Source organism: Papio anubis, chromosome 16, assembly GCF_008728515.1.
Source record: "Papio anubis isolate 15944 chromosome 16, Panubis1.0, whole genome shotgun sequence".
Classification (NCBI taxonomy): domain Eukaryota; kingdom Metazoa; phylum Chordata; class Mammalia; order Primates; family Cercopithecidae; genus Papio; species Papio anubis.
The window spans coordinates 73,870,714-73,941,666 of NC_044991.1; the positions used below are offsets into that span (position 1 = coordinate 73,870,714).

The following is a 70,953-nucleotide window of genomic DNA, read 5'->3' on the forward strand; positions in this document are numbered from 1 at the left end:
CAGGAGAATGGCGTGAACCCGGGAGGCGGAGCTTGCAGTGAGCTGAGATCCGGCCACTGCACTGCAGCCTGGGCGACAGAGCGAGACTCCGTCTCAAAAAAAAAAAAAAAAAAAGAAACTGAGGCTGGGCAAGGTTAAAAGCTAGCTCCTGGTACCTTTGCATCCACACTCAGCTTATCTGTACCTTAAACCAGACTTCATCAAACTTCAGTCTTCGCAAGTCACTTCACCATTTTTGCTCTACCTACTCATTGCCTGTGACAGAAATCAACTCAGTTTGCTTACCTGTATAAACTTAAAAGGAACTTTATATCAATCACTTGTCTTAGAAGGTAACCACAAAAATACAAAACAATAAAAATAAAAACAATGTTAACATGAATTTCAGTTGCCTGAAAGCTGTAAGTCTGCTTTTTTAAAAGAGAAATTGGAGTTAAGCAGATTTTTCATTTTTTGATCATGACCCTGAAAGAGAAATATATTTGACATCAAAACTCAGTACATATCCTTGTCTACATATACATGTGAAAGTTTCATAAAACAATACACTGATATTTTCTATGCTGCAATTCTATTTCATTTTAAAAAATGCTGGTTGTATCCCATTAAACTGGTTTCAAAATAAACATACCATGTACACAACAAAAAAAACACTGGGTTAGAGGGCCAGTAAGCTCAGTGAGTATCACTGAGACTTCATCCTTGTCTCACAAGGACTAAAAAGAGAGTAACATTCTCATTATGTGGTTCAATGCCACACCCATATAACTGAGACATACATGTCACAATCTGGGAGAAGCCTGTCCTAGATTTAAATACCCAGTTCTGCCTAGAACATGACTCAGACACATAGTAAGCTCTTGAGTAGAGTGAAGTGCAGATGATAATGACACCACAGGCACGATCACACACCACTTAAAAATATCTTAACACCTTTACTTAGATCTCATCTCATACTTTTAGTATTTCTTCAAATTTACTTTGAAAAAAGAGCTTCACTGTGTGTGGCTGTCATACACATTTTCCTACCCAACCATGGTCCTCTTTCTTCCTCTCAGGCGCACTTCATCTAATTTTTTTAGCACTGGCCTGGCCTTTTTGGAGGAGGTGGAGTAGCTCTTCAAAAAGGCTTCAAATACAGTTTCAGTGTTGGGATGGGTACTGAGGAAGGCCTTCTCCAGGACATAGAGGTCTACTCCCTTATCCTCTGGAAGTGCCGAAATGAAACTCAGCCCAAAGTCTATGAGGACAATGTTCAGCTGTTCCAGGGGGGGTTTCAGGAGCATGTTGGAGGTGGTGAGATCACCATGAATGAGGTCTTCATCGTGCATTCGAGCCAAAACCTGCCCAATTGTCTTGGCTAAGTTGGAGAGACTTTGGGGAGTTTTTTCAGTCTCCATAGTAGACTGAATATAATCTCGAACAGTCACTGAGCCTTCAATTTCTTCCATATATAAGCAGTTGGAAGCATAGTCCACAAAAAAGACAACTGGGGCAGATATTCCTGAAATCAAGACATAAGTGGTTATTGGGTTGGATTTTTTTTTAATGGATAAACTTAATTTTCAAAGATTAAGCCAGTTTTTCCATCTATATCTACTTATTTCAGGACGATTTAGGAATGCTACAGGAAATGGTACAACTGAATGGAATATTCCCCTGCTCCTGCCCCCTGCAGGACTATACCTGGGCCCACTCCACAGCTAAACTGAGGAGGCCATAGCTTCCTCCTCCCTTCCAAACCACCCTTTCTCACTGAACTTCATTTGTCACACTCACTCTCTAAAAAACAAACAAAACAAAGGCCGGGTGTGGTGGCTCATGCCTGTAATCCCAGCACTTTGGGAGGCCGAGGCAGGCGGATCACTAGAGGTCAGAAGTTCCAGACCAGCCTGGCCAACAGGGTGAAACCCCATCTCTACTAAAAATACAAAAATTAGCAGAGCGTGGTGATATGCACCCGTAGTCCCAGCTACTCGGGAGGCTGAGGCAGGAGAATAGCTCAAACTCAGGGGGTAGAGGTTGCAGTAAGCCGAGATTGCGCCACTGCAGCACTCCAGCCGGGGTGACAAAGTGAGACACTTGTCTCAAAATACAAAAACAAACAGCAAGGCACAGCCCAGTCAGAGCAGTTTCTACTGATGAGGACACAAACAGGAGGCCAAGCAGTGTGCTGGCTTCGAGGTTCATCTTCACAGTCAGAGAGGACAGGGTTCAAATCCCAGCTCCTTTTCTTATTAGTTGTCTAATCTAATCTTAAAATTACATTAACTTCTCGGCCAAGGCAGGTGGATCACAAGGTCAGGAGATCGAGACCATGCTGGCTAACATGGTGAAACCCCGTCTCTACCAAAAATACAAAATATTAGCCAGGCGTGGTGGCGGGGGCCTGTAGTTCCAGCTATTCTGGAGGCTGAGGCAGGAGAATAGCGTGAACCCGGGAGGCGGAGCTTGCAGTGAGCCGAGATTGGCCACTGCACTACAGCCTAGGGGACAGAGCGAGACTCCGTCTCAAAAAAAAAAAAAAAAAAAAATTACATTAACTTCTCTAAGTCTCAGTTTCTGCTACAATAAACTCAAATGAATTTTTACTGAAAGTCAACCAGGCTCAGTATACTTTTCTAGAAACTGAGAGATGTATCAATGGGGATACAGCAATAAACAAGCCAGCTATAATACAATCTCTGCTTAACGAAACATATCATAAGAGGCTGAAAACAGAAATATGAACACACAAATAACTTCGTGAAATCTTCAGTCTCTGAAAGGGCAGCAATGTGTCTGCTTGTTGGCTACTGAATGTCCCCCCTGCTAGATCTCCCAGCACTTAACAATGTCCTGGCACCCACAAGTACCTAAAAAATACTAATAAAAGAAAGGCACGAAGCGTAAAAGTAAAAAGCCAGTACTTCTGAGTCAGAGGCATACGGAGCTGAGGGCCTGGACCGGCCACTTAGTAGCCGTGTAACCTTGGGCAAGTTACTTCTCTCTGAGTGTCACTTTCTCATCTGAGGACAAGGTTTATGGCGCTGGCGCACAATAAATAGGCAATTTAATGAAATCCAACACTTATTGAGCACTATGTGCCAGGCACACATTCGAACATAATACACTGCACACATACCTCCTCTAATGGTCACAACATCCCTATGACATGGATATTGCTACTATGTCTGCCATTTTACAGGTGAAAAAACCGAAGGTGAGAGGCTAAATAACTTGTTGAAAGGCTACATAAGAAGCAGCAGAGTTAGTATTTCAACCCAGACAGCCTGGCTCCAGTGGGGCAAGTACTTGTAATTACATGTTTCTTAAAACTAATAAATGAAAAGATAATGATCGAAAATTGAAACGAGTCAAATGGGGAAATCAAGGCTCAGGGAAGTTAAAGATGTTCGACGTTGAGCAATAATGACAGCGTCCAGATTTGAACCTGGCAGAACGGCCCCAGGACAAACGCTTGACGCTGCAAGGCCACGTGGTTTCTTAAGACTTAACGAATGAAGAAAGGGATGAAAGAATAACATTTCCGAAAGGCTGGCCACGGCAGAAGGCACAGAAGGAGAAACTGAGGCAAATCGAGGCTCGGAGCGCAGGAGAGTCCCTCACCCGCCCAGGCCCCAGAGCCTCGGGGCCGCCCACGCCAGGATCCGGGCCCTCCTTACCCGCGCGGCGGCAGCGGAGGAGAGCCCGCGCTTCCTGCACCGTCCGCCGCCGGCCAAGTCGCGCCTCCAGCGCCGGGTGCCGGTAGCCCTTGGGGAAGCGGTGCTTGATCACCGCCGCGCGGCCCTGGAAGCGGCCGCGGAACACGCGCGCCTCGGCGCCCTGCTTCACCAGCTCCAGGCCTCTCAAGAAGCGGCTGCTTCGCTCCCGGGCCGCGGCCAGAGCCTCAGCCTCTGGCGCGGGCTCCTCGCCGTCGTCCGGGGCAGCAGCTCTGGCCGCCGCCATGACTGTGCTCGGCGCTACAGCTCCGACCGACCCGCTCTCTCTGAAAACTGTCGCGATGCTTCGGCTCGTTACGGAAATCCTGGTACTTCTTCGGTTACCCGAACGCTTCCGCCCTGGACACTTCCGGCCTGTGAGTGGTTACGCCTCCCAACCTTTCGGCTCTCTGAAGCCTTGGGTTCCCTGCAGGAAGGGCTCTTGTGGCCCCGCCTTTCACCTCTTCGGCTATCTCCGTACACGTTCGGCAACTCTCGGTAAGTGGCTCTTCCCTACTCCTTGGCTCTCCGGAAATCTTCGGTGACTCCCGCAACCGCTTTTGGGAGACCACCTCCCAGTTGGTCGTCTCTTTCCGGAAAACTTCAGCTCCTCTCGAGAAAAACGTCGGACGCTCTTTGCTCACTTAAGGAGTCTCCTCCTGGACAGGTGCACCCTCTAGTAGTGTCTTTTTGGGACACCTCTTCCCCTGACTCCTAAATTCCCCCCAGAATGTACTCATACTAGTCAGTGTCGGAAGGGTCAGACAATGAACCGTGTTTCCGGCATTCTCTTTAAGTGCTAGGATAACTACCATTTAGTGCATTCAGAAGAAATAAGATTAAATGATGAAAATCCTTACAGAAAAGAAAATTGAGACTCAGAGAGGGCAGTGGGGGTGGTGGGATGGGGCGGGGAGTGGGGGCTGGGGAATCCAGGAAAGTTTTCCGGAGACAGAACCTAAACTGAATTGGGAGGAATTAAACTTTTTCAGTTTCTACCTGTTTCATTACAAAGCTAATAACACAGGCTGTAGCAAATTCTTACAATACGGAACTTTGCGCACACACACATATAAATAAACTGCCCATCCTCCTTGTGACCCCGCTGGCCGTTAGTTTCTTTCCAGAACTTTCTTTTATTCGGTGCGTACACTCACACATCATTGTGGCCTTTTTTCCAACATAAATGACATCATACTGTGGGTTCTTTTGCAACTTGCATTTCATTTTCCTAAACAATTTATCTCGGACTATATTCCATATCAGTACATACAGAACTACCACATCCTTCTACTTGGTCAGGCAGTTTCTTGTTGCTAAGCAGTTGTTTCCAGTTTGTTGTTTTTCAGAAAAACACTTTACTTACTATTGCCAGTTTATTATAAAAGATAGTATAAAAGATAAAAATGAACAGCCAGATGAAGGGGTACATAAGGGAAATTAAAAATTGTACGTATTTATCATGAGCAACATGTTTTGAAATATGTGTACATTGTGGAGTGGCTAAATCCAGCTAGTTAATGTTACCTAACATACTCATCATTTTGGGGATGAGGACACTTAAAATCTATTATCTTAGCATATTTTTCAAGAATACAACACATTGTTATATCTATAGTCACCATGTTGTGCAATAGATTTCATGAATGTTTCCTCCTAACTGAAATTTTGTGTCCTTTGACTAACATCTCAAAATCCTCCCAATCTCCCTCCCCCTGCCCCAGCGCCTGGTAACCACCATTCTACTCTGCTTGCATGAGTTCAACTTTTCTTACCTTCCTCATACAAATGAGATCATGGGATATTTGTCTTTCTGTGCCTGGCTTATTTCATTTAACACAATGTCCTCCAGTTCCATCCATATTGCTGTAAATGACAGCATTCCATTCTTTTTAAAGGCTGAGTAGTAGTATTCCATTATGTATATAAATGTACCATATTTGTATCCATTCATTTATTGATGGACACTTAGACTGAGAATTGCAAATGATGCTGCAATTAACATGGGAGTGCAGACATCTCTTCAATATACTGATTTTGTTTCCTTTGGATATGTACCCAGTAGTAGGGTTGCTGGATCATAAGGTAGTTCTATTTTTAATTTTTTGAAGAGCCTCCATACTGTTTTCCATAATGTCTGTACTAATTTACATTCCTATTAACAGGGTGCAAGGGTTCCCTTTTCTCCACATCCTTGCCAACACTTTTTATCTTTCTTATGTTTTATCATAGCCATTCTAACAGGTCAGAGGTGATATCTCATTGTGGGTTTAATTTGCATTTCTCTGATGATTAGTGATGTTGAGCATTTTTTAAATATACCCGTCATCCATTTTTATGTCTTCTTTTGGGAAATATTTCTTTTGATCTTTTGCCCACTTTTAATTCAGGTTTTGTCCTTTCTTACTATTGGATTGGATTCCTTATATATTTGGATATTAACCCCTTATCAGATGTATGGTTTGCAAACATTTTCTCCCTTTCAGTAGTTTGTCTTTTCACTCTTTTTTCTTTTTTCTTAACTGGTCAGAAGCATTTTAGTTTGATGCAATTCCATTTGTCTATTTTCACTTTTGCTGCCTGTGTTTTGAGGGTCATACACAAAAAATCATTGCTCAGACCAATGCCATGGCATTTTGTCCCTGTTTTCTTATAAGAGTTTTATGGTTTTGGCTGTTACATTAGACTAAAGTCTAATCCATTTTGAGTTGATTTTTGCATATGATGTAAGATAAGGGTCTAATTTCTTTCACATGAATATCCAGTTGTCCCAACACCATTTATAGAAAAGACTGTCCTTTCTCCATTATGTGTTCTTGGCATTTTTGATGAAAATCAATTGACTATAAGTGTGTGGATTTATTTCTGGGCTCTGTATTCTGTTCCATTGGTCTATGTGCCTGTTTTTATGCTGGTGGCATGCTGTTTTGATTACTATAATTTTGTAGTATATTTTGAAGTCAGGTAATGTGATGCCTCCAGCTTTGTTCTTTTTGCTCAAGATTGCTTTGACTATATGGAGTCTATTCTGATTCTATATAAATTCTAGAATTTTTTACTTCTACAAGAAATGTCATTGGAATGTTGATAGGAATTACATGGAATCTGTAGGACATTTTAACAACGTTACTCCTCCAGTTTTGTTTCTTTTTTTTTTTTTTTTTTTTTTTGTCTCATAAACAGTGCTGCAGGAGCAGGCTTATCCAAGTGATATCACTGGGTTGTAGGTGACAAGCACTTTGAAATTCAACACCTCAGCCAAACTACCCTCCCAAAGTTTTGTGCCTATTTATGCTTCGGTCAAACTCATGTCTCATTTTCTCATATCTTCATCTTCATTGAGTTTTTCAGGTGCTGGAAAGCTCAGTCAGGGGGTGGAGTGGGAGGGTGCTCAGGTTCCAGGCAGCGAGAACAGACACAGGGTAGGGTTGGGTTGGACAAGAACCAGCAGCTCCACATGGCTGGAGCAAGTTGGCACTGGGGACAGGCAGGGAGCTGAAAGAACAAGGACAGTGGCCTGGTCCCAGAGGATTTTTCTTGCTGGAAGAGAGGTGCTGTGAGCCTGGGGTGACTGCACCAAGCATGGCCCTTTGAGGCCTTGACCTCTGGCTGCCAAATATGCAGCCGAGCTCTGGGTAGAACAGCCAAGCAGTAAAGGGGAGGGAGGCTTCTACTTTTTAGCCCTTTCTGAGCCTGAAAGAGAATCTATGGCCTCTTCCTCACTTCCCACCCATCATTACCAGATGCCCATTCATTCATTTATTCACTAATTCATTTAGTAAATATTTATTGAGTAACTACTATAGGCCAGGCACTGTGCTAGGCCCTGAGGACAGAGCTGTAAAGAAAATAGAGAATCATTATTAGTGCCTCCATGGAGTTTATATTCTAGTGGGTAGAAACCGACAATAAACACATAAGGAAAATGTGTCGTTGACAGGGGCTAGCAGGAGATAAATCAAGCAGGAAAGGGGGATGGGAAAGATGACCTGCATCTGGGCTTGCCAGGGACAGCCCTAGTTTTTACCTGTTACCCTGGAATAACTATCATTAGTGCCCCTGCCTTTTTTTTTGAGATGGAATCTCACTCTGTTTTCCAGGCTGGAGTGCAGTAGCATGATCTTGGCTCACTGCAACCTCAACCTCCCGGGTTCAAGTGATTCTCGGGCCTCAGCCTCCTGAGTAGCTGGGACTACAGGTGTATGCCACCATGCCCAACTAATTTGTTTGTATTTTTAGTAGAGATGGGGTTTCACCGTGTTGGATAGACTGGTCTTGAACTCCTGACCTCAGGTGATCCGCCTGCCTCGGCCTCCCAAAATGCTGGGATTATAGGCATGAGCCACCACACCCAGCCTAGTGTCCCCTCTTTACTCTCAAAAGCATCCAATTTTGGATGATACAATATATGATTACCCTATGGGTAGTAGAGTGGGGTGGGAGGGAATGATTCAGTTTTATTTTATTTTATTTTTTATTTTTGTTTTAACTGAGACAGGATCTTGCTCTGTTGCCCAGGCTGCAGTGCAGTGGTGCAACCTCCTGGGGCTCAAGCAGTCAATCCTCCTACCTCAGCCTCCTGAGTAGCTGGGACCACAGGAATGTGCCACCACTTGCAGCAAATTGTTATCATTTTTTGTAGAGACAGGGTCTCCCTATGTAGTGCAGGCTGGTTACGAACTCCTGGCCTGAAGTGATCCTCTTGCCTTGGCCTCCCTCCCAAACTTCTGGGATTACATATGTGAGCTACCATGCCTGGCCTAATTTTAAATAAAGTGGTTGAGAGGGTGTCCACGAAAAGGTGACATTTGAGCCCTGTGAATGGATTCCTGGGGGAAGATCTTTCCAGACAGGAGGGGCCCCAAAGAGGAAGTGTGCTTGACATGTTTGAGGAAGAGTAAGTTATTTAACCTCTCTGTGCTTTAGTTTCCTCATCTGTGAAAGAAGATTGTAGATAATATTCACCTTGTAGGGTTTATGTTACGATTAAATGGGTAACGAGGTAAAACACATAGAACTGTGCTGGGCACATGATATGCACTTCGAAATGGAAGCTATGATTATTATGGAGTATTTAGTATGATGACAATTAAAAATGGACCCCCAGGATCCAACCACTGCTCCTTGGCGGGGAAGGGGCTTCCCATTGTGTGGTGTCTTGGGAAACACAGAAACCACCTCCCACTGTAGAAGCCTCTCCTTTGCCCCATCCTTGTGTGGCTTGCAACAAGAACCCTGACTTGTACCACTACTGAGTGGAGGTGTGTTGTGGTTACTGTATTAATTAGCTAGGAAACAAAATAAACTGCTGTAACAAAGTAACCTACAAATAGTGGCTTAAATGTGAGAGAGATTAATTCTTGCTTATGAAACAGTCCAGATCTGTTATTCTCAACTTGTTGCTTCCTCCTTTGAGTCTACTCTACTTGTTGCCCTCTCCACTCAGCAAAAAGGGTGATGACAACCAGGAAAAAGAGATCAACCAGCTGAGAACTCGGCCCAAAGTTGCACATGTCACTTCCACTCTCATCCTATTGGCCAGAACTTAGTCACATGGAAGATGCAAAGGAAGCTGAGAAGTGTATTCTTTAGCAGGGCAGCCATGAACTCAGCTAAAACCCTGTGTTATTATTACTAAAAGGAAGTAGGGGAGGAATGATACTGGGGGACCATTAATAGAGTGCAATGGTTTTGATATTTTAAACTGCAAGTAACATCAGTCAACTAATTAGCTTAATTGGCATAAACAATAAGTTCATTTATTATCTCCCAAAATTTCAAGAGGTGTGACTGGGTGTGGTGGCTCATGCCTGTAATCCCAGCACTTTGGGAGGCTGAGGCAAGTGGATCACCTAAGGTCAGGAGTTCGAGACCAGCCTGGCCAACACAGCGAAACCCCGTCTCGACTGAAAATACAAAAAAAATTGCAGAGCGTAGTGGCATGTGCCTGTAGTCTCAGCAACTAGGGAGGCTGAGGCAGGAGAATCACTTGAACCCGGGAGGCAGAGGTTGCAGTGAGCCGAGATCACACCATTGCACTCCAGCCTGGGCAACAAGAGCAAAACTCCGTCTCAATAAATAAATAAATAATTTCAAGAGGTGGAAGGTCCCAGCTGTCATTAGATACCAAGGACACGGGGTCTTTTCATTCTTTCCACCAGCCTCAGCCTGTTGTTTTGGTCCTTATCCTTGTCACCTTTTGATCTCAAGATGGCTACCAAAGTTCCACACATTATCCGAAGACACAAAAACATTTGGTTCAAGAAGAGGAGCAGTACCTCCTGTATAGTTCTCTTGATTTGGGAGAAAAATCCTTTGCCGAAGCCTCTCCTCTCCCCATCACACTTCCCGTAAAGGGCATCGGTCACAGTTGACTCATGTGTCTTTGGCTTAGCTACAGAGGAAGCTGGAAAAGTGAGGATCTGGCATCTTCAGCCTTTGAAGATGGAGACGTGTTCTATAAGCAACGAGCAAAGGAGCTGGGCATAGCTATTGGAAAGGCAGCCACAAATGGCTGGCACACTGTGACACCCAGCAGCATCATTTTTCTGAATTTCAGTTTAATCATCTTCAGAATGGGGATAATTAGTTCTACTTTGGCAAGTGCTTATAAAAATTAAACAAGATGTTCAACATAAGGGTGCCTGGTGGATAGCAGACACTCTTCATGTGTTCATTTTCCTTCCTTCCATCCCCCAGTCATTGGGGCGCTGTTTGAAATACCAAAGAAAAGCCCCTTTGGTCTGAGGGTTGCTATGATACCAATGCCTTGAGCTCTGCAGTCCTTAGGTTTCATTCATACATGAGGCAGGTCGCTTTTTCAAACATAAGACCCTTTCTGTTGGCATAATGTGGTTTCTAGCACCTTTCATCAGCCCAGACTACTCAAAACCTACCCAGAACCAATTATATTTATAACTCCCAGTTTCCCAAGTTTGTGGCTTCATTATCATAATTGTTAGTGTCCACATAGTTGTCTCTATGGTTACCAAATTCATCTGAGCCCTTGCCTTAGCAATCTGCATGAAAACATACTTACAAGACCCAGGCTTGCTATGGTCAGACTAGTTCTGGCTTCTGTGGCAGGAAACTCCATTTAAAGCCTTTCAGTGCTCCCCCACTGCACTTAGGATAAAGATCCAATCCTTATTCAGCCCAGGAGGTCCTGCATAATATCCCCGCATCCTCTTCCAAACTCATCTCCCATGAAACTCCCCCTTCTCCTTGGTCTCTGCTTTTTTTTTTTTTTTCTTTTTTAAGAAACAGGGTCTCACTCTATCACCCAGGCTGGAGTACAGTGGCATGATCTCAGCTTACTGCAGCCTCAAACCCCCTGGTCTCAAGCGATTCTCTGGCCTCAGCCTCCTGAGTAGCTAAGACTTCAGGCATGAGCCACCACACCTAGCTAATTTTTGTATTTTTTTTTATAGAGATGGGGGTCTTACTGTGTTGCCCAGGCTGGTCTCCAACTCCTAGACAACTGTAATGTCAAGAAACACCAGGAGAGGAGTGAGGTAAGGACAGGAAGGCAGCCGGTGAAAGGTGAGCCCATTTCCACTCTGGGCAACTACAGCTGAATCCCACTGGGGAACAGAAGCCAGTGTAGATGACGCAGGCCTCAGACCCAAGGGGCAAGGGAGCCGGGTACTCAGACAGCAGTCGTTGATTGAGGGTTGTTCCCAAGAGATGTTACTTTCTCTGTGCTCCTGGCCTGCCACAGAGCAGCAGAGCAGGGGCAGAGAGAGCCCAGATGCAGATGCCAGCTTGACTGTCAGTCATGTGCTCTGAAGGGCAAGGCATTCAGGGGACTGAGCACAGCACTGCCAGTGACTGCCTAATGGGGATACATTTTGCATTATTCATCGCCATGGTGGCTGCAAATGACAGAAACAAGCTTAAACACAAAAGGAAGTTTATTTTAGATGCAGCTGGACCCAGGGGCTCACACGATGTGTCTGGCTGCCTCTCAACATTGCTTTCCTCTTCGATGGCTTTATCTCCAGCAGTGCTCCCCTTCTCATGATGAGCTCCACATCAACCAGCCCAGCAACCCCAGCAGAAGGGACAGACCCTTCTGCACTGGTTTCTCATTGCTGCTGTAACAAATTGTCACACACTTAGTAGCTTAAATGTCATTTTTTTTTTTTTTTTTTGAGACAGGGTCTCACTCTGTCACCCAGGCTGGAGTGCAGTGGCACGATCAGGGCTCACTGCAGCCTCAACGACCACCCCCCACCCAGGCTCAAGCAATCCTCCTGCTGCAATCCCCCGAGTAGCTGGTACTACAGGACTACAGGTGTGAGCCATGATGCCCTGCTAATTTTGTGTATTTTTAGTAGAGATTGGGTTGTGCCCTGTTGGCCAGGTCTCAAACTCCTGGACTATGAGTTTGCCTAGTGGGCTAGGTGAAATTATTACTCAAATGAGTCTCTGAAAACTTCAGAAGCCAGGGTTTTTATAAATACTTTGGTGGGCAGGGGGCTAGGGATTGGGTGCTGCTGATTGGTTGGGGGGTGAAATCATCGAGGTATGGAAAATGGCCCCGTGCACTGAGTCTGCCTCTAGATGGGGGCCACAGGACCAGTTGAGTCATGAATCTTTGGTCCAGGTGGGGTCAGTTGGTTGCCAGGATGTGAAAGCATGAAAAATATCTCAAAAGATGAATATTAGGTTCTACAATAGTGCTGATATCTATACAAGCAATTGGGAAAATTACAAATCTTGTGACCTCTGGCCACCTGACTCCTGAACAGTAAGGAATTATCAAAACCACATCTGCATTTTAGCATAATTCAAGCCCATCCTATAATCCTAACCTTATGGACTTTCATTAATTTTACAAAGGTGGCTTCAGTCCCTGAGCAAGGAGGGGGTTAGTTTTAGGGAGCGATTATTATCCTTACTTCGAAGTTAAAATATAAACTAAACTCCTCTCATGATTGGCTTGGCCTATGCCCAGAAATAAGTGAAGACAGGTAGCCTGTGAGGTTAGAGGCAAGATGGAGTCAACCATGCCAGATTTCTCTCACTCTCTAATCTTTGCAAAGGCATTTTCAGTCCCTTAAGATCACACTGAATTAAAGTTAGATACTATCCTCACTGATTTCTCAGCTTCTGATGGTTAACTGTTCAAGGGTCAGAGGAGAGATTCAAGGCCGAGGGTGATAAGCCTCCCAGTGTCCATGTAGATATAACCTAATCCCTACTTTCTCCTGGAGATGATCCATCTCCTTTTTCTAATCAAGATAATTAACAATAATGAAATGTGTATTAGTTATTTATCACTGTGTAACAAATTACCCCCGAAATTTAGCGGCTTAAAGAAACAAACATTTATTATCTCATGTCTTCTAGGATAAAAAATTTAGTATACCTTAGCTCTGAGCAAAGGCTTAGAATCTTGCAAGATTGAAATCAAGGTGTCAGCCAGGACTAGAGCCACCTCCAGGCTAGGCTGAGGGAAGAGTCATGTCCAAGCTGACCACAAGCTTGTTGGCCAGATTTAGCTCCTTAGGGGCTGTTGATCTAAGGACTTTAGTCCCTCACTGGCTATTGCCTGAAGGCATTAGCTATGTGATTCAATAGCTTCGCACCATGTGGGCCTCTCCATTGGGAAGCTCGAAACATGGCAGCTCAAAGGCTTCATCAGAGCAAACGAGTGAGAGATCTCGAAACTGAACAACACAGAAATCTCCATCATTTATAACCTAATCCAAAAATGACATCCACCACATTTGCTGTCTTCTATTCATTAAAAGTAAGTTGCTAAGTGGTACTTCTAGTGACATCTAGAAGAGAAGAGGATGCCACTAGGCCACGAATACCAGGAGGGTCTCCGTGTAATCGGACTTCTTACATGAAAGCTCAGGGATCCAGGCACCAGTGTTCCAGTGACCCAGTCTCAGAAGTTACACAGTGTCACTTTACAGGCTACTGATCAAACCAGTCACAAGCCCACTTTGATTTCAAGGGAAGGAACAACAAATTCTGGAGCCATGTTTTCAAACTGCCCCAGCTATTATTATTTTTGAAACTGTGCAAGGATCCCCTGGTCAGAGGTCTTGTGGATGCTGTTATCTTTGCTGAGATACCTGCTTGTGCCTGTAGCATGGAAGAACGCCTGTGTATCCACCTGTACGGTAGGGGTCGCTGTGACTTTGGCTGGTGAGGGTACAGCTACTGGTGCACATGTGCGAAGGTGCCTATCTGTGAACACGTATTGAGAGGCTGGATGAGGCTGCACCCATGTGAGTGCTGGGCTTGTACATGCATTTTTGCCCGAGTGAGCATTAATGGTGGTGTCCCTAGCCTACCCCTTTCCAGAATCCCAGGCTCATAGCCAACTGCCCACCTATTTCCACATGGATACCTGCTGAGCACCTCAAATGTCACGCAGCCAAGACAGAACTCTGGATCTCCTTTCCCAGTCCCAAGCTGCCCCTCTTCCAGTCTGTAAGTTCTTACTGAGTGTATATGTGATCTGCCTACTTTTCTCCAACCTCACCACTGTGACATGAGCCCAAACCAACTTCTCACCTTGCAACAGCCTCCCAGGTGGGAAGGCTGAGTATTCCCGCCCTTAACCAGTTAGAACTCCCCAGTTATCTCTCCTGCTGATGGGGGTGAAATCTACATTCCTGACCCTGGCCCACCAAAGCCCCTCCCTTAGCCCCCATCTCCCTCCTCTCTCCCTGTCTTCTCCTCTGCTCCAGACACTCTGGCTTCATTTCTGCGTTCTTTATACCCCATAAGCTCCTTCCCACCCCGGGGCCTTTGCCTTTGCTGTTCCCTCTGCGGGGAATGCCGGGTCTCTGCTCAGATATCCTCTCCTAAGATCAGCGAGCTAAAGCAGCCACCTGTGCCTGCCTAACCCACCACCCTAGTTTAACTCTCTGCCTAGTCTTTATCACTAGCTGGTATTTCTCAGGATCCTTTAGTTATTTCTTTTTCGTCTTCCCCTCCTATAATGTAAACTCTTCCCCTCCCAGAAGGTAAACAAAAAACCTGTTTTGTTCTTCGGCCCACCCCAAGCGGAGCATAGTGCCTGGCGTGTGGTGGTGTCCAAACGCAAGCGTGGAGTGAATGAGGGAGGAATCCATGAGACAGTGAGCGGCTCCAGTGGGTATGCGCGAGTGTCTCACTCGGTGTAGATGTGTGTGTTGTGTGTGTGCGCACGCTGGGGAGGCCAGACAAGTGTGGACCAGTGATTGGGACACCTCTTCCCTGCAAAGAGGCCGGGGAAGACAGTGCGTGTGGGGTCTTCTACTAGGGAGGATGGCTGGCCAGTGTGTCCCCTCTAGGGGAGGGCTATAATGAAGGGGACCCGGGAGACGGCGGGTGGGGGCCCCCGGGAGGACAGTGGGCGAGGGAGGGGGTCCTTGCCAGGCCGGGGGCGGCCGGGGGCGGTCCCGGGCTTCCCTCTGTCCCGCCTCCAGGCTCCGGGGCCTGGCTGGCCGACGTGGCGTTGGCGGCGCTGCGCACGGGATAGCAGGGCAGGAGGCACAGAGGCGGGGGCGGGCCGCAAAGTTTGTCCGGCCGCGGCTGCGTTGGGGACTCCGGCCCGGGGGATGCGTGCCCGGCCCCCCAGCGCCCCCAGCACGCCACGGAGTCCCGCTAGCCATGGGTAAGTCCCGATCAGGTGCTGCCGGCTGGAAGCCCGATCCCTTCCCGGGGTGTAGACACCGCCCCCGCGCGCCCCCAAGAGTGCGCGCCTCTTGGCTCCCCCTGCGCCGCCCTGGCCGGATACCGCCTCTCGGATGGCCGGCCCGGGACTGCAGGCCTGCGGCGGGGGCTGGGACGGGGCTCGGTCGCGCTTCCTTCCATCGTCCTTTGTGCCCCGGAAAAAGTGGCCCCTCACTTGCTGTGGCGCCCACTCGGGCCCAGGCACTCTCCTGAGCGCCTTCATCCGACAGCCCCAGGCAAGTGCTGCTGTTCCTGGTCTGCGGATGAACAAATGTAGGCCCCAAAAGGAGCAAAGCAGTTCATGGATTCCCTGTGCCCCAGGCGCTGTTGTGGGCCTGGGGACGCTGTCGCGAACGAACCCTTGAACAAAACAGACGAACCCCCTCCTCTGGACGTGATTCTGCAGACAGGGGGCAGAGAAGGAGATTCTAATACAGCATTGGGGTGGGACGAGTTGGGAATGGCTTTGTTACCACTCGGGACTAGGGCTCTATTTTTCTCTCTGCATTCAGAAGCCTCGTAGGGTCAGTCAGTGATTCCTGAGTGAGCACCTACTATGTGCCAGACATTGGTGTAGGGGTTGGAGATTCAGCAATGAACACAATAGACAATGATCTTCTCTCTCATGGAGCTGACATGCTGGTTGAGCAGCTGGTAAACACGTTTATGAATAACTTCAGTGAGAGATAAGGTGCTGTGGAACCCACAAAATGGGGTGGCGTGAAGGCCAAGGGTGTGGGTTCCTTAGGTGGGTGGTCAAGGTGGGTTTTCTGGAGTAGGACGTTTTGGAGCTGAGACCTTTCTCAGAAAAGGGTCTTGCTGAGATCTGAAGAAAGAGCTTCCAGGTGGCAGCAACGGCGCAAAGGCCCTCGGGCAGGGATGAGCTTGAGTGGCCAAGGCCGGGATGGCCAGAGCACAGCGGGCAGCGCACCGAGGTCAAAGGGATGGCAGACAGGTGTGCAGGGCTTTGTAGGCCATGGTGAAAAGTTCAGATTTTATTGCAAATGCCACGAGAAGTTGGAAAAGGGTTTTAAGCTGGAGTGGGGCCATAACCTGAATTATCTTCTTTTTTTTTTTTTCTTTTTCTTCTTTTTTTTGAGATGATTGCTCTGTCACCAGGCTGGAGTACAGTGGCATGATCCCGGCTCACTGCAACCTCCAGCTCCCTGATTCAAGCAATTCTCCTGCCTCAGCCTCCCGAGTAGCTGGGATTACAGGCACACGCCACCACACCCAGCTAATTTTTGTATTTTTAGTAGAGAAGGGGTTTCACCATATTGGCCAGGATGGTCTCAATCTCCTGACTTCGTGATCCAGCTGCCTTGGCCTCCCAAAGTGCTGGGATTACAGGCATGAGCCACCATGCCCAGCCCTGAATTATCTTTTCAAACCTTGCTCTGAGTCATTCTGTGGAGCTAACACTGGCTATGATGTAGGTAAGCCCAGGAGGTGGTCATTATTATCCCATTTGTAGATGGGGAAGCCCAGAGATGTGAGATGAGTTCCCCAAGGTGACACAGCTGTGGAGAAGAGAAGCTGGGAAGGAACCCCAGCATTCTGGCTCCAGTCTGCATTCCTAACCACTGTGCCATGTGGCCTCTCATGGTGGATTGATGGTAAAACTGGTGACCAGTTCTGGCTCTGACTGGAGAGTCCATCCTCTTAACCCCCACATCACAGTGCCCCAGAGCCTGAGAAAAAACTGAGGCCCAGAGAGGTCAAAGTCTTCTTAAGGACACTCAGCATAGCCCTAGCCCCTTGCTCCTGCGCCTCCTATTCCTGCTAAGTCAACCCAACAGCCATTTACTGAGTGTCTTCTATGGGCAGAGCGAGGGCTGGGTATTGGTGCTGGGAGAGGCACAAGTCACAGCTTCTGGTCTCTGTCCTCCCCAGAATTCTTACACTGCTCACTTCACAACAGGGACCAGGGATTGGGCTCTCTTTATAGCCTTTGGGGGCAGAACTGGGTTCTAGCCCCAGTTCCTCTCACTTTGTTCCACCATTCCACTTTGACCTGGGAGAGTCTGCCAACTTCTCTGGTCACGCTCAAATACCCTTATCACAGGGCAGCCGTGAGAATGATGTGAAAAAATGAACTTAACAGTGCTCAGCTCATCACCTATATCTGGTAAATGGTGAGTGAATGTGAGTTTTTATTTTATCTTGCACCCAATATTGGGATTCTGGAGTCAGACTGCCCAAGTTCAAGTTCCTGCTATGTCACTTACAAACTGTGTCACCTTGGGCAAATGTCTTCACCTCTCAGTGTGGTTGTTATTTCTGTAAAATGGGAATGACAATAGTGGTTGTCACAGAATTGACTAGGGATTAAGCCAGCTGGTACAGATACAGCCCCTTAGGAGAGTGACTGGCTATAGTGGGTGCTCCAAGTGTCAGCTGGGACATTTGGAAGCCGGCCTTCTGCAAGAGGATATTCATACAGTTCAATTTCACTTCTGGCTTCTCCCTGGAGCTTCAGGGAAAGCCACAGCAGGTCTCTGGTGCAGGGGGGACACAGTGCTCTGTGACTTCTGGTTGAGACAGTGCTGTAGTGTCACCAACAGGAGGCCTGGGACTTGCAGCTGGAGATACTTGCATCCCAAACCTGGCTTCTTCCCCATCCCACTGCCCCCGACTCTCTCCCTGGGAAGCTCTGCCCTCCACAGTGAGGGGCTTAGAGGATTAAGGGATTTCCTCCAGTGTGGGACATCTTCACATACAACTTATGTTTAGACAGGTAATTAATAGAAAGGATGCACACTTGCTAAACTTAGGTCAAGCCATCTTAATTTGTTCTCAATTTTTTTCTTTTCTTTTCTTTCTTTCTTTTCTTTCCTTCCTTCCTTCCTTCCTCCCTTCCCTTCCCTTCCTTTCTCCTTCCTTCCTTCCTTCCCTTCCTTTCTGACAAAGTCCGGCTCTATCATCCAGTCTAGAGTGCAGTCTTGCAGTCTTGGCTTACTGCAACCTCCGCCTCCCAGGCTCAAGCTATCCTCCTACCTCAGCCTCCTGAGGAGCTGGAATTATAGGCCCCCGCCACTACACTTGGCTAATTTTTGTATTTTTTGGTAGAGATGCGGTTTCACCATGTTACCCAGGCTGGTCTTGAACTCATGAACTCAAGCGATCCTCTTGCCTTAGCCTCCCAAAGTATTGGGATTATAGGCATGAGCCACCATGCCCAGCCTAAGCCATCTTAATTTGAGGACCAGGCCTTACTCTGCTTCCTGTCCATGGCCACTTCCAGGCCCTGGACCTTTCAGATATTCATGAGCCAAGATCCTTTCTCTCTGGATTTCCTACGTCCTCACAGTTCATTTGTTTTTTCATTCATTCACTCAATCATTCATTTGTTTAACAAATGTTGATTGAGTGCTGAGTAACTGTCCTTGGCATCAGGGAGACAGCTGAGAAGAAACAAACCACTCCTGTTCCCTTGAGGCTGACTTTCAGGTGAGGGAGACCAAAAAATATGTAAACTATATAGTTATTTTGGATGATGAGAAGTGCCACGCACAAAAAACAAGTGCAGAAGGGGATACAAAGTGCTAGATGCTACGGGGAGGTTGAATTTTATGTAGAGGGCCAGCGACAGCCTCACCAAGAAAGGGATGTTTCAGCAAAGATCAGAAGGGAGGAGGGAAGGAACCATTGGCGTGTAGGGAAAGGACTTCCCAGGCAGAGAGGTTGGCAGGTACCAAGCTTTGAGTTGGGACGTGCTTGGAGTGAGAGTAACAGCAAGAAACCAGTGTGGCTGGAGCCCAGTGAGAGGGGGCGGATCCTGCAGAGCCTTCAAGGCCACAGTGAGGACACTGGCTTTTCTTAGAGTGAAATAGGAGCCTTGGAGGGCTCTGAGTGGAAGAGTGATGAGGCCTGACTTAGGTTTTTCCAGGATCCTTCTGGCTGCTGTGTAGAATTAGTTTAGGTTCAGAAGTATCTGACACAATCCCAGAAATGCCATGAGGTGAAATAGCCCTGGTCCCCTATCCAGTCATTTGTTCATTCAGCAGAAACTTCATTGAGTTCCTCTTGGGTGTCAGGGCAGGGCTGGGGCCCCGGAGGCTCAGGACGAGTCAGTCTCTATCCCTGCCCTCCTTAGTTGAATATGGAAGACTCACAAAGGAACTTGCAGTGTGACCAAGCAAAGGGAGTGCAGTGGAGAGTTGAGGAAGATGCATGGGAATTGCTCAGGGACTTCCTCAAACTTTTCCAATGAAAGTCGCTAAGCAGACATTACTGTCTGCTGATATGAAGGGTACTTGGGTACTGAGATTAAAAAAAAAACAACAGGACAACTTTCAGAAAATTGAGAAATTGGTGATGAGTATTTATGGGTCACTGAAGTCTGTGGCTTCAGGTACAGTTGGATCTAGGGGCTCATACCGTGTTGTCAGGAATCCTTCATGGGGAAGATGGCCCCCAGTGGCTCCAGGCAGGTAAACCACTAGCTTGGCACCCCCGGTGAGCAAACACGCTCGGGCCGACTCTCACTGGCCCAGGTTCCCCACGTGGTATTCACCTCTGCCTAGGGCCCAGGAATCTGCTGATTGGTTGGATCTGGATCATGGACACCACCCTGGGGCTGGGCACTGAGGGTGGAGGTGGGGGCGGTCATCTCCACCCAAACCAGGAGACTGTGAGACAAGGAAAAGGGGTGGCTCCCTGCAACGGAAGATGAGGAGTGGATGCCAAATAACAGATGTGTGTACCTGGAGGCTCCTTGGGGAGGTGGCACAGGACCTGGGACTGAAGAGGGAGAGTAGAGGAACAAACAGACCCTTTCCTTGGGGAACAAGGACAGTGCATGTAGGAGGCCCAGCACGTGCGGAGGTGGAGCAGCATGAAAGCGTACAGTATGTGCCGGAAACAAACGTGTTGGCAAGGTGTGTGTGGGGGGGGCTGTGGCGACAGGGTCTGGGAGGAGGCAAAGTGGCCGAGGAGTTAGGCCAGCCCATGAAGGACCTTTGCTGTCGTGCTAAGGTGGTGGGACTGACTCAGGTGATGGGAACCATGGAAAGGGAATGTTCTTCCTTGTCTTCCTGATGGCCCCGACTCCTTTGAGGTGCTCCTTTATATCTACAGTCGCATGCCACAGTAAATCATTTCACCATGCTTTATCCCTTGGGGTTTTTCTGAGCGCTCTCTCCCCTCCACCTCTGCCCCCTGCACCCCAGTTGCCTCCCACCCCACCTATCTCTGATTGACTCTTCTTGCTGAAAGGTCAGTGCAGCAGAGCTCTTAAGGACATGGGTTTGGGAGGCAGGCAGGTCAGCATTTCCATCCTGATCCTGTTGCTTCCTAGCTGTGAGAACACTGTGAGCCTTAACCTCCACATCTGTGGATGGAATAATGGCAGCAGTCTCACCTAGGGTGGTTATGAGGATGAATTGAGGGAAGGAACATAAAGTCTTTGCACAGAGGAGGTCTCCAAACATGATATATTATTACTATTTTATTTCACATGTTGTTTGTTTTTATTGTCCATTAGTTTTATTGTCCATTGCAACTGAACCTGCACTGATGTGTTTTCCAGCGGAACCTGTGGGTGGAAGCTGTGAACCCTTTGGCTGGGTTCCCTTTTGCTGCAAGAGGAACCCAGGAAATGGCAAACAAATCCTGGGCTTTCACCTCGATTGCTTCACATGGCCTGGAAAGACCTTCCTTTCTGAGAGAAAACCTCAGGAATGAGGGAGGAGGGGCAAAGGGGGTGAAGACAGAGCAGGATCTGAGCAACATCTTCCAGGATGTTTACTAGTGGTGAGGAACAGGAAGGACAGGCCAGCCAGGGAATGGCAAGGGTTTGTTTCCTTGGAGGGTAGGAGTGGCAGGGGAGAGGGATGAGCAGAAGTGGAGGTGGGGAATGATTCCTTCACCCATGGAACTCCTCCCTCTGCACAAATATTGCCCAACAAAGCTAAGAAGGGACCGAACCAAGAGAACAGAGTGAAATCACATTGCACCAGGGTTTTATAATGGAGCAGTCAAGAGTAGGGACTGTGGACCCAGACAGCCTGGCTTTCATTCTAGCCACAGCCGCTTACAGCGTTTTTCGTTTTTTTATTCTAGAGTCAGGGTCTCCGTCTGTCACCCAGGTTGCAGTGCAGTGTCACGATTGTAGCTCACTGTAACCTCAAACTCCTGGGCTCAAGCGATCCTCACACCTCAACCGCTGGAGTAACTGTGACTACAGGCACCCACCACCATGGCTGGCTAATTTTTAAATTTTTTGTAGAGACAGGATCTTGCTATGTTGTCCAGGTTACACTTACTACTTTTGACCTTAGGTGAGTTGCTTCACTCCTCTGATGATCACTTTATTCATTTGTAAATAATACAAGAGCCTACCTCATAATGTTGGGGTGAGAACTTTTTTTTTTTTTTTTTTTGAGACAGGGTCTTGCTCTGTTGTCCAGGCTGGAGTGCAGTGGCACGATCTCGGCTCACTACAACCTCCACCTTCCCGGATTCAAGCGATTCTCCCACCTCAGCCTCCCGAGTTGCTGGGATTACAGGTGTGGTGTGTGCCACACAACCAGCTAATTTTTGTATTTTTAGTTGAGATGGGGTCTCACCGTGTTGGCCAGGCTGGTCTTGAACTCCTGGCCTCAAGTGATCCGCCTGCCTCAACCTCCCAAAGTGTTGGGATTACAGGCGTGAGCCACTGCACCTGGCCATAAATGTGTTTTTAAACTCAAAGCAATGTCTGGTCCAGAGAAACTCTCCATACATCTGGCTATAATATTGCAGATGTTCTTGTCAGTTCCAGGGTGGGAGTGCATAACACAGATACTGCTGGATTATTCTAGATGCTTCCAGAAATATATAAATTTAAGTGTGTGAATTAAAAATTAAGAGTAATCTGTACAGTTGTGCGGCGAATAGGGTAGCCACCATCCATATATGGTTATTTTTATATGTACATTAATTGAAATAAAATAAAACAAAAAATTCGGGCTGGGCATGGTGGCTCATACCTGTAAGTAATCTCAGCATTTTGGGAGGCTGAGGCGGGCAGATCACCTGAGGTCAGGAGTTCGAGACCAGCCTGGCCAACATGGTGAAACCCCGTCTCTACTAAAAATATAAAAATTAGCTGGGCATAGTGGTACATGCCTGTAGTCCCAGCTACTTGGGAGACTGAGGCAGGAGAATTGCTTTAACCCAGGAGGCAGAGGTTGCAGTGAGCCAAGATTACACCACTGTGCTCCAGCCTGGGCAACAGAGTAAGACTGTCTAAAACAAAAAAAAAGAAAAAGAAAAGAAATTAGTTTCTACATCCCATTAGCCACATTTCAAGGGCTCATTTTCCACATGTGGTTGGTTAGTGACTATCATATTGCACAGCATAGGTATAGAAATTTCTGTCCTTGCAGAAAATGCTGTCAGGTAGTGCTGCTCTAAGAAGAAAGGAAAACATAGAAAGTGTAACACTCAAATCAGTGGGGGAAAAAATGGAAAAAAAAAACACCCCATAAATGATCCATCAAAAGCAGAAATGGAGGTAAGAAGAAATATCCTGATAGCACAGTAAATAGAAGACAAAAAAGTAAATGGCAGAAGCAATTTCAGTTGTATCAGTCATTGCAATAAATGTGAATCAGTTCACCTTTTATTTATTTATTTATTTGTCTATCTTTATTTATTTATTTTTGAGATGGAGTCTTGCTCTGTCGCCCAGGCTGGAGTGCAGTGGTGCAATCTCAGTTCACTACAACCTCCGCCTCCCAGGTTCAATTGATTCTCCCACCTCAGCCTCCTTGATAGCTGGGATTATAGGCACCCACCACCATGCCTGACTAATTTTTGTATTTTTAGTAGAGATGCGTTTTGCCATGTTGGCCAGGCTGTTCTCAAACTCCTGACCACAGGTGATCCACCTGCCTTGGCCTTCCAAAGTGCTGGGATTATAGGCATGAGCCACCACACGTGGCTGAGTTCACCTTTTAAAAGAAGAAACTCAGATTGTACCTGAAATCATCCAGCTCTATACTGCTTTCACAAGGAACACATGATAAATGGTTACAGATCTAACCTGTTGGGTTAAAGTGGGGACACAGCCAAACCATATCAGAAGGGGAGCAGGAGATGACACCAAGTTTGTGTTTTCTTAATCAAGTCTGGCATTGGGCAGGACTGTTACAGGTGGTAACAGCAATCATGGTACTTCTCCTCAAGCACACTTCCTGGGCCTCCTTTCTCTACTGAACTCTTCCAAGAGCCAGTTTTTACAGGTGAGGAAACTGGAGTTCAAAGAAGAAGCAGCTTGCTCAGGGTGGCACAGAGCAAGTGGCAGTGCTGAGACTGGAACTCAGGCCTTTTCAGTCCTAGTCCTCATTGCTTTCCACTGTGCTAAGTTGTCAACACAGCAGATCATATAACAACTTAGAGGAACAGCATCCATTGTTTCATTTTATCTTCCCACCAGCTCTGAAAGCAAACAAGGTGGATATTATTGTCCCTATTATACACACGAGCAAACTGAGACTGAGAGATCAGAAGTACCTCCGTTCAAGTGCAGCTGAGAGGGGCACAGAGTGAGATGAGGTATGTTCAGACACACAAGAGAGAAGCTTCAGAATGTCTTTAATAACCAGAACTCTCGGATAACTGGAATCATGAGGACTAGAAGGGGAAAAGAAGCAAATGGCAAGAAAACAAATCTACCAAAAACAAAACAAAACAAGACAAAAAGCCTCTCACATTCTCACATTCAGCCAAGGATTTTCTACCTTCTTCATTAGTTTGTTCATTCATAAAACGGGAACACTGAAACACTCATTTCTTTGGATTTAGGAAGAATTTTTCAGAATTATTATTTTTGAGCTCCTCCTTTATTACCCTTTTCATTTTTCATCTTTAGCCAATGGTCCATTTGGATATAAATTAAACTAATCTAGGACTAAAAACCTCACATTGTAAGATATGGAAGTCAGAATTATTGTGCAGTTTGGTGTTTCCTAAGTAATGAAGTAGTTGGGTCATGGCATGCTTTCCTGATTCCCACAAACTGACCCTTGAGCTCACTCATCATGTACTCAGGAATCTTTATTCCATCTTAAAGGAGAAAAATGTTTGAATGGATGCTTTATTTATTGGTATTTTTAACACATAGATGTTGCAACATCTTTCATTAATTTGTCAGGAGCCCTTTGGAAGAGACTGATCTAGTAACATTTTATAGATGGGAAAAGAAAGACTCATTCAAGTTATCTATTGCTGTTTAACAAACACTCCAAGACTTAGTGTCTTCTAATAAAAATCATGTTATTATATCTACTAGTTATCTGGGTTGAATGGGTTCAGCTGGATGGTTCTTCTGCAGCTGTGGTTGGAATCATCTGGAGGCCCCTGTCTGTTGCCTAAGGGTCTCTCCACTTGGTTTCTCCATGTGACAGTGTAGCCAGATTTCTTACATAGTGGTTTGGGGCTCCCCAAAAAACATAAAACGTGGAAATTGTTCAAGATTTAGACCCAGGACTGAATAGTGTCACTGTAGCTGTATTCTGGTGGTTAAAACTAGTCACAGAGCTACTCAAATTCAGTGTGAGAGGGAACCACATAAAGGCATAACGCCAGGAGGCGTGACTCATCGGGAGCCATCTTTAGAGACCAGCTCCCACAGCCCAGAAAGGGTAAGTGACTGGCCTAGTGTCACACAGCAAGTTAGTTGCCAAAACAGAAAAGAACCTTGTTTTGCAAATATCTAAAGTATTGTCCTGTCCTCACTACTATATATATGTAAAAATGACTTGGGAGCCCTACAAATCCCTCAATTAGAAAAAAAAGAGAGAGAGAGAGATTGCAGGTTTTTCCATGTGTCTGGAAATTCTGTTGCTCGGTATACTAATTGAGAGCTTTTAAATTATAATTTGTAGAAACCAGACTAAAAGAACAAAGAATGTTTGTTGGCTCATGTAACAAGAGCCCAACGGATTGAGTAAGCTTCAGGCACTGCTAGATCCATGGGTTCATGCAATAATATTGGGATCTATTTCTTGCTATCTTTTGGCTCTGTTCTCATCTGTGTTGGTTTCATTTTCATAAAGGCCTTCTGCATATCATGACCAATGACTATTTTGTTTCTGTAGCTTGAAATTCTCAAAAAATGTAGTTCTCAAAAAATGTAGTTCTTTTTTCCTGTCTAAAAAATGTAGTTCTTTTTTCCTGTCTATGCATAGCAATTCCCTGAGACCCACTTGCTCATCCCTACGTGTGTGTGGAGAGTACTTGTGACTGGTAACAAGTGACTTGTGACTGGTAACAAGTCACTTTGAGAAGGGGCTCCTTCTCAAAGGAAAATATTCGAGGCAGACAGAAGAGGTAACAAATGTTTACTATACCCAGAGCCTTGTATTCCTTGAAGATTTGTTTCCATATGGAAGCAGTTGAAAACTGGTACCTGTGGGTTAAACTCTGAATGTGTTTTGTCTGACTCAAAGAATATTTTAATATGTTCTTGGAACAGCATTTAAAAATCAGAAAATAGTTTATAAAAATCTGGATTTATGGTTTCTCTTTAAAAAAAAAAAAAAAACAAATCTGGCAGTTCTTGACCTTCCTGTTTTCCAATTTCCTTATCTGTTACATGGAGATATTAATAATACCTAACTCGTAAGGTTGCTGTTCCATGGTGAGCAGGTCTATGCAAATCTATCTCTGAAGGCTGAGGAAGCTGAGAGGCCAAAAAAGGAGGCCGACAAATCCAGTCTTGCAGAAGGAAATTTCACAGGGACATACAAACAGGAGCCGTATCTCAGGTAGCCACAAGACCGTGGATTCTCATACCTGCCCTCCAGAAAGTATTCTTAATATATCAAGCTTTTAGCATAAAACATGTGCAGCTGATCACGTCTTCACACTTTCTTGCCAAGGCTTGTGACCACTGGAGAGGCTGGATAAGCATCTTTATGAAGGGTTATCTATACTACAGGTATTTTAAAAGATCTTACTGTAGAACAACTTGGTATGTGGGGCCCAAATATCCGTCATCATGGTGGTTTCGCTTCAAGATGCCCTCACTCTGGCCATGCAACAGGGTGTTTTCCTACAGTTGTGAGGATTACATGAAATGATGTGTTTAAAGTATCTTACATTATGCCTGGCACAAGGGGATCAGTCATGAAATGGCAGTTACCCTTCTCATAATTTGCTAGAGATTATACAATCTGGTGTGTTAACAATACCTGGAGTTGTGTTGTGACTTTAGATGAGGCATGAACTCTCCAGTTTGCGGCAATCCCCACCATTCTTTGTTGTCTTACATGCAGCCCGTGTTCCTCATTGATTTTAACTGGCAGCTCCCTGCTATATAGCATTTCTTCTTAGTTTTCATTAGCACTCTCACCTGGACCCTTGTACTACCCTTCCAACCTGGGGTTGCTCTTGCTCTCTGGTTTCACTGCTAGGAATAGAAACTGGAAGTAGCATAGTTTCACTAAGTGAGAAATGGTTGGGATTTTCTTCTTAGCACATAAAAATATATGGAGATTGACAATCCATTGTTGATATGGTAGGCTTACTGTCACCAAAGACCCATTCTTCTTCTATATTTCTGTCCTACTATGTCGGTGTGTAGCTTGCATCCTCATGGTTACCCCCAACCATGTTCCAAGATGGCTGCTGAAGCTCCAGTCATCACACTTGCATTCCAGGCAAGAGGTAAGGGAGCTAGAAAAAAGGGCAAAAAAGACTCTAGCCAGCTGTCTCCCTCCTCACCCTCTTCTTGGAGAGCTTTTCTCAATGTCCCACCAAAAAAACTCCCTCTTCCGTCTTAGTAGCCACCCATAGCTGTGGGAAAGGTGGGAAATGTAGTCTTTTAGCTGGATAGAGTCCTGATACCAAAGAAAAAGGGGTGAATGGATGTTGATTGGGCCACACTCACCTCATTTAGCATCTCCATACAACAGCAAGAGCAATATTTTAAAAATTAAAAGTAGATGACCTATTTATTTCCTGTTGGGACTCATAAAAATTGAAAAATAAAAGTAGATCACCTCATTCCTGGCTGAAGCCATCAAAGGCTTCCAACCACTGAGAATGACATTCCTCATTGTCCTCTTGACCTGCAAAGTCCCACATGGTCTGGCCCCTGCCTACTTCTCCTGCCTCATTATTTCCCATCACTCTCACTCACTGGGCTTCAGCCTTTGGCCTCCTGGCTGATCACCTCAGTGATTAAAGGTCCTCACTTTAGCCACATCATCTCTACAACTTACTTGTTATGTGACCATGAGAAAGTTTCTTAACTTCTGTGCACTTTGGAGGATGATAGTAATGATAGGTTATAGGGTTGCTGTAACAATTAAATGAGAAAATACATATAAAGCTCTTAAAACAGATTCTGGCATTTAGTAAGGACCATATAAGTACCAACCATTAATATCCATAGTTGTTCAAACACCAAGAACTGTCCTACCTCAGGGCCTCTGTACGTTTTGTTCACTCTGTCTAGAATGTTCTTCTCCCAGATTTTCCTAGGACTTTCGCTCTCACGTCACTCAGATCTCTGCTCAAATGTTTGCTCTTCAGAGAGGCCTTGAAATAGTACTACTCCATCAATCTTTTTTTTTTTTTTTTTTTTTTTGAGATGGAGTCTCACTCTGTCACCCCGGCTGGAGTGCAGTGGTGGGATCTCAGCTCACTGCAAGCTCCGCCTCCTGGGTTTACGCCATTCTCCTGCCTCAGCCTCCCAAGTAGCTGGGACTACAGGCGCCCACCACCATGCCCGGCTAGTTTTTTGTATTTTTTAGTAGAGACAGGGTTTCACCGTGTCAGCCAGGATGGTCTCGATCTCCTGACCTCGTGATCCGCCCGTCTCAGCCTCCCAAAGTGCTGGGATTACAGGCTTGAGCCACTGCACCTGGCCTACTCCATCAATCTTAATTCTCTTTCCCTGCTTCATTTTTTATGACATCTTCACCACCCAAAATTATATGTTTATTATCTTCCTATTTCTTCTAGAACATTAGATCCTGGACAACACGGCTATATTCCAGCCCTAAGAGCACTTCCTGGCATGTTGTAGATGCCAGATAAATAAATTTGGATGGATGGATGGATGGATGTGTGGATGAGTATATAAAAGGATGAAATACAGAGATGGGTGGATGAATGGATGGTTTTGTAGACAGATAGATAAATAGATCAATAAATTGATGGATGGTTGAGTGAATTAAGGGACAGATAAATGGACATACAGATGGATGAATATTTGCATGGATGAAGTAGATGAATGGATGGAGGATGCATAGATGGATGGATGGGTGGTTGAATAGATGGAGTGGATGGAAGAATGGATGGATGGTTGAATGGATGATTGAACAGATGGTATAGGATGGTGGTTCGATGGATGGATGGATGGATGGATGGATGGATGGATGGTTGAATAGATGGAGTAGATGGATGGATGGTTGAATAGATGGAGTGGATGGATGGATGAATAGATGGAGTGGATGGATGGAGTGGATGGATGGATGGATGGATCAGTGGATGGTTGAATGGGTGGTTGAACAGAGGGAGTAAATGGATGGATGGAGGAGGAATGGATGGATGGTTGAATTGATGGAGTGGATGGATGGGCAGATGGATGGATGGATGGATGGATGGATGGATGGATGGATGGTTTGAATGGATGGTTGAGTAGATGGAGTAGATGGATGGACAGATGGAGGTGTTGACAGATGGAGGGAAGGTTGAATGGACTGATGGTATGACAAGGAACCATTCTAACTCTGTCCCTGTCACTTTTGTTTTTTAGGCCGCCCCCTACCTCTACTGCCCTTGTGTGCCTCTGTGTCTTTGCTGGGTGGCCTGACCTTTGGTTATGAACTGGCAGTCATATCAGGTGCCCTGCTGCCACTGCAGCTTGACTTTGGGCTAAGCTGCTTGGAGCAGGAGTTCCTGGTGGGCAGCCTGCTTCTGGGAGCTCTCCTTGCCTCCCTGGTTGGTGGCTTCCTCATTGACTGCTATGGCAGGAAGCAAGCCATCCTCGGGAGCAACTTGGTGCTGCTGGCAGGCAGCCTGACCCTGGGCCTGGCTGGTTCCCTGACCTGGCTGGTCCTGGGCCGCTCTGTGGTTGGCTTCGCCATTTCCCTCTCCTCCATGGCCTGCTGTATCTATGTGTCAGAGCTCGTGGGACCACGGCAGCGGGGAGTGCTGGTGTCCCTTTATGAGGCAGGAATCACCATGGGCATCCTGCTCTCCTATGCCCTCAACTATGCACTGGCTGGTATCCCCTGGGGATGGAGACATATGTTCGGCTGGGCCACCGCACCTGCTCTCCTGCAGTCCCTCAGCCTCCTCTTCCTCCCTGCTGGTGCAGATGAGACTGCAGCACACAAGGACCTCATCCCACTCCAGGGAGGTGAGGCCCCCAAGCTGGGCCTGGGGAGGCCACGGTACTCCTTTCTGGACCTCTTCAGGGCACGGGATAACATGCGAGGCCGGACCACAGTGGGCCTGGGGCTGGTGCTCTTCCAGCAACTAACAGGGCAGCCCAACGTGCTATGCTATGCCTCCACCATCTTCAGCTCCGTCGGCTTCCATGGGGGATCCTCAGCCATGCTGGCTTCTGTGGGGCTTGGCGCAGTGAAGGTGGCAGCTACCCTGACCGCCATGGGGCTGGTGGACCGTGCAGGCCGCAGGGCTCTGTTGCTAGCTGGCTGTGCCTTCATGGCCCTGTCTGTCAGCGGCATAGGCCTCGTCAGCTTTGCCGTGCCCATGGACTCAGGCCCAAGCTGCCTGGCTGTGCCCAATGCCACTGGGCAGATGGGCCTCCCTGAAGACTCTGGCCTGCTGCGGGACTCCTCTCTACCTCCCATGCCAAGGACCAATGAGGACCAAAGGGAGCCAATCTTGTCCACTGTTAAGAAAACCAAGCCCCATCCCAGATCTGGAGACCCCTCAGCCGCTCCTCAGCCGGCCCTGAGCTCTGCCCTCCCTGGGCCCCCTCTGCCCACCCAGGGACATGCACTGCTGCGCTGGACGGCGCTGCTCTGCCTGATGGTCTTTGTCAGCGCCTTTTCCTTTGGGTTTGGGCCAGGTAAGTGGAGTTTTCTTGCAGGTGACTCTGGAGCCTCCTACCCCTCCTAAGGGGAAGTTTGGGGACTTCCCACCCTGACTACCTGGCAGGGTGTCAGCAGGGCAGTAGAGGTGGGTTGACCATGAAGCTTCAGGGCCCCTCACTTACTAGCAGTTGCTCCTCCCAGGGCCAGTGCCTAATTTTATGTTTGTAATTTGTATTCCTTAAAAGGCTCCCCAAGTCATTTGAGCTTCAGGTCCCTTAAAGCCTGGATAGCTCACAACTGGAAGGAGTTTAATGAATAGGGTGAAAAACCAATCATCCCAGTTCATCCAAGACTGTTCCCATCTCAGCACTGAAAGTCTCATGTCTCAGAAAACCTCTCAGTCTTCAGCAAACTGAGACCCTCCTGGGATTCTTACAGAGGTATGGGGGTGGGAGTTTGGTATCGGGAGCCTGACACTGCAAAATCCCATTGTTGAGAGGCTGCGTGTTTGACCTGATGGTGCCAGGCCCCAGGTCCCACCACAGCCCAGGAGCCCTCCTGCTCTCCCACCCTAGTGACCTGGCTTGTTCTCAGCGAGATCTACCCTGTGGAGATACGAGGAAGAGCCTTCGCCTTCTGCAACAGCTTCAACTGGGCAGCCAATCTCTTCATCAGCCTCTCCTTCCTTGATCTCATTGGTGAGTCCTTCCCAGACAAGTCCATTTTTTTCCTGTGGCCCAAGCTCCCTACTCTAAAGCAGACATTTTTGGATTTTCCTGTGTATTAGCTGCAGAACCATTATTCTGTGCAGAAACATCACCAAGTGTCCAAAACGACATCCAGGACCCTCATACGCACTGTAAAACTCCCCCGGCCAGCTAACGGGTGATAGTCTACACCCAGTACTGGTGAGAGGTCATCTGAGGTCAACCAGCAGGTGTAAGAATAGCAATGTTTATTTGCTCCAAACTGGCTTAAACTGGTTCATGACACCTGTTTTTCTTGGCTTTTCTTTTCTTTTTAATTTTTTTTGAGACAGAGTCTTGCTCTGTCAGCCAGGCTGGAGTGCAGTGGTGCAATCTCAGCTCACTGCAACCTCCACCTCCCAGGTTCAAACTATTCTCCTGCCTCAGCCTCCCGAGTAGCTGGGACTATAGGCACCTGCCACTATGCCCGGCTAATTTTTGTGTTTTTCATAAAGACAAGGTTTCACCAGGTTGGCCAGGCTGGTCTCGAACTCCTGACCTCAAGTGATCCACCCACCTTGGCCTCCCAAAGTGCTAGGATTACAGCCATGAGTCACCGTGTCTGGCCTGGAAGTTTTTCTCAAATCAAGTTTGGGTGACATCATCTCTTCCTCCCTAACATTGAAACCCAGTCTGCGGTGTGGTGGGATGGGGTGGAAATTATGTGGGCCCAGAACACAAGGGAATGACTCTGAAATGCTGAGATGCTCATGGCTCCAGACCCTGGTCTTCGGTGGGTATTGCTCATCTGGGCCAGAGTACACAGGCTCCTTCACTGTGGGCCCCAAGGCACAGTTCTTAGGGTTCAGTTATTTTCCTATTCCCTATGGCCAAGAGTTTCCTTCTCAAAGGTGCAGCCACCTTGGGAGGCTGGGGGGCGGTGCTGTGGGAAACCCCAGTGGAAGAACCCCCCCCATCATGGCTGTCTTCCACCCCCAGTCTTAGGGAATCCAAGCTTCTCCCTGCAGCCTCAGTCTTCAAGCATTTCCCTTTGTGTGGAGTAAATGAGTAAAAGAGGAGAAAGAAGGAGAGAAACAAGGAAGGGAGGGAGGGAGAAAGGAAGGAAGGAATTTACTGGAATTGTATCATATATCATCCCCATTTCACATATGGGAAAATACATCCTTACCCCATCCAGCCAGGGAGTCAAAATACTAGAACCAGCCCCACTGACTTCCAGACTGTTGCTCCTCCTGCTGGCAATAGGTCCAGCTGGTCATGGGAGGCTGCCTAAAGGAGATATGGATATGGCTGTCAGAGGTGAGAATGGCTTCCAAAACATAATTTGTCTTCTGCCTTGACAAAGACCCTTCCTCCACAGCCTCTTCTCTGTCTTGGGCTGGATGACATCAAAGGACTCAGGGTCATTCCCATCTTGGCTGCTGGCTCTGAGACCCACTAGAGGCTCTAGGAAGGAGGCCGACTCTGGGACTGAACTGTGACTTTTGTCCTCTCTCCCAAACCAGTCACAGGCCAAACTGGCTAAAACTCAATTCTCTGAATGATCGATTCACTGAATGACCGATTCATGGGATTTCTGGGTGTTTTTTTGTTGTTGTTTTTGTTTGGTGGTTTTTTTTGTTTTTGTTTTTGTTGTCTTTTTTTATTTTTGAGACAGGGTCTCTCACTCTGTCGCCCTGAGTGCAGGGCAGAGTGCAGTGGCATGATCTCGGCTCACTGCAGCCTTAACCTCCAGGGCTCAGCCTCCCGAGTAGCTGGGGCTACAGGTGTGCGCTGTCACGCCCAGCTAATTTTTTTATTTTTTATTTTTAGTAGAGACAGGGTTTCACCATGTTGCCCAGGCTGGTCTTGAACTCCTGAGCTCAAGTGATCCTCCCACCTCAGCCTCCCAAAGTGCTGATATTACAGGCGTGAGCCACTGTGCAGAGCCCAATTCATGGAATTTCTAAGGATTTTTTTTTTTTTTTTAACTGAGATTTGCCAAGCTGTGTCTATGCAGCTGTTTGGCAACTCAGCTGGATCCACGATCCTTCAAGCCAGGCTTTTGGAGCCCAAGCACACTCCACGGGATAGTGCTCTAGATGTGGGTGAGGGCTCTTTCCCATAAACACAAGTTGCCGTTGTCTCTGTGCTTGTGGACTTGCATCCTGGCTCATCCCCTCCTTTGAGACAATCAATGAGATTTCCGCTTTAACGTACTTCACTGACAGCTTATTGGTCATTCTGCAAATTGATCATTGGGAACATTTGCTTTGAGTGAACTGACTTTCCATGCCTGACCTAGAACCCGCCAGTTGGCCCAGGCTGTGGGGCACTCTGGCCTACACACCCGCCCTTTTTCCAGGCACCATCGGCTTGTCCTGGACCTTCCTGCTCTACGGACTGACCGCTGTCCTCGGCCTGGGCTTCATCTATTTATTTGTTCCTGAAACAAAAGGCCAGTCATTGGCAGAGATAGACCAGCAGTTCCAGAAGAGACGGTAGGAAGCTGACAGGGTGGGTCTGGGGGAAGAGCTGTATCACACCCCAAGCACATGGCTTCAGGATTTTCGTCTTTGTGCTTTCCCTTTGCAAGCGGGCATTCCTCCTGTCTTCCTGGGCACTATGAGTTTTGTCCGGTCACACACAGCTGTTTTCCTTGAGTTGTTCTGTGTCTCCCTACAGTGCCTTTTCATTTGACTTTAAGACCCAGCTCACAGGGACTTAAAAATCATTTGATTATGGAATACAGGAGGCTAGAACAGTGGAATCTTAAAACCATAAACTGTCTTAGAGTCACTGGACCTTGGAGAAGCAAAACATTATAACTATGGCCTTTAAATATTGCATGCAAAACACTTGTGGGCTTCATGCATTCATTCTGCGGCTATTTATTAAGTCGTTACTATGTGCCAGACAGTGTTCAGAGCCTTAGGAAACTTGCAGAGATTAAGGAAGACAAAGTTCCTGTCCTCAAGGAGCTTCCATTTGATGGGGGAGGGAAGACAACACATGCATAAACAAAAGCATTTTAGTTGGTGATGGGTGATTAGGAGAAAATGAAACAGAGCAAAATATGTTGAGAGGGCCAGGTTGACACAGGGGGAACAAAGAAGAAAGGGGTTGTGGCTGAAGTAGAGTGGGTGGTCAGGGAGGGAAGTCCTCTCAGAGGAGGTGGAATTTAAGTCAGTGAGAAGGAGGCACCCATATAACGATGGGGGAGGAGCATTAGGCAGAAGGAACAGCAAGTGCAAAGGCCCTGAGGTGGGCATGTCTCTGGCATGTGCAAGGAACAACAAGGAAGCCAGTGTGCCTGGAACAGAGGGAGGGAAGAGTGTGCAGGGTCAAACAGGCTAGATGGGTAGGAGCTAGATCACATCAGGTCTTCGGGTCATTAAGGGGAGTTCAGAATCTTAGCATCATGAGACTGTTCAAATAAAAGACGAGTGGAATGGGAGCTTCGGAAGGAACTTCAAAGTACTATAATCCTAAGCATCCTTGGCAAATGTCCCCAGTTACCTCTTGTAAGTAGGTGATAGTCACCAGCTCCTGACTGCCCATTCTGTTTCTGGGAAGTCGTACAAAGTTTTAAGAAAACATTTTAATATTGACTAGCATCCCTGCACTGGCTTCTAAGCCCCACCCCAATCTGGCTCCTGATGTAAGAACCCGTAACCCAGTCCTCCCCACTCCAGAATGTCCTCTCCTACTTTGTTGAGTGGCACCTTCTGCAGTTTTGGCAGGCCCCTCAGCAACCCAGCTGTATTAGTTAGGAAATCGATTTGGCGGCTTGAAGTCGTCCAAATGTCAGGTGGGGATCCAGGGCTGGGTGGAAGCTGTGTGCCATGAGGTCATGCAGGGTCCCAGGCTCCTTCTGTTTTGTTGCCGTGCCACCTCTTCCATATCGCCTTTCCTGCATGGCCTAAGGAGGTGCAACCCCACATACCTGCCAGAGGATGGGGGAGGGGGAGGGGTGGGCATAGTCCTCAAGGTCACTTCCGCCCACATGCCTTTGCATAGAACTTGGCTACACCTATGTGCAGGGGAGGCCAAGAAATGTGGTTTTCAATCTGGGTAGCCATGTGCCCAGCTGAAAATCAAGGGTTCTGTTACTAGACAGCTGCCTGGCATCTCTGCCACACTGATTTTCTTGGGAGAAGATTCCAAATCCATCCTCTGAGATAAAAAGCAAAGGAGGCAGAAAGGCAGGTGGGAGCCAGCCTTGGGGTAAGTCAGGATGTGACTGCAGCTGTGGGGTGTCAGGCTGGTCCTGGGGTTACATGGGGGAGCCAGGGCCAGCTCTTGGGGACTGGAGGCTGGGTCTGCTATGACTCTGGAGAAGACAGGAAGTTAGGGGTTTTCATGGATTCCAGAGGCAGGTCTGTGTTTTATCATCTCTGTCCCTAGAGTTCAGGGGGCTCTTGATATCAGAGGCCACAGAGAGAGAGAAACTCAACTTTGGGAACACAGGACCAGGGCATGTCCAGGGATTTTGACAACAGGAACTAAAGGGATAGACTTTTCAGCAGCAACTATTTTCATTCCTGTGTCCTCCATACAAAAGTCATGGTCCCAGGAGAAAGTCTGATTGGCCGCAGCTGGTTTATGTGCCCACCTCCTAACCTCTAACTTAGCCAGGATAGGGTAGAGATCCTTGATTGACAGTCCAGTCAAGCCACATGCCACAGAGTAGACTAGTTCCCCCAAAATGAGAGGCAGATGCCGGTAGAGCTGTCACCCACTGCTGTAGGGCTGACTTCTTCTGCATCCCTATGCCTCAGATGTGCTTGTTGGAAATGGGGACCTACATCTTACAGATCCAGTTTCTCTACCTGCTTTAGGGACACATTAGTAACACAAGGGGCTCAAATCGTCTTACATCAATCAATGGCAATTGGTTGCCGAAATGTTGTTTATTTTGCTTTCTGTCAAGTTATTTCTGTTCAAAAGAGACCTTTACCAATCCCTCAGGGGATATAATAACAACAACAACAACAAAACTTTCAAAAATTCCTGTTTTATCCCAGTTTCTCAGGAATCGATTCATTCAACTTTCAGCAAATATTTTCAAGTGCCAGGCACTGTAGTAGGCTCTGGGGACAGACCCATGACTGAGAGAGACCCTGTCTTTGGACTTAGAAGGAAGTTACATTTTAATGTATAGGAGAGAGATAGACTACAAAACTCAAAAATGCACGAATAAGATAATTCAGAGTTTTTACATCATGAAGAAAATAAGGCAGATTAACCTACCAGAGAGTGAACAGCAGATTTGGGAGATGGATACAGTTTCTTTAGCTAGGGTGCAAATAGCTACGGGTGCATTTGTGTTACAAGTGTATCAGGAATTTTCAACAAGCACGGTGATATTTTTGTGTATTGGTTTCACTTACTGCCCTGTTCCCAGGGCCTAGAGCAGTACCTGGCACTGTCATCTTTAACCATGTCTCTGACTGAATGAATGATGCTCAAGGAAGGCCGCTCTGAGCTGAGACTGGAATTATGAGAAAAAGTCAGCGGGTTCAAGAGCTGGAAGAAATGTTCAAGCGCAAGAAACAGTTTCAAGAGCTGGAAGAAATGTTCTAGGTGGAGGGAACAGCAAGAGCAAAGAAGCAAAGGCCCTGAAGTGGAAACAAGTTAGGGGTTTTGAAGGGAGAGACAGGAGGCCCAAGTGGCCAGGGTGTGATGAGCAAATGGGACTGGAGGGGTTGGTGTCGGGGAGGGCGGCCGTGGTGAGAAGATGGGATGTTAGGCTGAGCATGATGATGGTTTCCTTCTGAGCAGGTGTATTAGTCCATTCTCGCATAGATATGAAGAAATACTGGGTACTTTATAAAGAAAAGAGGTGTAATTGGCTCACGGTTCTGCACTCTGTACAGGAAGAATGATGCTGGTGTCTGCTCAACTTCTGGGGAGGCTTCAGGAAGCTTACAGTCATGGCGGCAGGCGAAGGGCAGTCAGCACATCTTCCATGGCGGCAGCAGGGGGTGGGTGGCGGGAGCAGGGGATGGTGCTACACACTTTTAAATGACCAGATTTCATGAGAACTCACTTACCATCTCAAGGACACTACCGAAAGGGATGGTGTTAAACCGTTCATGATAAACTGCCCCCATGATCCAATCACCTCCCATCATGCCCCACCTCCAACACTGGGAATTACAATTGAACATGAGATTTTGGTGGGGACACAGATCCAAACCGTATCAGTGGGGAGCGACAGATTTTTGCATTTAGAAAGGTCACTGTGGATGTAATGGTGACAAGGGGTTATAGGAGGCCAGGGAAGACCCTGGGAGACCAGGGAGGAGCTGCTGAGGGTCCAGGTGAGAGAAGGTGGACATTTGTAGTAAGGCAGGAAGCAGGAAGGGTCATTGTAGGAGTGAAGGTGGGACTGGGGGGTGGGAACTCCAGTGGAAGGTCCACCCCCCAGGGACGGCCCCAGGCCTTGCCACCCCGTGATCCCACACATTCTCTGTTTGACAGGTTTGCCCTGAGCTTTGGCCACAGGCAGAACTCCACTGGCATCCAGTACAGCCGCATTGAGGTCTCTGCAGCCTCCTGAGGAATCCGTCTGCCTGGAAATTCTGGAACCATGGCTTTGGCAGACCGTCTCCAGCATCCTGCTTCCTAGGCCCCAGAGTACAAGTTCCAGCTGGTCATTTGGGAGTGGCCCCTGCCCCCAAAGGTGGTCTGTTTTTGCTGGGGTAAAAAGGATGAAAGTCTGAGAATGCCCAACTCTGAGGGTTTCTGAGGATCTAGCTTCATGCCTCAGTTTCCCCATTGACTTGCACATCTCTGCAGTATTTATAAGAAGAATATTCTATGAAGTCTTTGTTACACCATGGACTTTCTCAAAGAATCTCAAGGGTACCAATCCTCTCCCGATATCACCCCTAAATCCAAATGAGGATATCATCTTCTCTAACCTCTTTTTTCAACTGGCATTTTGGGGAGAGGTAAATCTCTTTTTTTACTCTTATTTTTTTTGAGGCAGAGTCTCACCCTGTCGCCCAGGCTGACATGATCTCAGTTCACTGCAACTTCTACCTCCTGGGTTCAAGCAATTATTGTGCCTCAGCCTCCCAAGCAGGTGGGACTACAGGTGCATGCCACCACGCCCAGCTAATTTTTTGTATTTTTAGTAGAGATGGGGTTTCGCCATGTTGGCCAGGCTGGTCTCGAACTCCTGAGCTCAAGTGATCCTCCCGCCTTGGCCTCCCAAAGTGCTCGGATTATAGGCCTTTTGACTCTTTTATCTGAGTTTTATTCGACCCCTCTAATTCTCTTACCCAGAATATTTATCCTTTGCCAGCAACTCTGACTAGTTGATAGGAGGCTTCAGCTCTAGTCCTTGGTCTGCTGGTGTCATTGCTGTATGAATGACCATGGGCCTCAGTTTCCCCACTTGTATAATGGGAAGCCTGGACAAGGTCATTCTTAAGATTTCTACTGACTCCAGTGAGCTGGAATTCTAAATGCTGGTCCAGGAGCTGTCTCCAGGATGGCACAGGATGGCTTTGCAGAAAGGAGATAGGTTTGGAGGCCAACAAACCTGCTTGTCAATGTTGCCTTTGCCTCTTGGCAGCATTTGAACCTGGGTAAAAAACAACTCCCTGAACCCTCAGTTTTCTCATCTGCAGAATGGGGATAATTATGTCTCAGGGGGTGTATTTAGACCCTGTTTCCCTTCAGGAGAGTCCCCAGCTGGTCCAGGAACTGGGAAATTTCTACTCATCCTCCGTTACCCAGGTCCCTCCTCTGGACCCAGTAAAGGGTCAGGGTGAATCAGACAGGGGACTGAGCAAGTAGCTAAGACTGGAGATCACTTAAGGAAGGGACTGACAAGAAGCTCCCAGATGCTGGGGAGAATGAAGAGCTAAGATAGGTGCTAGGTGCTGGATGCTTTGTCATTCATGCCTGCACACATGGATGCTGGCAGAGCCCCCAAGGACTCTGGTCCCTCGAGTTCTCCTGTCTTCTCCATTCTAGATGCTTCCGGTGGTGTGCTGGAGCTGGCTTTGCCGGCTTGTGAGAGCTGATTGCTACACTTTCAGGATTTTTGCAAGTGTAAACACAGCCATTATAAAAAATTAAATGACTTAAATGTATAATTCAATACATTATATGAAAACAAATAATTATACTCAAAACTCATTACCTAATTTTACTACATGTTACTTTTATCTGTGCTCTTGAGGCTATTTATATATAGTAACTCTTACAGAGAGACCTAGGGGAGATACCGCACATTTCTTCCTGATTCTCCACTCAATGACGTCATGTTAGTTTGTCTTTGGTTGGTTAACTGGCTGCGGGGAGTATTTTTGTATCACAAAGGTTAGAGAGGACTATACATCAGGGCTTGATTTATTGTTTTGTTGGTTTTCTAGACTTCAGAACATGCTGGATTAAATGTCAATAATGCACATTAAACTTTAAAGTATGTCTTGTTTATAGCCAATACAGTGTGAATAGCACCAAAATATGAAGAAACTGTTCTTCCAATAGTCAGACACTATTATCCATTTCAGCTGACAGCTTCTCGAATCATTGAAGAAACTGGAGTTCTGACATTCATCTTCATTGTTTTACTTTTGTCTTCCTCACTAGTGTAAACAAAAATTTCAAGCAGCATTCATGCCAAACTTCTACCCATTCTTCAGCGTCTCGCTGTAGAGTAATCAGGAATTTTTATTCGTAGTCTAACTTGGTCAAATCATGGCTAAATCGCTGTGATAGTTGGCTTTGGATACAAGAGCTTGGCAAAAAAAAATTAGCAAAAGATTCTATAAGGATTAATTGGCTATATGGAGTTCAGGGTAAAGAGTGTTTACAATAAAGAATATTTACAATAAAGAGTTTATTATTTGTAAATTGTGTGCAACAAACATATCCTTTATCTCTGTAAAATTTATACACAAAAAAATTAACAAAAGATTCTGGAAGAATTAATTGGCTGTATGGAATTTAGGATAGAGTATTTACAATAAAGAGTATTTACAATAAAGAGTTTATTATTATTTGTAAATTGTGTGCAACAAACATATCTTTATCTTAGTAATATTTACACACACACACATACACACACATTTCTTCCCTGGAGAGCTGTTGTTAAACATTTATCAGCACACTACTGCTTAGAGCTGTGCTTGTGGCCCCTTCAGATCTCTTCTCTCTCTAAGGACCCATAAACCTCACTCAATTCTCCTTTCCTCTCCTATCAGCCTGGAATAATGCGCTCCTAGTCCCAGGGTGAATTCTCGCCTTTCTTGCTCCAGGTTATAAACTTGGGGTTCAGGTAGGGAATATAAATGAGTGAAGCCATTTAAGACATTAGGGAGTAGTGGGGTCTGTGGAAACGGGGAAACACAGGGTCTTTCTTTTTTTTTTCTTGAGACGGAGTCTCGCTCTGTCGCCCAGGCTGGAGTGCAGTGGTGGGATCTCAGCTCACTGCAAGCTCCGCCTCCTGGGTTTGCGCCATTCTCCTGCCTCAGCCTCCCGAGTAGCTGGGACTACAGGTGCCCGCCACGTCGTCCGGCTAGTTTTTTGTATTTTTTAGTAGAGACGGGGTTTCACCGTGTTTGCCAGGATGGTCTCGATCTCCTGACCTCGTGATCCGCCCGTCTCGGCCTCCCAAAGTGCTGGGATTACAGGCTTGAGCCACCGCGCCCGGCCAACACAGGGTCTTTCTATAAGGGTGACTGACCCTCAATTCCAACTGGTGGCTCCCATGTAGGAATATGGGCCCAATGTGGCATGGCCGTCTGTATTTTCAACAAATTCCAGAAATTCACACTTTGGTGCAAATTTTATTAATTTTTAAGTTTTGGCAATTGATTCCAAACTTAAAAACAGCTTGTAAGTTAAACAAAATACTACATGGCTAGATCATGACCTTCAGTCTGTGCCTCTAAACTTGATGTTTTCCCCTCTGAGACATTCCTTTCTTCTGCATATTCGAGGCACTCAGCTTAATCTCCTTAAAGAATCATGGCTTTTGGGGTGGGCTTGGTGGCCTACGCCTGTAATCTCAGCACTTTGGGAGGCCAAGGCGGGTGGATCACTTGAGGCCAGGAGTTCGAATCCAGCCTAGTCAACATAGTAAATCCCCATCTCTACTAAAAATTAAAAGATTAGCCGGGTATGATGGCACTCACCTGTAGTCCCAGCTACTTGGGAGGCTAAGGCAAAGAATTGCTTGAACCTGGGAGGCGAAGGTTGCGGTGAGCCAAGATCGTGCCACTGCACTCCAGCCTGGGCGACAGATCGAGACTCTGTCTCCAAAAAAAAAAAGAATCATGGCTTTTGAAAAATAAAATGCCAAGCAAACTGAATAGTCATCATTTGAACTGGGTGCGTGAAGGGGGTGTGCGTGAAGGGGCTGTTATTGAACCTGAAGGATAAGTCACCAGGAGGGTATGAAAATAGTCCACACCTCAAGCATCTTATATTGGCACAATTAGTGCATGACTTGGGGAGTTGTTTGTCTCTATTATGGGGATGACACTACTTAGTCTTCAGAGATGATATGTGTCAGTCACTTAGTGCAGGGTTCATACTGGGTGCTGCTAAATGGCTGTCTCAGCAGCCTCCAGAGGCACCTGGCTTTAGGTAAGGACAATGAGACCAAAGACCAGGTGGTAGTCTGGATTGGGGGAAGGGGGCATCAAAGAAAGCTAAAAATCTGGGGGGAACCAACTAGGTGCTCAGTTAGGAGGGTTCTGTTTTTTGTTTGTTTGTTTGTTTGTTTGTTTGTTTTGACAGGGCTTGCTCTGTTGCCCAGATTGGAGTGCAGTGGTGTGATCTAGGCTCACTGCAACCTGAAACTCTGGAGCTCAAGCGATCCTCTCACCTCATCCTCCCAAGTAGCTGGAATTATAGGCATGCACCACCACACCTGGCTAATTTTTAAATTTTTTGTAGAGGTGGAGTCTCCCCATGTTGCCCAGGCTGGTCTCAAATTCCTGGGCTCAAGCAATTCTCCCACTTCGACCTCCCAAAGTGCTGGGATTACAGGCATGAGCCACTGCACCTGGTCAATGCTCAAAGGTCTTTAGCACCAACCAGAAAAGAGAAGCAGTCTGTTCATTGATCTGCAGGGAGAGCACTGGGAAATTCTTCTCCTTCCCCCAAGTAACTCCAGAATCGCTTCAGGGAAGCAGTTCCCAAACCTCAGTCTTGTGTACAGCCCTTTAATAAAATATGCCCATCACTTAGCACCTTTGGTTATTTGCCAGATTGTACTACACAGACTACTTGCTGAGTGCTTTTCTTCACATTGATTTGCTATTCCACTTAAATAAATGTATTTTAAAAGGAAACTATGTTAACCTATTTTTTTTTCCAAATGCATATTTATTGAGTGTCTCATATGTGCCAGTCACTGTTCTAGATCCTGGGGTCACAGCAGTGAACATAAGGTCCCCGACCTCATGGAGCTCTACTAAGGGAGATAAATTCTAAACAAAAGATGGGGAGGAAGGGAAGGAGGAAAGGAAAAAGGAAGGAAGAAAAGAAGAATGAATGAAACAAGGAAGGAAGGAGAGAAGGAGGGAAAAGTAAGTAGGTAGAGAGAGGTTAATTAGTATGAGTGCTAAAAAAAAGTTGAAAAGCTAAAGAGAGATGGGTGAGGTTCAGATGCAGATGCTGTTGTGCTATGTTAGCTAGAGTCGCTAGGGCAGTCAGGGAGAGCCTCTTTGAGGTGTTGGCATCTGAGCAGAGACCTGCGTGAAGGGTTAGAATGAGTCATGAGATGATCAGGTGAAAGCATTCCAGGCAGATGGCACGGCACGTGCAGAGGCCCTAAGGTGAGACTAAGCTTGGCATATCAGAGGAACATCAAGGGGGTGTGAGCGAAGGGCAGAAAGATGGAAAATGAGGAGGCTGAGCTCAGCAGGGATCTGACTATGAAGGGTCTTCCAGACCATGGAAATCCCTCAGATTTTATTCTAGATGTGTTGGGAAGCCCTGAAGGGGTGTGAGCAGTGGACTGACATGATCTGACTCGATGCTATAAAATACTCATTGGATGTTGGTGAACACATAAAGCAAATATCAACTGCAGAAATAGGAAGAAAACACTAAAATACTATGAAAGCAACAGTTTCACTAAATTCTCACTGGCCATTGTTATCTATTGAAGATTCTGAACCTGAGGGCTGCTCTGTAATGAAAAGGGGAGCTTAGCAAGAGTGAGAGCGGTGTTCAAGACATAGCAGCAGCAACTGAAGACTTTCTCTTTGTCTTGATTGAAAGAACAACAATGCAATTCGTCATATTTATATGGTGTTTGTGAACCACCTAAAATCATTTCCAGTGCTATTGGTATTATGCTTCCGACTCTGGTAAATACAACTCTAAGTGAGAACACCAAGGAAGTCACAAGCACCGAGAGAGGTGTCCTTTTGTTACTTTCTCATGTCAGACCCTCATAGAGAGAAACATTGACCTTCAGCATGGAACTAGTTTAGAGTAGAGTGAGGTCCCTGCAGCCAATGTCCTCCCAGGTAGGAGTGAAGGAACCAGGTGAGGTGGCTTCCTTCGGGAGAGGAGAGGCTGTGTAGATGCCGCTACTACCTTCCTGCTGCTTCTGAAGGGCTGGCCATTCAGAGAGGCAAAGGATAAGAGAGGGGACCGGATGTCAAACCAAACACTTCCCATGCCTGAGGTCATCAAAGCCACAGGGGCAGGGTGGGGGGAATTTCCATCCCTGTCTTGTCGATGAGGAAGTGGAGGCTGACGAGGCTGATGATGGACCCTCTTGGATTCTGCCGGCCACCTCTGTGGCCTAACATCCTCATAGGTTACCCTTCACCAGTCTGGCCTCTCCCAGTTCCTGGACTGTGAAATCCCAGAAACCGATGTTTCATTTTACTTCACACACCCTGAGGAGCTCAGCCTCAAACACCACTCACTTTCAAGGCTTTATCTCAAACATCCTATTTCCTGGTCACCACATCCTTACATTTCTGCTAATACTCTAATACTCTCTCATGGCAACAGTTCTCTGATCTCATGAAGACCTCTGACCTCTAAATGCTAACCCATGACCTCACCCCTTTCCCAGAATCTAGGAACCTCTTCCTGCCTTCACTTTCCTTCTTGTCCATCCAAGATCCCATAGCCGAACCTTATAATCCATCCTTTGCAAACATCCCCTTATGCACTTGGTAATGCTAATCTCAGATCAATTTACACACCCATCTTCTCTGCTTGCACGTGGGCTGTGAATGTTGCAGGAGAGAGAAGTCACACAACCTGACAAACAGGTTTCACTTAAAGTCCATGAGTTCAAGCCTCAGATTCACCCTCCAAACCCTCTTATGGCACACATTCCTGCTCCACAATTCAGCGATTTGATATGGTCTCCTTGACTGAAACTGTCCTGTCTCTTTCATCTCCCTCACTCTCAGCTGCTAACCCTGTCTCATACTTCACTGAATGAACAGAAGTTCTCAGGAGAGGTATGGAGGCTGGCCCCTAATATCCATCTCTTTTATTTATAGTCACAGAGTCTCTGATGTTTAGCTGAGAACGTGGCTGCCCAGACCAAACACTGCATTTCCCAGGTTCCTCTGCAGCCAGGTGGGACCATGTGACCAAGTTCATGCTGATGTGAGGGAATACAAGTGATGTGCTCCAGGCAAGCCCTATGGTAGAGAAGACTAGCTGTCCTTGGAAATTTATTCTCCCTTGTTTCTTTTTAATAATAGAAATCCCTTTGTTTTAGCTGGATACATGGCCATCTAGCTAAATATGACTTTTCCCAGCTTCCCTTGCAGCAAGAGGGCCATGTGACCAAGTTCTGGCCAATGGGATGAAAGCAGTAGTGATGTGGCATCTTCTGGATCATTTCCTTAAAAGGAAGATGTTTGCATGAAATCAACATGCATTTTCCCCTTTTTGCAGGCCAGAGTGAGTATATGGTGGTCAGCTTCCACTATGAAGACAAAGACAAGGGGATGGTGGAACAAGATGGAAGGTGGCTGGATCCATGGATACCTTCATGAACTAATGTATCTAGTGGCCCTGTTTCATCACCTCCTACTGGACTATTATATGAAAGAGGAATCAACTACCTTATTCCAGCCAACTTATGTTAGGGTCCCTTTTGTTACAGCACCTTAATCTGTGACTTTACTAATGCATAGCCTCAGATGGAATGGAAGTGTCCTTCCATTTTTCCATCTCCTGTTCTTATTGAATGAAATAGAGGTGTGTTAGGGAATCATCTGGGGTCATGCAGACAAGGACAACATCCTAGGGATGGCGGTGTGTCAAGCTATGAGAAGCCTGATCCCTGCTGACATCACAGAGCAGGGCTGCCACATTAGCCTGGACTATTATGTGAAAGAGAAATACCTTCTATCTCGTTTAAGCCACTGCTATTTTATGTGTCTGTTACTTGCAGCCAAACAGCCTGACCAATACAGATGGCCACTATCAAAATTACAGACTTATCCATTATCTCTGCCCTATCCTCCATCCTTCTACTGTGGGACCATACCCTTACCTGGACTGCTGGGGAGATACCATCCTCATATTACACCTTGGTGAGCTTCTCTGTCTTCTAAATCACCAACCTCACTTTCTGTTGGACCATTCCAAGTCCCTTGTTAGTTTCCTCCATGGAAATTTAAAAAAAAAAAAAATTATTTTTGCCTTCTAATTATTTTGATTGTCTGTGTACTAGGATTCAAATTAAAACTCTTCCACCTCTCCTTTCTATCCTTTTTCTCCATCCAATACTCCTTTCCAAAAATAGTTTGATTGGGAATGAGGATTTGAGCCAGTAATTCTCATTTATTTGCCCCAACAAATTCAACCTCTACCTGCTCTGTGTCAGGAGGTTGACGTGTTTGGGCTCCATCAGTGGGCTGTTCCATGCTCAGCTTCTGGTTGGGTTAGGAGTCCTGGCATTTGGTAGTGGGGAGGGGGAAGAATGAGTAGGAATATTTCTCCCCCAGATCCCTCCCTAGCTTACAGTTCTTTTCACCTCTCTCTCCAGGTTCATGAAATTTCTACCCCTTTTGTCCCAACAAGTCTAATGGTGATAACACTCTCTCAATTACTCATCCTGGGGCGCTGCACTGTGCCTTGTGGTTTCCCTACATCCTTTCTTTGAATTGTCCAATTTGAGCAGGCTCAGGTATACGATTAAGATTGGTCGATTTTTTTTTTTTTTTTTTTAAGACAGAGTCTTGCTCTGTCATCCAGTCTGGAGTACAGTGGTGCAGTCTCGGCTCACTGCAAACTCCGCCTTCTGGGTTCAAGCAATTCTTGTGCCTCAGCCTCCTGAGTAGCTGGGACTACAGGCACACGCTACCACACCAACAAGCTAATTTTTGTATTTTAGTAGAGACGGGGTTTCACTATATTGGCCAGGCTGGTCTCAAACTGCTGACCTCAAGTGATCTGCCCACCTCAGTCTCCCAAAGTGCTGGATTACAGGCATAAGCCACTGTGCCCAGCCAAGATTCTTAGTGGCAAACAAGAGTATTCACACTAAAAAAAAAAAAGAAGTTGTTAAGTTATTAAAGGATATTACACAGTTCAATGAATTCTAGGAGGGGCAGAATTGGGCTTAGAAGCTACAGAGCCAGGAACTATGCCTCACCATAGCAAGACCAAGACTGTCCAGTGGGAACCCTTGGCTACCATCACCGAGCCCAGACTAAGCAGTGCTTCCCTGCCAATGCTGGGTGGTGAAGGCCACTGCTGGAGACTCCTCTGTCAGTGCTGCCTCTGGAAACTGAATGCTTTCCCGAGAGGTGGCTGTGCATGTACTTGCACCCTGCATCACCAACTCTGGAATCAAAGACTTGTGTGGGTGAATCTGATTGGCAGAGCGATGTCACATGACTATAGCTGACAGGGATGCTGGGAAAGCACAGTTCTGTCTTCTACCTGGGGAAGGCACAGGCTCACCAAATTCCTACTGGGACCTTCATTCTTTCCTCATCATCCATTTGTCAACATCAGCAAGGGGAGACATTAGAGGTCAAGGGACCCCAAAAGGTAGATGAATAGGGTGGGGAAAGAGAATGATTAAGGTATTCCCAAGCAGGAACAGATGAAGTTCAGGATCAGATCAGCAGGAAATGGAGGGATTTGGCCTGTGTATACAGGAGATCTGGTGCCTCCATTGTAGCCTCAGAGAGTTTAAGCTGGGGGTGGATTTGCTCAGATAGTAGCCATCATCTGGAATGCTCTTCTGTTCCCTTTGTGATTTACAGAGCCTTCCCAGTTGATGCCACTTTTCAAAATTATAAGTAACAAAATCCAATGTGAGTATTATAAGTAAAAGGGAAATTTGTTGACTGACACAGAGTCCAGTCACAGGCTTCAGGCATGGCTGGATCTAGCGGTTCAAGCAATATCACCAGGAATCTGCCCCTTTCCCAGCACTGCCTCTGCTTTTTGCTGTGGCACCTCTTTTAAAGGTGGGCCCTTTCCACAAGTGACAAAGATATCTCCCAGCAGCTTCAGGCTGACATCCTCCTGGCTTAGCAGCCCTAAAGGGAAGAGACTCCCAGATGCTGACTTACATTACCCCAGATTGAGTCAAATGCCATCTCTGAGCCCATCAAGGTGACCTTGCTTGACCAGGTTTTGGTTACGTATCCACCCCAAGAGCACACATTAAGGATCAGCTTCTGTACCCTGGTCCTGGATTGTGAGCAGGGCTGAAGGGCTGCCAGTACTACCTCCACATTCACCTGGCACCAGTGCTCCCCTGCCCTTGACAAACCTTATCTTTGATCCCAAAGAGAAGGATCAGAAAAAGATGTAGCTCCACTTCCTGCTTGGGCCCCTAAGCCAAAGTGTTCACGGCCACTTCCCACATGCCCTGCCTCCCAGGACTGGCCAGGCAGGAGGTGAAACCAGGGCTGCAGAGAGCCCGGACAGGCAGGTGATGAAACCAGGGCTGCAGAGAACCCGGACAGGCAGGAGGAGAGAAGGTGGAGGCGTCTGTTGGGTGCCACTGCCAATGGAGGCCAGAGGGCTGAAGTTTCCTGCCCACTTGCCCAAGGCAGGAAGCACCATGGAGCCCAAGGGTGAAGTGACAGATACAGCAACACAATGATGAGATGTGGGCCTGAAGGAAATTTCTCTAAAATATTGATAACAAAAAACAAGTTTAAAGTGAACATGCCTAGGCCGGGTGCAGTTGCTCACGCCTGTTATCCCAGCACTTTGGGAGGCTGAGGCGGGCAGATCACTTGAAGTCAGGAGTTCAAGACCAGCCTGTCCAACATGGTGAAACCTCATCTCTACTAAAAATACAAAAATTAGCCAAGTATAGTGGCATGCACCTATAATCCCAGCTACTCTGGACGCTGAGGCTGGACAATTGCTTGAACCCGGGAGGCAGAGATTGTAGTGAACCAAGATCACGCCATGGCACTCCAGCCTGGGCAACTGAGCAAGACTCTACCCCAATAAATAAAATAAAATAATAAAGTGAACATGCCTAAAGATTAAATCACCTTTTTATTGTCACTGTAGAAAAGAACCTTATGAAATTGTTATAAGAGAAGCTGCAGCCAAAAATGGAGTAACACAGGTGTAATAGAGGTGGATCAGGCTGGTGATGATGATGATGATGGTAATGATTTGTTATTTATTCTGATTTTCGGGTGTTCATGGCACTTGCCAATTTTTAACATTTCCAATTTGCAGTGATTCCTTTTCTCACTTTAAATAAATATCCATGTCCATACTTAATTTTATATGTGTAGTGTGTTTTTTCTTAAAAGAAGTCCTTAACATTGAATCGGCCTGGGTAAGCCCCTTGCTGGCCAGAGAGGCACTAGGACAGAGGATGGGAGGTCAGCTGCAAACTGAGCGTCCTCCTGTCCCTGAAGCCTCAGCCTGAGTTTTCCCCCTTGTCCTCCCTTCCTCCCTCCACTGGCCAGAGCCAAATCCAGCTGAAAGAGCCAAATCTTGGAGCTCAGAAGGGGTTAGTCACAGGGCAGGCTTTATTGAAAGCTCCTGCGGCCTCGCGTCTTGGGCAGGAGGTTTCCTCCAAAACCTCATCAGGTGGAAATGTCAGGGCACCTGAATCGATTTTTCTGCATAGGAGAGACTATTATTTTTTCCTACATCTCAATCGCTCCTAGGATTCAGGATCAACTAGGATTAACTGGAAAGCCCCAAATATGTGTTTGTAATGCCACCTTCTCAATTAGCTGCCCTCTTTCAAAGTGGAATGTAGGGAATGCCAGAAGCATTCAAAATCTATTTCTAGGTTGATTAATGTATATGGTTAAAAGGCATGGGTGAAGCAAAAAAGACCATCAAGTCTGTTTGGACCACACATTCATCCAATACTTGACTCCCTGTATTACTTAGAAAACTTTTCGACAGAAACGGAAACCAAGCAGGCTTAAGTTACCAGGGAACCCACTCATTCTGGACTAAAAACATCACAGTTAGTCCTGGTTTCAGACAGGCTCAGCTTGATCCAGGACTAAGATGATGATATTTCCTTTTGCCTCTGTTCTCAGTTTTTTTCTATCACAAAATCGCTCTTCTTCCAGCAGCAACTCTGGCTACGCCCTTCCAGGTTCACATAGAGGGGGAGAGAGGGTTTCCTTCTCCATCAAGCCGCAGCACATACGTTCTAGCATCTCACTGGCTCTCTGTGGGTTAAAGGTGCCTCTCCAGACCCAGCCACGGGGAGCAGGGCGCTGGGAGACGCAGACAGGCTGGAGGTGGGGCTTGTACTGGCTTCCTAGGCCTGCATTCACAAAGCAACACATGCTGGGTGGCTTAACATAACAGAGGTTTATTTTCACACCGTTCTGGACCTGAGAAGTCTGAAATCGAGGCGTTAGCAGCTCCCTCTGAAGACTCCAGGGAAGAATCCTTCCTCACCTCTTCCAGTTTCTGGTGGTTGCCTGCAGTTCTTGGCATTCCCTGGCTGGCAGTTGCCTCAGTCCAAATCTCCGCCTCCACCCTCACGTCGCCTTCCTTCCACTGTGTGTCTCCTCTGTGTCTCTGTGTTACATTTCACTCTTCTTATAAAGACCCAAGTCATTGCATGGAGGGCCCACCTGAATCCAGTGTGACTTCATTACATCTGCCAAGATCTTATTTCCAAATAAAGTCATATTCACAGGGTCCAGGTAGACATGAAGTTTATGGCACTGTTCAACCCAGTACAGGGGCCGATCACCCCAGACGCTACAACTGAGTGGGAAAACGTGGACACCATAAAGGCAAGTTGGCAAGAGAAGAGGAAAGAGATGCTGGAAATCACTCTGCACATTTCCCGTGGCCGCACTGCATCCTGTGTCCAGCTCCGTTTGCACACACCCCCGGATGGGGGAATCACTTCCGGGCCAGGCAGGCTGTCGCTCCTGCCGGTGCCCTGCAGTGTGGCCCTGCCCTGATGTTCACCAGGGGTTTTATTTGTGGTCTTGGTCATGACTTGATCGAGGATCATGAGGTTCTCAGGCACAAAACTAAACTGCGAGAGGAGCTACAGGAGGGAGGGATGGGGTGCAGATGGAGCACGTAGAGAGGGGGTGACCTGGACAAGAGGAAGGGTTCAGAAGGTGCAGTGAGGAGACCCGGGTTTGATTCTGCCGCAGCTACTTAGTTAGTTTTGTGATCTCGGGCAGGTGATTTAACCTGTCTGAGCCTCAGTTTCCTCAACTGTAAAGTGTGGGCAGCAGCATCCCCCACCCCAAAGGGCTGCCGGGCAGATTCACTGAGATACTGGGTAGGAAAGCTCTTTGGCAGCTGCGAAGGGCAGTGCGACCACAGGGCGGGGATCCACCAAACCCTTTCCCCCAGAAGCAGGCAGGGCTTCTTGCCCCACCCAGGGCTGTCTCCAGCTCCCGCTGTCCCAGGGCCAGACTCAGTTTCCATATTTGTTCATTTTACTTTCCAGCTTAAATATCTTTTTCATCTATGGCAGAGGAGGAGGAGGATGGCATTTTGACACGAGACACAACATTTTCAGACACCCCCTGAAAGCGTTTCCAGACCCTCACATGCTGGGTCCCATCCAAGGATAGAAAATGATTTATCGTGGATGGTTTGGCATGTGTTTTGGAGTTTTTCCTCCTTATGAAATGTTTAACTGGAAAAGCTGACATTCTGCTTTTAACTGGTTCTCATGAGATGAGAAAAATTCCCAGGTAGGTTATATTAAGTTGAAAGTCTCCTATTCTAAATGAAATTAAATAACAAATAAAACTCAGTTCTTAAAAATGATTCTGTTAAACATTTTGAAGGGTGGCACACCAAAACATTATTACACATTTCCAAATTATAGTAAACTCTAATTTATTTAGTTTTGCTTTGTATTCAAATTGTATTAAAATCAAAACATTTGTTGACCCAATTTAGGTCTTCCGAGATTATCCAGTTAACATACTCTCTCTTAATAGTCACATGAATTCTTTTTTGTTAAAATATTTGCATCTTTAGTAACTGTTTTTGCATATTAAATCACAGCTTTCATTGTGTGTGTGTGTGTGTGTGTGTGTGTGTGTGTGTGTGTGTGTTTCCACTGAATTTGGCACACCATGAAGTGATTTGGGACTGATGCCATCCTGCCTCTCCTGGTTTGACGGGTTAGGTTGTTGGTTACTGAGATATGATCCCCAAAGCTTCCTCTGTAGCATAATAAATATTACATGGATCCTTAAGCTGATCAATATAATTTCAATACCTAAGCAATAAAGAGATTAAAAAAATAAAACCTCCAAGTTACCTCTTGATGATGAATAACATGCCTTGTTTGTTTTTTGGTTAGGTTGATAGAAGCTCACATGACTATAGACTCTCTGATGTCACACAGTGTTAGGGATGCCAGAACTAACTATAAAGTGGGTATCTGTCTTTTTGACTTTTCAAAAGCCAAAGCTAGACCTAATGCCAAACAGTGATTACTGTCTGATACTATTTTTATAGGACCAACAGATTCATATACCCACTGTGTGGTAACAGACCCGTTACACCAAAACAGCAGGGATGAAGCAGAGAAAGAGTTTAAAGATCACAGAGACATCCTGAGCCCAGGTGCTAGAATGAAAAACGTGGAATAGACCTGAACTCTACCTGTAACCTGAACCAGGGCTGCTCCAGCCAACTCATATCTCAGAAAGTGAGAAAAGGAACACTAATTAAGAGCCTGGGAGGCCAGGTGCAGTGGTTCATGCCTGTAATCTCAGCACTTTGGGAGGCAGAGATGGAAAGATCACTTGAGGCCAGGAGTTCAAGACCAGCCTGGCTAACAAAATGAAACCCATCTTAACTAAAAATACAAAAATTAGTGGGGTGTGATGGCACACACCTGTAGTCCCATGTACTTGGAAGGCTGAGGCATGAGAATCTCTTGAACCTGGGAGGCAGAGGTTACAGTGAATTGAGATCATGCCACTGTGCTCTAGCCTGAGCAACAGAGTAAGACTCTGTCTCAAAAAAAAAAAAAAAAAGCCAGGGGTTGTTTGTTATGCAGCAGATACTGACTAATACAGAATCCAACAAGGTAGAAAGTGTTTTTACCTGGTCCAATGAGTATACCCTTGCCATGCCTGAAAGCCCCAAATTAAAAAAAATAATAATAACAATCCACTTTTTATATTCAAAAATGAAAAATCTTAAAAAACATAAAAAAAGATAAAATCACCTATGACCTACCACATAGACATAATTATTAACAACATTTTTGTATACATCCATGTAATCTTTTCTCTGATGACAGATCAAGTTATTTACAGAGGAAGATCGTGAAAAGGCAATCCTATCCTTTCAATTGTTCAGATCAAAAACTTCGGAGGGGCCAGATGCAGTGGCTCACACCTGTAATTTCAGCACTTTGGGAAGCCAAGGTGGAGGGACTGCTCAAGGCCGGGAGTTTGAGACCAACCTGGAGAACATAGTGAGACTCTGTCTCTACAAAACAACAACAACAAAAAAAATTAGCCAGGCATGGTGGTGCACACCTGTGATCCCAGCTACTTGGAAGGCTGAGGCAGGAAGATTGCTTGAGCCCAGGAGTCCGAGGCAGCAGCAAGTTATGATTGTACCTCTGCATTCCAGCCTGGATGACAGAGAGAGACCCTGTCTTCAAAAAAATTAGCAAAACTAAAACAAACCATCAACAACAAACCTCGCAGTCACCCCTAACTCCTGTTTTGCACTCCCACATCCAATCTGTTAGCAAATCCTGCAGGCTCTGCAGAATTTGACCTTTCTCATCATCTCCTCCATCACCATTGTCATCATCACTCCCTAGATTAAGGCTGCCACCACTTTCTAACAGGTCTCCTTACTTTGCTCCTTGCCCCCTGTCTTCCATGCAGCAGCCATGAGGGGCTTTTAAAACCCAAGTCAGTTCATATGACTCTTCTGAGATGGTCTCCCCATGGCTCCCCTTCTTACTCAGAGGGTTCCTTATCAGAACCTCTCAGGCCCCCAATGAACTGCCCAACCTTTTCCTCCAATCTCATCTTCTCCCATTATCCTCCTTGCTCAGTTAGCCTAGCCTTTCCCAGTCCCTCCAACACACCAGCCACACCCTGCCTCGCGTCCTTACCTCTTTCTGTGTCGTGGGTTTGGAATGTGCACACTCCTCATACTTGTATGGCCCCCTCTTTTCCATCAAGAGTTATTCAAGAGTTATCTGCTCAGGAAGGCTTTTCCTGGCTACCCCAGCTAAAATGTCACACTCACATGAGCTCATACACGTGCGCACACTTAACATGTACACATACACCCCTGCACATGCATGCACACATGCATACTGCACATTCCTTCCTCCTTGCTTTATTGCTTCTCCTTGACCCTTTACCATCATCTAACAAATGATGCAGCTATGTTGTTTGTTCATTTAATATCTGTATCCCTTGCTACCGTATTCGTTCCCCAAGGGCAAGGCGTTTTGCCTGTTTTGTTTACTGCTGTAGCCCCCGTGTCTAGAAAAGTGCTTGGCACATAAGTGGACAATTAGTATTTGTTGAATAAATGAATGAATGAGTGAATGTAAAGTTCCTGGAATGTTGCAGACGTACAATAATAATAAAGTGTAATCATTAGCACCAAACAGGTAAAAGAAGGATTTTCTTCCTTTTTCATTGTAGATGCTGTAAAAAGTTGATAGAATTGAAAAATGGAGTTTAAATAGATTACATAAAGTCATAAAGGCCACTGGTAGGAGAATTAGTAATAATCTAACTAATAAAAACAAGGAGGTGAAAGGAATAAGGGGCAGTGGAGCGAATGCATATGAACAAAATTCCTCATCCCTAAAAATTGATCATTTATACAACACTCTACATCTATTTCTTAAAGCAGAGGCCTCAATGATTTGGACATTGGCCTTCAAATGTTTTTATTTGTTACAGACATTGCTTTTAAAAAATTTTAGTTAGTTGCCAACCTTTGAAATTTGGAATATTTCTCAGAGAACTTGGTATTTCTGGCTTCTCTTGAAAAAGATCTGGTTACGATGGGTCTGCATTCTGCAATCGAGCCACCAGGTGGTGCAGAGTCACAGCAACTCACTTTCCATGCCACTTGAACCTTCCTGTTTGCTACAGATTGCCAGTGATTTTCATTCCTGATATAAATGTTTCATAGAAACAGTCTCTGGACCGGGCGCAGTGGCTCACACCTGTAGTCCTAGCACTTTGGGAGGCCAAGGCGGGTGGATCACCTGAGGTCGGGAGTTCAAGACCAGCCTGGCCAATGTGGTGAAACCCTGTCTCTACTAAAAACACAAAAATCAGCAGGGTGTGGTGGTGGGCGCCTGTAATCACAGCTACTCGGGAGGCTGAGGCAGGAGAATCGCTTGAATTCGGGAGGTGGAGGTTGAAGTGAGCCAAGGTCGTGCCGTTGCACTCCAGCCTAGGTGATAGAGTGACTCTGTCTCAAAAAAAAAGAAAGAAGAAAGAAGGAAGGAAGGAAGGAAGGAAGGAAGGAAGGAAGGAAGGAAGGAAGGAAGGAAGGAAGGAAGGAAGGAAAAGAAAACAGCCTGAAAAATAGAAAGCAAGATTTCTGACAGTAGCAATCTCAAGGCAGTTGGAAGAACAGGAAAGACTAGCTCCCCACTTAGAACCTTCTATACTGTCTATGTGTTTCTGTGCATTCTCATTCATGTCTTGCTTCTATAATGAAAGGGCTATGACAGTGAAAGAAAAAAAAATTAAAAAAATTTTTTAGTACTTTGGAAAACACTGAAAACTATGATAAAAACTGCCCATGTCCTACCAGTTACTAACAACATTTTAGCGTATATTCATTCATCTACTCTTTTGTCTATGACAATAAATCAAGCTAGTTAGAAATGAGGACAGGTATTGGGATATATAGATATTCTCACATCATTGAGACCACACAGTATACAAAATGCTGTGGCATTTACTTTTTGAGATTATCAAGCATTTCACATGAGGCTCAGTTCACAAACATATTGTCTTTGCCAAAGTTACGAACAGTATCCACGATTTCTCCCAGGGTCTGGCTTTTTCTTTACTTCTGAACGTGTAGAAAAATGAATTATGTGCCTACCAAGACAACATTCCAGTTTTCCTGGCAAAGGCTAATTCTGCTGGTGGAAACAGAGTGTTTTCATTTTCTTTCTTTCTTTCTGCCCATCATTCTATGCTTTTCTGGTTTCTCTGTGTGCGTATTTTTCCCCTGAATTTGACATTATGAAGTTGCTAAGTTCTTCCATATTTAAGGTGCTATGCCATCTTAAATCTCTGGATTTGACAGGCTGGGCCAGTGGTTACTGAGATATGATCCAAGAAGCTTTCTCTGGGGCCATCTGTCAATCAGATGTCAGCTCATAAGGAGAAAGAACTTGGCTGCTGGCCTGCACTTGGATGCCAGAGTTGGTTGCCTTTTCCTTGAATTGTGTCTGCACAGTGCTGGGCACCCAGTAAGTTCTCACTGCATCCCTGATGGGTAAAATCTGATCAGGTAGCTCTTGGATGGAGATATAAAATGTTTGCCTCGTGTCAACTCTTCTTGATCTTTTTAAGCCATGTCTTCTGATCTAAACAGTGTTTAAAACTTTCTCCCATTGTAGCACCTATGGCCTTACTAACTTCTCTGATCCTATCGTGGGTGAATTTTTGAAGACAATTATAATCCGGCCTATATGTCAACACCTGAAATTTCTAGTTTTCCAGTGTCACCCATTCTAAAACCCGATTCGAAGACTCTTCCGTGCAATGTAGGAAACCAAGAACTACCACCACCATGCCCTGTCATCGCTGTAACTTTGAGGTCATTTATCCGGCTTTCGTGTCTGGTATGTTGAAAAAATGGAAGTTGGGAGTTAGAGGGGTGCACGTAGCAACTTGATTTTACCTCCCACTGCCCATTCAAACAAACCTGGTGGGATAATTCTTTACCTGCCCTGAAAAATCCCTTGGGCAGATCCCTTAGTCCTTCTCCACACCCTTAGATCATGACAAAAAACGATGTGGTGATGATGATGATAATAACAAAATGTCTCCAAGTCACTTCTGAGTGTAGCAATAGTCTAAATGAAGTCACTAAAGTATTGAATCATGTTCAAAACTCTGAACTTCATTCCTGTTAAACCTCTCTCTTCCTCCACTCTCATTTCATCTCCTCCCCAGACCCCTTGGGCTCTGAAGAGGTGAGGGGCAGGGACGTTTTACTTGGCTGGTGTTGTGATGATGCGACCTTGTGCTTTCTGGGCTTAGAGGGCCAATTACTTCTTTCCTTAGCTTGTGTGTTCCAGGGGAGGGATGGTCATTCTTGGCAATTCTCCCACTGGCAACCTTCAAATTTGCTTCCTGGGATGCAGGCAATGTGTCTCCTCTGACCAGCCACTCTTGAGTGTGCCTGCAGGTCCTGGGCATCCCCTGGACCAGCAGCCCCGTTTGGGTCCCTCACATTTTTAGGCAGTCCTGCACTGGGAATCCCAAATAATCCCAGACCAGCTGCCTCTGGAGGTTCAGAACCTGCTGGAAGAAACTTACACCTTTGGCCTGCTCTGGAGTCATCATTCCTGATGCAGTAATCCATTATCTGGCAGAGGCTGAGTGGCCATGGTCCCTAACCTCTACCCATTTCCAGGCATGGGTCTGGCACTGGTCTGTCCAGAAGTCACAGGGCAAGCTCTTCCAGTGGTTTCCCCACATCTCTCTGACTCGGCGTTCAGTGAAGAGTCGGAACGGCTTTTTCTCCAGCATAACGTTGGAGGTGCTAATGGCAAAGAAATACCACAGGACCCCAAGTATCAATAGTTTCTCCAAAGACATGTCTCCAAACCTGTGTTAGTTCGTTTGTTCTTGCATTGCTATAAAAAATAGCCGAGACTGGGCAATTTACAAAGAAAAGAGGTTTAACTGGCCCATGGTTCTGCAGGCTGTACAGGAGGCAGGGCTGAGGAGGCCTCAGGAAACTTACACTCAGGGAGCAAGGAGAAGGCACGTGTTCACATGGCTGGGGCAGGAGGAAGAGAGAGAGGTGGGAGGCACTACACACTTCTTCTTTTTTTTTTTTTTTTTTTGAGATGGAGTCTCACTCTGTTGCCAGGCTGGAGTGCAGTGACGCGATCTCGGCTCACTGCAACCCCCGCCTCCCAGGTTCAAGTGATTCTCCTGCCTCAGCCTCCCGAGTAGATGGGACTACAGGCACACGCCACCACGCCCAGCTAATTTTTGAATTTTTAGTAGAGACCGGGTTTCGCCATGTTGGCCAGGATGGTCTCGATCTCCTGACCTCATGATCTGCACGCCTCGGCCTCCCAAAGTGCTGGGATTACAGGCGTGAGCCACCGCGCCCGGCCAGCACTACACACTTTTAAACAATCAGATCTGATGAGAACTCACTCACTATCACGAGAACAGCAAAGGGGAAATCCGCCCCCATGATCCGATCACCTCCCACCAGTCCCTCCTTCAACACCGGGGATTACAATTTGACATGAGATTTGGGTGGGGACACAAATCCAAACCATCTAAAAACCAGTCCTCTCTTTCAGCTTCTCCAACCTCCTTGAGCACTGGGCTAAGGATCACAAACCAATTTTTTTACCATTGCTTTTTGCAGTTCCTGCAGAGGTGGAGGGAAGGGTGCTTGCTACCCATTGGGTTACTCCTGGCGTTTGGAGCTTCAGCCAAATGGAAGACAGAAAGAGTCCCATCCTCACACCACGGCTCTCATTCATCCCTTCAACAGGTGCCTGGAACCTCCGGTTCCACTTCTCAGGGCGTTCTGCCTTGCAGCTCTGGCAGCTGTTGTCTCCAGCCCGCATCAACTCAAATATGGAAAACATCCACATTTTCTTTTAATTTTCTTGCCTCTTTCTAACAGTATCACTCATACAAGGCAGAGAGTCTCATAGACTTTCCGCGAGGGATGGAGTCACAGAAGCAGGCATCTGTTGCTTGGACACCATCCACTTCCATTCGCCCCTAAGGTGATAGCTCTTACGGATCTTCTCCTCAGGGACCCTGCCCATCTCCTAGTTAGCCAAAAGAGCACCCCATCCCCACTATCCCAGCAACAATGATTGGTTCAGGAATGAGGGCGAGGCCAAAGCTAAGCCAATCAAAGCCAGTGATACTGGATCCTGGGACTCGTTTTCAAATCTCATAAGAAAAACCATTGGTACCGGATTGCTGAGAGAATAGGATATAATGCCTGAACTCATGTCTGCGCTCATGCTACCAGCAAAGAGAACCTTGAAATCAAGTGTCCTGTATCCAGTACGTGCTTAGTAGTAGTTTATCGAGTGAAGGAAATAATGGGGAAAACATCTGCCAATGCAAGTAGTGCCAGTGCAATGACTCAAAGTGGTACTAAGTGCCCCCTGGAGAGGGCTGCATACACATGCAATTCCAAATCTAAGAATGTATCCCACAGATTCATTTGCACATGGAGCTATATCAGTGTTATGGTGAAAGGTTGGGCAGGTTGTGCACTGCCCAACATTAGCGTGCACCATTCACCTCAGGCAGGACAGAGTGGGAGGAGATAACTTCGCTGTAAACCTTTGTGCCCTGTGTGAAGTTTTTTTTTACCATGGTCATATAAAGTTTCTTCAGAAGAAAAATTTTATATCAAAGCCGAAACCGTGCATTTACATTTCTTTATACATTGCTTGGCACATCAGTGCTCAGTATGTATCAGCAGCCATCATTATTGTTATTTTTAAAGCTGTTTTGAAAACCTTACAATGTTATTACACCATGGAGACACACGAGGGCGCGCTAGGCATCTATTTAAAAAGCGTTTTCACAGCAGTTCTTGGAGGCTGTAATTTTGAGTGTGTACAGGAGATGGGCGGAAAAGTCTTGGGGGTCCCCTGTGGGTGACAAGGGCAAGTCTTAATTCCAACTTGGTCCAGTCTGCCGGCCTTGTCAGTGAAATACCAGGACTCCCTTCCTGAGCGCTCCATAGTGGAATCAGGGTGACAGTCCACTCTTTGTAGGTCCTTGGAGGAGAGAGCTGGCGCAGCGGGAGGACTGGCTCAGGGAGTCCCGGCTGCACCCGGACCTGTGTTCTCATCTGTGCAGCAGAAACAATCAAACCCACCTGCAGGGCTGTGGTGAGATTAAGCAGGGTCTCTCAGAGATCAAAAGAAGCCCGAACTACGTTCTACAGTGAAGAACTGAAAAGAGGAGAGGGAGAGACAAGGAAAAGAAAGCCTAAAACAATCACCAAAATTGAAGTCACTCTCACAAGGTTAAATTTTACAACTCGCCCCTCTGCCTCATATACACGGCAACCTAACAGTGCCAGGCAGAGATGGTGGGATTCATGTTAAAACAGTAACTTACATGGTCTGATAGAAGGACCCAAGCTTGGCAGGGCATGGGGGCTCACGCCTGTATTCCCAGCACTTTGGGAGGCTGAGGTGGGTGGATCTCGAGGTCAGGAGTTTGAGACCAGCCTGACCAACATGCTGAAACCCCGTCTCTAAAAATATACAAGTTAGCCGGGCTTGACGGCGCGCACTTGTAGTCCCAGCTACTCAGGAGGCTGAGGCAGGAGAATGGTGTGAACCCGGCAGGCGGAAGCTGCAGTGAGCGGAGATAGCACCCATTGCACTCCAGCCTGGGCCACAGAGCGAGACTCCATCTCAAACAAAAAAAAAAAAAAAAAAAAAAGAAGGACCCAAGCTTAGTAATTTCTTTCTTACAGCTTCTGCTATCAGTTCTGGCGGTGCTTTTGCATGACTTGGGTATAAGTTTATTCGATAAGGTTCTACGTATACACATAAGATAATACACAAAAGCATATGCGGAGGACTGCGGCAGACAGATTGCTGGTCTACTGGAAAGCCAGCTTTCCTCCTTGGCTAAGAAAATGCCCAGTTTGTTCCATGCAAGTCGGATGACAATGTGCTCAATGGAGAGATGCTTCAGCCTAGCCCCAGGGCATCCATTATGACTGGGCTAAGTCATTCCTTTCCCCCCAGCAATTGGTTTAGAGGCAGGCACATGACCTGGTTCTGGCCACGGAGACACAAGTGGATGTTTCCTGGGAGCTTCTGAAACAGAGTTTTTTGTGTGCGATAAGATAGAGATACTTGAGAAACTTCTCTCTTGTTTATCTTATCTTTGGATGTTGTCAGAACGTCTGGAGCTGCAGCAGCCATCTTGTGAGCACAAGGGAAAGACCAAAGGAATTGTAGAGACCCTCATATTTGTGTCTGACATAATTGAGTTGCCAAATTAGCCAGCCCAATTAGTGGCTAATTCCAATAATCCTGGAATTATCAAATTCAGGATTCCTTCCTTCCTTCCTTCCTTCCTTTCTCTCTCTTCCTTCCTTCCTTCCTTCCTTCCTTCCTTCCTTTCTTCCTTTCTTTCTTTCCTTCCTTCCTTCCTTCCTTCCTTCCTTCCTTCCTTCCTTCCTTCTTTCTTTCTTATACAGTCTCACTCTGTCACCCAGGCTAGAGTGTAGTGGTGTAATCTTGGCTCACTGCAGCCTCTGCCTCCCTGGCCCCAGTGATTCTCCTGCTCAGCCTACTTAGTAGCTGGGATTACACTGGGATTACAGGCATCCACCACCATGCCCAGTTAATTTTTGTATTTTTAGTAGAGACGGGGTTTCACCATGTTGGCCAGGTGGTCTCGAGCTCCTGACCTCCAGTGATTCACTTGCCTCCCAAAGTGCTGGTTTTATAAATGTGAGCCACGGCACCCAGCCCAAATTCAGGACTTCTTATTATTTGACATACTTCTAGGAAACTTGCAGTTTCACCTCTTTTAGATGATAGATTACTTGCAATCAAAGCGCGTTTGATGACACAAAGCCCATGCAAACAACACAGACATGTGCCAAATGCCCCCTTGGGTGGAACCCAGGGATTTGCATTTCTAAGAAGCTCAGGGGACCCCGGTTTGAGTATCATTGAGCCCAACCATTTCTTGGTGGAGAGTAGGAGCCTGCAGAGGGAACAGAGCTCAGGGGAGAGACACACCTGTTTCCAGCTTCATCTTCATCCCACACTAGCTGGGTGACTTTGCACGAGGGAGTCAATCTCTTTGAACCTGAGCTGCTTCATCACTAAATTGAGGATGATAAAAGAACTGTTTTTCTCCTCTGCTTTTCCTTAAGGAGAATCTGTATCTCCGGCCACTTTCCGCATCTTTGTACATGACAGTTCCATTTTCCAGAAGTTACAGAAGCTCCAAATACTGGAGTTATCCTCCAGAACTTTCATTCACGCACGCCTCACTTTCAATCGGTTTGAAAAACCTGGGAGTTCTACCTTCAATTGTATGCACGTTGAGACCATTTCTCATCACCTCCATCACTACCATGCTGGTCCAGGCCTGCGTTGCTTCCTGCCTGGGCTGTGGCTGCTTACTTCTTGCTGGCCCATGACTCCACCTCACCCCTAACAGTCTGTGCCGCACACACAGCACCAGAGCAATTGCTAAAATGAATAAGCACATCACGGCCCTCCTCTGCTCGGCTCCCACAGCTCTCACCTCACTCACTCAGAGCAAGAACTGAAACTCTACCATGGCCTTCAAGGCTCTTGGAGATCTGGCTTCCTGGTACCTTCTGCCCCATTTCAGCTCCCCGCACTCCCCACTCTGCTCCAGCTGCCTTGGCCTCCTTGCTTTTCCTTAAGCACACCAAGCAAGCTTCTTCCTTCTGCCTGGAACCATCTTCTCCAGGTATCCACATGGCTCCTTCTGTTTCCTTCTGACCTCTGCTCAAATGTCACCTCCTCAGTGAGGCCCACCCTGATTGCTTACCTAGATTTCCACTCCACCCAACCTCTTCTGTCCCTTTTGTTTCTCCATGTCCCACTTCACTAAGTGTATAATTGTTTGCCTATTTGTTTATTTCCTCTCTTTACGTATTGAAATGTAATTTCCACAAAAGCGAGATTCATATCTGTTTTGCTTTTTTTAATTTATATTTAATTTACATACAGTAACATTCACTTTTTGAAGTACAGTTCTATGAGCTTTGATAAATGCAAGTCATGCAACCATCACCAGAATCAAGACACAGAACAGTTCCGTCATCTCCAAAAATATCTTCAAGCAACCCCTGGATAGTGAGGCCCTCCTCCCACCCTGCCCATTGTCAATCATGGATCTGGTCTCTCCTCTGTAGTTCTGCCTTTTCTATTCAATACGTGTCATATAAAAGACACATAGCATGCAGCCTTTGGGGACGGGCTTCTTTCTTGCAGCAGAATGCTTCTGAGATTCATCCATGTTGTTGCATCCATCAATCGTCTGTTTCTTTTTATTGGTGACTCGTAGTTTATCCTATGAATGAGCCACTTGTTGATCCATTCCCCAGGTGAGGGGCATTTGGATTGTTTCTAGTTCTTGGTGATTGGGAATAAGCTGCTCTAACCCTGCATGTACTAGATTTTGCGTGAACAAAGGTTTTCATTTCTGTAGGTTACACACCAGGAGCGGGATTGCAGGATCATGTAAGTGTGTGTTTAACGTCATGAGAAACTGCCATGCTGTTTTTCAGAGTGGTTGCACCATTTTACTTCCCGTGAGCGATGTAGGAGCCCGATAGCTGTTCTGCATTCCCACATCTGTTTTTTCTCATCGTTGAATTTCTACCACCAAGCATAGAACCCGGCACTGGTAGGTGCCCAACAAATAGGCACATAGTAGGTACACAAAAATATGCATACCTACTATGTGCATATGGAGGTTATCACACAGTGGGACCGGGAGGATGAATTAGGGTAAAATGTACAGAGAGCTTGGGACAGTACCTGGCCCTTAGTACCTGAGGATCATTGCTAACAGTAGAGGCCACTCTCCCCAGGGGAGGGCCACAGGGCAGGGGCCTCAGCTCCAGCCACACAGAGAGACTGCCTAGCAGAACCCTCCTCTATGCTAATCTCTGGTTCCCTGAGCTCTAGGCTTTGGAGATAGAAAGATCTTCTCCCTCCAGGAACTGAGGAGGTGAGAATCTGACTCCACCCCAGCAAGATCCCCAATGCTACAGACACTTCCTGAGCCTCTCTGTGCCCCCCTCCACCCCAGCCTAGGAGGAACCCAGGAGACCTGGCTCCAGCTGTGTTTTCCTTGTCTCTGCACTCAAAAATGGGAGGCCCACAGGCCAAGGAATGGAGTAAGTCTGTTTTCCTAGCTGGCCTTGTCCCCTCAAGGGGACACCAGTGCCCCCAAGCCGCTGAGGTTTCTCCCACTTCAGCCAAGCTCTTTGGCCGCCCTTGTCCACCCCCACTGGGGGCCTGTTTGCCAGAATCTTTCAGCACCTTTTCTCTTTCACAATCACTCTGACCCTTTTTGCTATTGTTTTTGTAGGTTAATTGAGTACATTCTCCTCTCGGTGGAGACCGCAGGCAGGGCCAAGCACAACAGGCCCAGCGTGAAGGGGGCCTGGGAGGCCCATCCCACCTCTGCAGCCTGGGGCCTGCTCAGGCAAGGGCAGGGGGACACTGATGGGGCCAAGATGTAACTGACCTCGCCTGCAGGCAGCAGCTAGCTGGGGTGGGGGACGCAGGCGAGGAGAGCGTCAGGCCTCCCTTTCAATCCCTGCTCTTCCTTCTTCCTCTTTTTTGTTTTCAGAGCAGATTATCCCTAAATTCTCCTTCAGTTGGTATTTTCTGAGCACCTTCTAACAGCAGAAAACTGTAGCACGATGCGAGGTGGAATGACTGACAGAAATGAGGCTTGCAGTGGTCTCACCCAGGGCGAGTTTCTGCCCCAGGGGCCACTCAGCAATGTCTGGAGACTGTTTTGGCTGCTGGGGCTGGGCAGGGGGGTCCTGCTGACACTTAGTGGGTGGAGGCCAGGGATGCTGCTAACTTTCTACAATGCACAAGACAAGCCCATGTGACAAACAATGATCCAGGTGGGATGTCAGCAGCGCTGAGGCTGAGAAAGCCTAGCTCCTCACTGTCCTGTTGTATGGATGAGGAGACTGAGGTCCTGGGCAGTTAAGTGACATGTCCAAGGACACACAGGATTTCAACCCAGAGGCCTGACTCTGCTGTCCCCATGCACCTCCCAATCCTAGAGCTCATCAAGGGACGGGGAAAGGAGTTAAGAGGGACAGGGACGCCAGGGGAGTTGACCTGGGTGTGGGAGTGGAGCTCTGGGGGCCGGAATTCCACAGAGGATGAGGGGACTGAGGGGAATTTGGAAAGACTCCCGGGGGATGGGAGAGCCTGTCATGATTCCTTTTGACATCCATTTCTGGTAGGGGAAAAGCCTGCTTTGAAATTTAGGAGTGGGGGGAACACCTGTCACCCCCACACAGCACTTCCGGCACATCCTGGGAGGTGCATTGCAGTAGCAAAAGATGAACAGCAGAGGGCGGGAGGGTTCTTTTGCCTCCTATTTACCACTTTTTCATCATAAAGGCAATAGGTGTGCCTTAAAGAAAACTGCGGAAAGCCCAAAAAAGCAGAACAAAGAAACCTACATTGCCCAGAATCCCACCTCCCGGGACAGTTGAACATTTAAATCGTGAATACTTTTTTCCTGTCTTTTTCCCCAGACAACTTTGTTGACATTTTTTATTCTGTTTTGTTTTGCTTTCCAACACAGGTGCCATCAGCCCGTACATGTGATTCTGCAGCCTGGATTTTCACATAACATTCTATCGGAAGCTTTTCACTTTGTCTGACAAGCCCATGTCATCCTCAGTCCCTGGTCACTGCTAAGGAGTCAGGGCATGTGTATTAGGCCATTTTTCAATTCCTGTAAAGAAATATCTGAGGTTGGGTAATTTACAGAGAAAAGAGGTCTCATTGGCTGGTGTTTCTGCAGACTATACAAGCATGGCACAGGCATCTGTTTCTGGGGAGGCCTCAGGAAGCTTCCAATCATGGCAGAAGGCAAAGGAGGGGCAGGTGCCTCCCATGGTGAGAGAGGGAGAAAAGGGGGGCGTCCCAGGCTCTTAAACCACCAGATGTGGTATGAACTAACTGAGGGAGAACTCACTTATCACTAAGGGGGTGGCGCTAAACTTTTCCTGAGGGACCCACCCCCAGGATTTAATCACCTCCCATAGTGCCCACCTCCAACACGGCAATCACATTTCAACATGAGATTTGGAGGGGACAAACCTCCAAACCACATCAGCACACATCCATTCAGCAGATGTGTTTTGAGCTCCCATGTGTGGGAGGTTGTGACAAGCAAGGAGATCAGCTGGGTCTGTGCTCTGGCTGGAGCAGAGGGACCCCACCCAGGATCATTTCAGATGGGACAATGCATAGTGATGGAGTGAGAGATCTGGGTTGTGTCACTGGGGGGCCTCTCCAAGGAGGGGACATTTGGATGGGGACCTGGATGACCACCAGGAATCTGCTGGAGCTGCAGGGATATGCCTTGCACATAGGAAGGTCACATGAGAAAGGAGAAAGGCCTATTTTGGATAAAGATCCCCCTAGGACTGGGCAAGGGATGGAACATGGGACGTGAGGGACATGAGGGGTCTCAGATGCCTGCAAATCTCCTTCCTGGGCCTTTGGGCAGGTGGTGGTGCCATACACGGTGGCAGAGAAGGAAGGATGACACTTAGGCCTGCTGCCCCTGCTCCCCCCTTGATATGATTTGGCTCTGTGTCTCCATCCAAATCTCATCTCGAATTATAATCCCCATGTGTCAATGGAGGGAGGTGATTGGATCATGGTGGTAGTTTCTCCCATGCTGTTGTCACGATAGTGAGCGAGTTCTCATAAGATCTGATGGTTCTATAAGTGTTTGACAGTTTCTCCTTCAGAGTCTCACTCTCTCTCCTGCCACCGTGTAAGATGTGCCTGCTTCCCCTTCTGCCGTGATTGTAAGTCTCCTGGGGCCTCCCGAGCTATGCAGAACTGTGAGTCAATTAAACCTCTGTCTTTAAAACTTACCCAGTCTCAGGTATTTCCTTATAGCAGGATAAGAACAGACTAATACACCCTCTCTTCCCAGAGCCCAACATTCAGCAGGCGGGAGGAAGGAGCACTTTCTGCTTCTCTTTCATTAGTGAAGATAAAGAGGGATAGTGCCAAAGGAGGATAAGGACTCAATAAAAATGGGAACCCCTTGCACTTTATTTAAAATATCATTGTTTGTTTGCTCTTTCAGATTGCAAAAATAATTACTAGTCATTATAGAAATGTGTAAAAATATAAATAAGTACAAAGGGAATAGTGGTTCCCTATGATCCCATTGTCCAGGGACCCTCCACAAGCCTTTCAGGGTATTCCTTTATAGTAAGACCTTCATCAGTGTCTGTGTCTGCATTTATTCATCCATTCAACAGAATTTTTTGAGCACCCACTATGTGCCAGTCTTTTTTTAGATGCAAAGGATGTAGTACGGAATAAAAACACAAAAACCCCCATTATCATGGAGGTGACATTCCAGTGAGAGCAACAAACAAAATAATCAGTAAAGGATGCAGTACAGTCTATTATAAGGGTAGAAGTGCCGTGGAGACATGAAAGCAGGGAACCCGGAGGCGGATGCTCAGTGGGGTTTGGATTTTAAGTGGGGTGCTCAGGGAAGGTGTCACTGAGAGGTGACATTTGAACAGAGGCTTGAATTTTTGGAGGGAGTGAGGCATGAGGGCAGCTGCGGGGGAGGGAAGAGAGAATAGCAGGTGCAAAGGCCCCCAGGAGGTGAGCCTGGGAGGTTCAGGAGGCGCCAGGTCAATCGGTGAGTGCTGGGTGAGCAGGGGTGGCGAGGGGTGGGGAGGATAAAGAGCAAGTTGGGGAGCAGACTTCACAGGGCTGTGGGGGACACTGAGAGGACCATGCTTTGCTCCGAGTGACATGTGAAGCCACAGCAGGACTTTGATTTCTCTGTAAGTGTTTTATTATCAATCCAAACAAAAGTAGAGAGAACAGTAAGATCAACTCCACGTACTCATCCCCCAGCCCCATGTACAGTCCATCTGGCTTCACTGATTTCCACCCCACTGGATGGTTTTGAAACAGATCCTGGCACCACCTCGTTTCATCTGTGTACATGTTGTAAATGTCACCAAAATCAGGAATGTTTTCCAACATAATCTCAATGCCATTATCTTGACTTCAAACATTACCAATCATTCCTTAGTGTTATCAGAATTCCAGTCCGTGTTCGGATGTCCCTCATTCTCTCAATTCATTTTCGCCTTGATTTGTTCAAACTAGGATCCAAACAAGGTTGTTTATGATCGCTGAGCTGTTCCTCACATCTTTTTAAGTCTATGGCTTCCTCTTCTTCTGTTTTTCTCCTTGCAGTGTATTAGTTGAAGAAACTGGGCTGCTCATTCTCTAACGTTTCCCATATTTGTAGCACTTATCTCCTTTGAATATGCCATATAATTTATTCTTCTTATTAAAAAAAAAAGTCCTCTCTCCCCTGCTAGAAAGCAGTCTCCCGAGAGCAGCGCTGTTGGTCTGTTTTGTTCCCTGCTGTGTGCCCAACACCAGAGCCTGGCACAGAGTTGATGACCCATAAGAGGATGGCTAACACTGAAAATACTGGCTATTGTTTCCCAGCATTACAGATGAGGAAACTGAGGCTCATAGAGGTTAAGTGAACTTCGAAAGGTCACACAACCAGGAATTGAGGAGACTGGGATTTGAACTCAATCTTTCAGGCTTAGCAATCAATTTTAACAACCATACATCACACTCTCCCCCGACCCAGCTCCCTCCTTCTCCACAGACGGTGGCCATGTGTGAAAGGATGCAGCTCCAAAGACAATTCCCCAGGACCCTCGCGGTCCCGCTTTCCTGGGGTGCTGGTGCCTGCTGGAAGCTGAGTCCCACTGGAGAGACAAGGCCATGCTGGGCCACCAGGGACACGTGTCCTCCATGAGGCAGTCTCAGCAGCCCTGTGTGTCTCAAACTCCCCAGCACGGGCTTGAACCCCAGAGGCTCCTGAAGGCGAGGACCCCCAGCCCTCGCTGAACTTTTGGTTCATAGTAAGTGACCAAGAAGCTGCTGGGAGACAACAGACCCAGCAAAAGTGGTCAAGATATCTGGGCCGCACCACTGCTAGGCCTGCCAGGCTCTGTCTCCTGCCCCCTGCGTCAGGCCCTGCCTCTAGCCAGCCAGCCTCCGGGTCAGTGCTGCTCAGTGGTTCTCAGACCAGCAGTTTCTGCACACACCAGCACCTTGCTGGAAAGGCAGGGTGGAACACCCCGAGGGTGTGGTACACAGAAAGACCAGGAGCCACAGGTGCTGGGGTAGACCCCGCGATCTGGGCTTTTGCAAGCCCCAGAGGCTCTGATTGCAGAGATTTTTTGGTTCTCAGTGTCCTTGAGCAGAGCCTTCTTTGAGTGTTGGGCCCAGGACAGCCAACTCCTTGGTTTGTTGATTAGTGGGAACCACTGGGCTTCTTCTCAAATGGGTCTAACCATTTATCTGGGTGCAGGAAAGTGGAATTGCAGGGCTGGGAACCATGAGCCTGAGCCTCATGTTGAGGTCCTCTGGGGTCCCAAGGTCTGCTCGGTCTAGCATGCACAGGGTTAACAGCTAAGCCAGCTTCTCCAACTCAGATGCCTCCCAGCATCCTCTCTTCCATCTTCCTGTTTATTTCTTTCATGGCTTCCATCACCACTGAAAGTTGGCACCAATTTGCTGTCTTGTGTGTCTGTCTCGCCCCCCATCAAGCATGCCCCTCACCCACCCAGCCGTGAGCTCCACGAGAATGAGGTCTTGTCACTTTGTTCCCAGCACCCAAAATAGTGTTTGGCCCATAGCAGGCACTCGAGGAATAGATGCTCAATGAACAAATGAGTGAATGAGTGAATGAACGAATGAATGAATGAGAACAAGAAGAACCCACGGAGTGAGAGAATGGGAGTGAAGGGAGACGGAGAGGTTGCGCTCCCAAAGTGGGATTTTGGAGTTTCAGACCATGGTGAGTGGAAGTGTCGGAACAGATCCCCAGGAAATACCAGGCCTCCATGCAATATTACAGGTTTTTAAATGCAGCCTTAATGTGATTTTTGCATATTGGGAATAATAAAAATGTAAGCGATGTCTGCTCAGAGCACACTCCCTGATTCAATTTCCACTCTGTTCGTGAGTATGTTGTTAAATTGTCTGGTCCCATGGGTTAAAAACAATGGATTCGGAGTACGTTGAAATCAGAAGGCCCAGAAGGTGATCCAGAGCAGAGCTCTCCGATCTTTTGACAGCAGCTCACAAGAAGAAATACAGTTGACACAGCGACCCAGTACCTGTGCACGCCACGTACACACACATGTGAAAGTTACAGGAAACCATACCTTCCTCTGTGCAGTGTACTCTGTTATTTTCTGTTGGTTCTATTTTCTTTCCTTTAAAAAATGACAGTTGCCACCTGTCAACTTGACTTCACAACCCACTTAAGGGGTCACAGCTCACAGTTTGAAAATCAGCAGGTCCAAAGCCTGCAGTTTACACGTGGGGAAATGGAGGGAGACCCAAGCTGGGCCAATGACCTTGCTAAGGTCACATGGGAAGTTAGTAGAAGAGCCAGGCAAAGGAATTTCCACTTGCGGTGGAACTTTCTTCCCGCTTAGACTATCTGGAGGTCTGGGAATCTAGGGACAGTAGAGAACCTTGGAATGCTGGAATTCCAGCATCCTGGACAGTGATTTTGCCATGGATGGCCCCTCTGTTCCATCAAGTGCTCACCCTACCCCTACTAAGCTGCCCTGTCTCCTGGCACACTGCCTGACTTTCTTCAAAATGTTTATCGCTCTCCAACAACATCTAATTCATTTGTTTGTTTCCCAGGTGTCTGTCCCACCCACCAGTACCACAAAATGCAACCTGCATGAGAGCAAGGACTTGTCCGCATTGTCCTCTGCTGTGTCCCCAACACTCAGAAAGGCATCTGGCACATAGTAGATGCTCAATAAATATTTGTTAAATAACTACAAGAATAAACGGAGCAGCTGGGAGCTGGTATCCCAGTTTTGATGAAGGCACCTCTCAGACCACATCCAACCACAATTTATTAACAAGCAGAGGAAAACAGCTCCACAAGCCAGTCTGGAAGCTCCTGGACTGCCAGATCTCAGGCCTTACTGAGGCTCAGAAAATGCTTTGCATTAGAGGCTCCTAGGGGCAAAGGCCACAGTATCGCAGCAGTTGAATTTGTCTAGCATCCATGGTGGTCAGGACTTGGGCCTTATAGGGATCAAACCCAGGGTGCCATGCCTTAGAACAGCTCTGGCCAACAGCACTGTCTATGGTAATGGAATGTTCTATTCTGTGCTGTGCCATGTGGTAGCCACCAGCCACATGTGCCAATATAGGGGCCAGACCTTTCTGGCTATTCTGTCGCAACAAGGATTTGGGATTTTTTTCTCCCACCCCATTCTCTATCCTTTCCCTGGGATGCTGGCAGGTACTGGGTTAAGCAAAGCTCCATGGAAGCCAGAGAAGCCAGCTGAAATAAAATCCTTTGTATATGCTGTCTGCTATAGGAT

General features: G+C 46.8%; 2 protein-coding genes and 1 long non-coding RNA gene across 5 annotated transcripts; 2 read left to right on the forward strand and 1 right to left on the reverse strand.

Moving 5' to 3' along the window:
- Positions 1-290: 290 nt before the first annotated feature.
- Positions 291-4,146, reverse strand: TP53RK (TP53 regulating kinase). Its single transcript, XM_003904651.4, has 2 exons — positions 3,666-4,146; positions 291-1,504 (listed from the first exon to the last, which is right to left on the reverse strand). The coding sequence occupies exons 1-2, from the start codon at positions 3,946-3,948 to the stop codon at positions 1,026-1,028; spliced, it is 762 nt and encodes a 253-aa protein (XP_003904700.1). The 5' UTR covers positions 3,949-4,146; the 3' UTR covers positions 291-1,025.
- SLC2A10 (solute carrier family 2 member 10) lies at positions 3,932-40,102 on the forward strand. Of its 3 annotated transcripts, none has more exons than XM_009215988.4 (5): positions 3,932-4,199; positions 29,137-30,420; positions 30,961-31,083; positions 33,437-33,572; positions 37,558-40,102. In XM_009215988.4, the coding sequence occupies exons 1-5, from the start codon at positions 3,947-3,949 to the stop codon at positions 37,634-37,636; spliced, it is 1,875 nt and encodes a 624-aa protein (XP_009214252.2). In that variant the 5' UTR covers positions 3,932-3,946; the 3' UTR covers positions 37,637-40,102. The 3 variants fall into 3 exon arrangements, with proteins under 3 accessions (XP_009214252.2, XP_003904699.2, XP_017800244.2); XM_003904650.4 differs by lacking the exon at positions 3,932-4,199 and adding an exon at positions 15,074-15,324; XM_017944755.3 differs by lacking the exon at positions 3,932-4,199 and adding an exon at positions 25,530-27,038.
- LOC110740491 lies at positions 4,210-11,911 on the forward strand. Its single transcript, XR_002515103.1, has 3 exons — positions 4,210-4,368; positions 11,132-11,215; positions 11,862-11,911. It is a non-coding gene; the product is annotated as an uncharacterized LOC110740491 (long non-coding RNA).
- Positions 40,103-70,953: the final 30,851 nt, after the last annotated feature.

Bases quoted from the DNA above. Each gene is read 5' to 3' on its own strand.
- TP53RK (XM_003904651.4), bottom strand. From the start codon at position 3,948: ATGGCGGCGGCCAGAGCTGCTGCCCCGGACGACGGCGAGGAGCCCGCG. The intron at 1,505-3,665 runs GTAAGGAGGGCC...TCTTGATTTCAG, and splicing joins CCTCCGCTGCCGCCGCGCGG to GAATATCTGCCCCAGTTGTC.
- SLC2A10 (XM_009215988.4), top strand. From the start codon at position 3,947: ATGACTGTGCTCGGCGCTACAGCTCCGACCGACCCGCTCTCTCTGAAA. The intron at 31,084-33,436 runs GTGAGTCCTTCC...CCCTTTTTCCAG, and splicing joins CTCCTTCCTTGATCTCATTG to GCACCATCGGCTTGTCCTGG. The intron at 33,573-37,557 runs GTAGGAAGCTGA...TCTGTTTGACAG, and splicing joins CAGCAGTTCCAGAAGAGACG to GTTTGCCCTGAGCTTTGGCC.